The sequence below is a fragment of the Pongo pygmaeus genome, chromosome 5 (assembly GCF_028885625.2).
Source record: "Pongo pygmaeus isolate AG05252 chromosome 5, NHGRI_mPonPyg2-v2.0_pri, whole genome shotgun sequence".
NCBI classification, from domain to species: Eukaryota; Metazoa; Chordata; class Mammalia; order Primates; family Hominidae; genus Pongo; species Pongo pygmaeus.
This window is the reverse complement of record NC_072378.2, coordinates 61996204-62068292: the sequence shown is the minus strand read 5'-3', so window position 1 is coordinate 62068292 and position 72089 is coordinate 61996204.

Below are 72089 nucleotides of genomic sequence, written 5' to 3'. Positions count from 1 at the left end.
ATCTTATGTCAAATTGTAATCCCAAATGTTGGAGGAGGGGCCTGGTGGGAGGTGATTGGATCATGAGGGCAGATTTCCCTCTTGCTGTTCTTATGATTGTGAGTGAGTTCGCGTGAGATCTGGTTGTTTAAAAGTGTGGAGTACCTCCCTCTTCTCTCTCTTTCCCCGGCTCCAGCCGTTTCCCCTTTGCTTTCAGCCATGATTTTAAGTTTCCTGAGGCCTCCCTAGCCGTGCTTCCTGTACAGCCTGTGGAACTGTGAACCAATTAAACCTCTTGTTTCTTTAAATTGCCTAGTCACAGTTATTTCTTTACATCAATGTGCAAACAAACTAATACAATTTTTATCTGTTTGAGAGTCACAATCTTACTCTTTTTTGAAAGTTACCCTTTAACACGATATATAGATTGGCTATGAGAGTTTGGATTTCAGAAGTTTGTTGATAGAAGGTACCTGAATTAACAGGAGCAGATGAGATCCCCCAGAGAAAGTGGATATGGGGTAAAAAATTGTTGGATAAAGAATGGTGAGGAAGATTACAATTTAAAAAGCAAGATTTGGACGGATTCTTTTTTATCAAACATTTGTTTCTTACTTGAATTCTACTAAAAGAAATGTAATTTTTATTTCTAAATGTGTGCTAAGGTTTCTGGAGTAGAAAGGCCTAAAATACATTGCCATAGCAATTTAGAATGCCGGATTTTAAAAGCAGAATTTGTAAACTAAGGCACATCTAGAACAGCAGTTTCAACCTTGGCTGCACATTAGAATTATTTGTGATTTTAAAATACTGATGCCTTGATTCTGTCAAAGAACGCCCTATATGTCTCAGCCAATAGACAAAGTGGACTCCCTGGGGCTGAGTTAAAATAGAGCCATGTGGCTATAGCTGGGATGGGACCTCTCTCACCTCCACTAGCTGTTTCAAAGAAACATCTGACAGAGACTTCTGGTTTTGGGCTTAGAAACGAATCAATCAGAGCTTACCTGCTCCATCCAATCAGAGCTTAGCTGTGTTTACCAATTAGAACTAAGCAAGTTTGAATCCTTCATTTGCATAAACAGACTTGATTGGGAACCTTTATGGACACATTTGCTATAAAATCCAGATTCTCCTTTGTTTCTTTGAAATGCATCTTCATTTTATGTGAAAGCTGTGGCTCTCTAGTGTGTAAACTGTTCACTGGAATAAAGTATCTTTTGCCAACATTTCTCTTGAAGGAACTTTTGTTCACAATTGCCTCCCCAGAGATTTTTGTCTAGCTAATTCAGGGCGGCGCCTGGGCTCTGGGATTTTTAAAAAGGTAATTCTAATATGCAACCAAAATTGAGATACACTGGTCTAGATAGGAATAGTCAGGATGCTAAAAGCCATGAAAGAGATAATGAGGAATCCTTCAGGATATGGTATGGGAGGGAAATGGAAGGAAGGAAGATTCCAAGGAAATGTAGCTTTCTTCAAATGTTGAAGGGTTTTCATGCAAGTCTTTATTCTGTTCTATACATGTAGAAATGAGACATAAAATGGAGATAGTTTAGGCTTACACAAGAAACCTCAAATGACCTAAAAGGTATGAAAATAGCATAGATTTATTTGCAAAACAGCTAAGTCAACACTGAGACATTAAGGGATGTCTAGCATAGATTTTCCTTTACTACCATATTATAAATTTGTCTGAACTAGTCATCTCCTTCAAAGCCAAAGATTGACTACACTTAATATTTCTGTGAAAATAATTTGAAATGTACCATTGAATATATTAATTATCTTTGGAATGTAATAAATGCCTCATGTCCTCAGTTTCAATCATGATAAATCCCTTACCATCAGCTGTCTCTTTCTCAAGATCAAGATAACACTAGTCCCATAAAACACAAGTGTCTCAATCAGGCTCTTGTCACCAGTTAGAAGAAGGACTCTAAGGAGGTGACTAGGCAGATACCTTACCTATAAAAAGGAGAAGAGTAGAATGCTACTGAGCAGGATATCCAAAAAGCCTTCAGATTACAGAAGTTATATTGGGATCATTCTTCATGTTAAAGAGATATCCACACTGCTGTTTTTGTTCTGTAAGTATCTATCACAGTATAACAACAACAAGAAAGACAAAGACTTTAAGAATAATCTACAGCACATTCAACAGAAGGTATCTTGAAAAACCTGGGCAGGAAGTGATACAGAGGGGGGCGGTGCAAGATATAATGAATCTTGGCACAAAAACTCTAGGGACAATAATAAGAATTCCTTCTGCTGCTACATTTTTCCTAAGTACACAGAGCAGAATGGCCTATTGGGTTATAAAAGACTCTTCTAGTTATGCCAGCTACTCCAGTCCTAATCACTGTCAGTAGTGCCTCTTCCAAATAAAAGCCAGCACTACCTTATATTTTTCACACAAATAATTCACTTTCTTATTTTTCTGTTTTTGTAAACTATCAGTCTATTAAGTTTCTCATTTATTGTATAAAGAAGTAATTCACATAGTTATTCTTCTTTCATAATTTGTTTCTGAATTTGTATTTATTTACACATTTTGGATATTTGTTTTGAAATTTTACTTGCCTAAGTACTCAGATACCCTTTGGATGTTAATTTACTCTATATTGACTAGTCTTTCTCTCTCTCAGTTGGATATTGTGGTTTTTGGGTTGTTTGTTTACAAAATCAACTTTTATAGTTAAATATTGCTGCATATTGAACGGTGCTCAGTTGAGAATGACTAACAAGATTTATGATCAGCCTAGAGTAAAACTTACTAGACCAGCACACTAAGCTCACTGTGTGTTTCACTATAATTTAAGGAAATATAAATTAAACTCTTCACTCATTTTGCAAGGAAGACAAATAAACCTGTTATGTTTTTAAGTTCTTTTTTCCATTAAATGAAGAACATGGTTAGTTTTTTTTAATTAAATTGTTGCTTTAATAAAAGCATTGTTAGTCCAAATTCTATGCTGAATAGAGACTCATAATTTTATTATAATATAAATTATAAAATATATTACTTAATGCTGATATTAATCGTTTGATGATGTATACATAAAATATGTGACAAAACTTTAATCAACAGAAATATATATAGAATAGAAAAACAAATAATCCTTCTTTGGGCCGTCTCCCCCTTTCTCCCTTCCTTCTTCCCTCCCTCCCTTTTCCGCTTTTGCATATGCTTTCATTCCTTCTTTTACTGTTTTATTCCCTCCTTCTCTTACTTTACGTCAGTTTCTAAGTTTTCTTCTTTCTATCTTTGGCTTGACTTAGAACATAAAAAATTCTGGTCTTCCTGAAGGCGAGTTTTCTTTAATGGGAATACGCTCACCAATGTAAAAATTAGACACATTTGTGTAATGAAGAACTCCTCTCTGAACTACTGTTCTTCATCTTTATCTTTCTTTTCTTTCTATTTATGATATGAGTAATTACATCTACAATGTTAAAACTCTCTACTTTTCAATTTCCAATGGGCTTGTTCACACCCACCTAGTTTGAATGCCTTTTCAGTCTCCTTTTTGGCTTCTTATGATCCTTCCTCATGCCTTCTCCATTCCCTACCCAGAGGCTTTCTTTTTCTGTTTTTTTTTCTCTCAAATAAACTCAAGGATTTAATTTTTATTTTTAATCTAGTAGCTCAGGATTTCTAATCTCCTGATAATTTGATTCCATGTTAAGTTGCTTACCCAATTCCAATTACCCACAGGTTACTTTAGTTTCTATGACGCCTTATCTCTTCTTTCCCATGGAGAAGCACGTCAAGTTACTAATCTCTCTAAGACTGTTTCCTCACTTATAAATTAAAAAGAATAATAGTACTTGCATCATAGGATTATTTAATATAAAATAAGACTATTCACTAACAGCACTTTTAAAAGTGCCTGGCACTATGTGGCTGGTACATGGTGAATGCTCAATAAATAATACCTGATATTTCAGTTGTTATGGTTGTTGTGATGTCACTCTCCTAATATGGGTATCTGATTACTTTATCCCTAGAATATAAAAATATTTTCTAATTGGATTGATTATTTTAAGTTTTCTGTTCAATTTATTAGGGATTGTACTTAAAAAACAATCTTCCTAAAATGCTTCTTGTATTATTCCACTCTATGCTCAAAAAAAGCTTGAATGGGTCTTGATTTCTGATTGTCTCAAGTATCATTACCTACATTATGTTTTTTTTTCTGACCATGGTGATACTTCTTGAATTATCATCTCTTATCATGAGAAATTCTAGAATATGCATTTTTGATCTTTGTAACTTTTCTGTTTTCAAATTGCATTTCAGAGTAAGTTAATCTTTAGTCACTTCTATTGAGAATGTTTATTTGAAATAGGAACCAAGTGTCAGGAAGGAAAAAAATGAAGGTAAAGTATGACACAGCATATTAGATATTTGTGTTTGTTTGCAAAAGAGCCATGACAGCAATAAAGTAAATAAAGCTAGAATTATTTGGATCTCTTGAACTACACTTTAAAATATTTTAGGAAAGAGAGAGGAGAGCCACTTAAGAAAAGTGATTGGAATGTACCCTAATAAATTTAATTGGTTGCAACATGGTTAAAACTATATAAAACAGGGTGCTTAAAAGGGAGGAGTGGTGAAAACTATAGGCAAACAACAACAGCAAACTTCACTCAAATTGAAGATGGCAAATTGAATACCATATGTTTTAAAATTTAAGCCAGACTAGACTGTATGAAGCATCATTCTTTTAAAGAATAAACACCCTTAAGTTAAACAATGAAACATGTTTTGTTATTGCTTAGAAATTTTTATATTTTTTAAAGAGATCTTTTAAGCTTAGTTTAACACAAATTTCATTATATACTTTTGTGCATACATAAAAAGGAAAATAAGAAACTAAATTGTTTAACGTGATACTAAATTGTTAACATTCAGAGGCTAAATTATTTTTTCAACTCACAGACAATGATTGTGATTTTTCACACCAGATGGTCTGCTCTGTTATCAAATGTATTGGTGATGCAGGAGTTTTTTTAAAAGTTCCATAAAATATTAAACTTAGCAGTGTGTGCTCTAAAACAGATTTTACAATTGTGCAGAGCTAGCAGGCTTTGCAATTACCTAGAGTTAGCCTGCTTTTGATTTCTGTTACAGTAGTGTTCATAAACATTCCTAATCACTACATTTCTCATCTCTTTCTCACCACCATTTTGTTTCTAAAGGTTAATAGATTACTTTATTATCATGGATTGGGTAGTTTTACAAATTGGAACATAGTAGGCAGGATTTGTTGTTGAAGCATCTACTACATGAGCTGCTGTAGTAATGAAAAATTCATGAGATTGTTGCCTGCCCAACAGTGATGGTGAAACATCTTCAACTGTAAGATGCCATTTGATTGAGAGTTATAGCTCAATTTCATGCAATATTAGGAGTCATATCATCTTCTCCCCGCCCTCCTGTGTATTAGGAACAATGTCACAGAGAGAGTATACAACCCGTGCGATATTGAAGGTAATGTCATTCTCTCTTCCTCTGGGTATTAGGAAAAATATCAAAAGGGGTGTAAATTTTCTGTGATATTGAAAGTAATATCATGCTTTCTTCTCTTCATAATAAAAACAATATCACAGGGGGAGGTAAACTACCCATGATATTAGGAATAATATCACCCTCTTTCGCCTGTATATTGAGAACAATATCACAGGGGTTTGTACACCTCATGTGATATTGCAGGTAATATCATCCTCTCTCAACCTGGATAATAAAAACAATATCAGAGGAGAGTGTACACGCTGCGCGATATTGGGAGTAATATCATCCTCTCTTCTCCTAAATGTTAGAAACAATATCATAGGGGGAGTGTACACCTCCTGTGATATTGAGAATAATATCATATTCCCCCCCAAATATTAGAAATAATATCACAGGAAGCTGGGGTACAGCCTCTGCGTGGCTGGGGGTAACATTATCCTCTCCTCTCCTGGATATTAGGAGGAATATCACAGAGGGGTGTACAGCCCCTGCGATATTGAAAGTAATATCATTTTCTCCTTCATTGAAAATTAGGAACAATATCACAATAGGTGTGTAAACCTTCTGCGATATTGGGAGTAATATCATCCTCTCCCCATCTGGATATTAGGAACAATATTATGGGGGGCAGATATACACCACTTGCGATATTGAGAGTCATATCACCCTCTCGCCCCCGGACATTAAAAACAATATCACAGGAAAGTTGTACACCTGCTGCGATATTGGGATATTACTCCCAATATCCCCTCTCCCTCACTAATGTTTGGAAAAATATCACACTGGGGGTGTACACCGCCTGCAATATTGAGAGTAATAATATTCTCTCCCCTCCTGGATATGAAAAACAATATCACAGGGAGGGGTCTACACTTCCTGCAATATTGAAAGTAATATCATCCTCTTCCTCCCTGAGTATCAGGACTAATATCAGAGGGTGGGTGTACACCTTCTGCGATATTGAAAGTAATATTATCCTCTTCCCCACATAGATATTAGAAACAAAATCACAAAGGGGAGTGTACACCCCCTGTGATATTGGGAGTAATATCATCCTCTTACCCCCTGAATATTCATAACAATATGATAGGAGGGTTTACACCTCCTGCGATATTGGGAGTTGTATCATTCTCTCTTCCACTGGGTACTAGAAACAACCTCCCGGGGCGGGGGTGGCGTACACTCCGTACGATATTGGGAGTAATATCATCCTCTCCCATCCTTGATATTAGGAACAATATCACAGGGGGCGTGTAAACCCTCTGTGATATTGACAGTAATATTATCCTCTTCTCCCCTGAATATTAGAAACAATATCTCAGGAGGAGTGTACACCCCCTGCGGTATTGTGAGAAATATCATCCTCTTCCACCCTTGATATTAGGAACAATATCACAAAGCAGGTGTACACTCCCTGCAATATTGGGAGTAATATCATCCTCTCTTCTTCTAGATATTAGGAAGAATGTCATGGGGGGGAGTACACTCCCTGCGATATTGGGAGTAATACCATCCACTCCTTCCCTGGATATTATAAACAATATCACAGAAGGAGTTAACACCCTCTGGGATACTGGAGTGATATCATTTTTCCCTTCCTGGATATTAGCAACAATATCACAGTGGGATGTTCACTTCTGCGATGTTGGTAGTAATAGCAGCCTCTTAACCATAGGATATTAGGAGCAATATCACTGAAGGGGTGTACACCACCTACGATATTGGGAGAAATATTATCTTCTCCCCCACGGATATTAGGAACAATATCACAGAAGGGGTGTTCACCCTCTACGATATTGAAAGTAATATCATCCTCTATCTCCCTTTATATTAGGAACATTCTCATGGGTGGGGGGCACACTCCTGCGATATTGGGAGTAATATCATTCTTTCCCTCACTGTATATTAGGAACAATATCACGAAGGTGTATACACCCCATGGGATATTGCAGGCAATATCATCATCTCCCAACCTGGATATTAAAAACAATACCACAGGGGAGTGTACATGCTCTGCGATATTGGGAATAATATCATCCTCTCTCCTTTTTGATATTAGGAACAATATCACAGGAAGAGTGTACACTTCCTGTGATATTGAGAGCAATATTATTATCTCTCCCACCCTGGATATTAGAAACAATATGACAGGAAAAGGTATACAGCTCTTCCAATATTGGGAGTCATATTATCCTCTGTGTCCCTGGATATTAAAACAATATCACGGGGGAATGTACATCTCCTGTGATATTGAAAGTAATATCATCCTTTGTTTTACTGGGTATTAGGAACAATATCACAGGGGGTGTGTACACCTTCTGCGATATTGGGAGTAAGGTTATCTGCTTCCCCCCTGAATATTAGGAACAATATCAGAGAAAGGGTGTACACCCCTTGCTATAATGGGAGTAATATCATCCTCTTCCCTTCTGGATATTAAGAACAATATCACAGCAGGAGTGTACATCACCTGCGATATTGGAAATAATAGCATCCTTTTTATTCCTGGATATTAAGAACAATATCACAAAGGGGGTGTACATCCCCTGCGATTTTGGAAGTGATATAATTTATTTCCCCCCTGGATAATAGAAACAATATCACAGGAAGGTTGTACATACCCTGCGATATTGGGAGTCATATCATCCTCTCCCCCACTGGATACTAGGAACAATATCACAGGGGTAGATTACACCCCCTGCTATATTGGGGGTAGTATCACCTTTTTTCCCCCTAAATCATAGAAGCTATATCACAGGGGGGTGTACAACCCATGTGATATTGAAAGTAATATCATCCTTTTTCTCCCTGGATATTAGAAACAATATCACAAAGGGGTTGTACACCCCCTTTGATATTAAGAGTAATATCATATTCTCCCCGCTTGGATATTAGAAACAATCTCACGGGAGGGTTGTACACCATCTGCGATAGTGAAACTGTTATCATCCTCTCTTCCCTTGGATATTAGGAACAATATCACCGGGGGAGGGTGTAGACTCCCTTCAATATTGAGAGTAATATCATTTTCTCCCAACTTAAATATTAAGAACAATGTCACAGGTGGAGTGTACACCTCTTGTGATATTGAGAGTAATATCATCCTCTCCTCCCCTGGGTATTAGAAAAAATATCAAAGGGGAAGTGTACACCCCCTGGGATATTGGAAGTAATATCATCCTCTCCCTCACTAAATATTAGGAACAATATCAAAGGGAGGGTGTACACCCCTGCGATTTTGGGAGTAATATCCTCCCCCCACTCCCCATATATTAGGAACAATATCACAGAAAGAGTGTACACATCCTGCGATATTGGGAGTAATATCACCCCCATCCCCCCTCCGGATATAAGAAAAATTATCACTGGAAAGGAGTAAACCCCCTTCGATGTTGAAAGTAATATAATCCCCTTCCTCCCTTCATAATAGAAATAATATCATGGTTGGGTAGGGGGGAGTGGTGTAAACTCCCTGTGATATTTTGAGTAATATTATCCTTTCCCACCCTGTATATTAGGAAAAAAATCACAGGGTGTGTATACAACCTGTGCAATATTGGAAGTAATATCATTCTCTCCCAACCTGGATATTAAAAACAATATCACAGGAGGATGTACAAGCCCTGCGATATTGGGAGTAACACTATCCTGTTCTCTCCTGAATATTAGAAACAATATCACAGGGGGAGTGTACACCCCCTGTGCTATTAAGAGTAATATCATTTTCTCCCCCATTGGATATTAAAAATAGCATCACAGGGGGGAGTGTACAGCCCCTGCGATAATGAAAGTAATATCATTTTCTCCCCCCACTCCTGGATATTAGGAACAATATCACAGCGAGGTGTACACTTTCTATGATGTTGAAAGTAATATCATCCTCTCTTTCACTGGAAATTAAGAACAATATCACAGGGTGTTTAAAACCCCTGTGATATTGGTAGTAATATTATCATCTTTCCACAACAGTATTAGAAACTATATTATGGTGGGTGTGTACACTCCCTCAGATATTAGGAGTAATATCACCCTCTCCCCCTTTGATATTAAAAAGAGTATCACAGGTAAGTGGTACAACTGCTGTGATAATGGGAGTAATATCATCCTCTTCCCAACTGCATATTAGGAACAATATCAAAGGGGGGTGTACACTCCCCTACTCTCAATAATGTTGAAAGTAATATTATTTTCTCCCTCCCTGGATATTAGATGCAATATCACAGGGAAGGTGTACAGCCCCTGAGATATTGGGCGTAATCTTATTTCCTCCCCCTTCCCCGGAAATTAGGAACAATATCACAGGGAGGTGTACACCGTCTGCGATACTGAAAGCAATTTCATCGCCTTCCGTCCTGGATTTTAAGAACAATTGCACAAGAAAGGTGTACACCCTTTGTGATATTTGGAATAATATTATCCTGTTCCTATCTGGATATTAGGAACAATATTACAAGGGAGTGTACAACTCCTGCGATATGGGGAATAATATCATCTTCTCCCCACCTTGATATAAGGAACGATATCACGAGGGCAGAGGTGTACCCAATCTGCGATGTTGGGAGTAATATCATTCTGTCCTCCCCCTGCCCCAGACATTAAAAACAAGATTATAAGGGGATCTACACTGCTTGAGATATTGGGAGTAATATCATCCTCTTTCCCTCGGATATTAGGAGCAATATCACAGGGGTTGTGTACAGTTTCTCTGATAATGGGAGTAATGTCATCCTCTCCTCCCCTGGATATTAGAAACAATGTCAAAGGATGGCTGTACACTTTCTGCGATATTGAAAGTAGTATCGTCCTTTTCCCCCCTGGATATTATAAACAATATCACAGGAGGGGTGTGTACACACCCTGCAATATTGGGAGTAGTATCATCCTCTCCCGCTCTGAATGTTAGGAACAATATCACAGTAGGAGTGTACACCCCATGCAATATTGAAAGTAACACCATCCTTTTTCCCCCTGGATATTAGAAACAATATCACAAAAGGGGTGTACACCTTCTGCGATATTAGGAGTGACATCATTTATTCAACAATGGATATTAGGAACAATATAACAGGAGGGTTGTATACCCCCTGAGATATTGGGAATGATATCATCCTCTCCCCACCTGTATATTAGGAAGAATATCACAGGGGGGTGTGTACACCCCGTTCGACATTGCAAGTAATATTATCCTCTTCCAAACTAGATTTTAAAAACAATAACACAGGGGTGTGTACAAGCCCTCTGATATTGAAAGTAATGTCATCCTCTCCTTTCCTGGATACTAGAAACAATATCATAGGGGAAGTGTACACACTCTGCGATATTGAGATTAATATTATTTTCTCTCTCAAATAAAAAAAATCACAGGAGGGGTGTACAGCCCCTGGGATATTAGAAGTTATGTTTTCCTTCTCGCCCTGGGTGTTAAGAACGATATCACAGGGGGGTGTACATCCCCTGCGAAACTGAAAATAATATCATCCTGTCCTTCACTGGAAACTGAGAACAATTACACACAGGGGGTGTGTAAACCCCCTGTGATACTGGTAGTAATATCATTCTTTCCTCCTGTGGATATTAGGAATAATATTTTGGGAGAATGTACACAACTTGAGATATTGGGAGTAATATCATCCTCTCCCTCACTGGATATGAAAAACAATATCACAAGAAAGCTGTACATCTGCTGCTATATTGGGAGTAATATCATTCTTTTCCTCCCTTGCTATTAGGAACAATATCACAGGTGGGGTGTACACCCCGTATTACAGTGGAAGTAATATCATCCTCTCCACTGCTCGATATTAGAAACAATATCACTGGGGGTGGTGTACTTTCCCTGCGATATTGAGAGTAATATCATTTTCTCCCAACCTAAATATTGAGAATAATATCACGGAGGAGGCTTTTCCCTCCTTGGGATATTGAGATTAATATCATCCTATCCAGCCCTGGATATTAAGAAAAATATCAAACGGGGGTGTAAACCCTCTGGGATATTGGAAGTAATATCATCCTCTCTCCACCTAAATATTATGAAAAATATCAAAGGAGGGGTGCACACTGCTTCGATATTTGGAATCATATTATCCTCTCGCCCTTGTATATTAGGAAAAATATCAAAAGGGGTGTCGTACTCCCTGTGCGATATTGCAAGTAATATCATCCTCTCTCAACCTGGTTATTATAAACCATATCACAGGGAAGTGCACAAGCCCGGCAATATTGGGAGTAATATCATCCTCTTATCTCTTGAATATTAGAAACAATATCACAGGGGGAGTGTACACTCCCTGTGATATTGAGAGTAATATTACTTACTCCCATTCTGGGAAGTAGAAACAGTATCACATGGGGTGTGAACAGCCCCTGTGGTATTAGGAGGAATATTATCCTTTCCACCCCTGGATATTAGGAAAAATATCACAAAGGGGTGTACACCCTCTGCGATATTAAAAGTAATATCCTCTCCTTCAGTGGACATTAAGAACAATATCACAGGGAGTGTGTAAACCACCTGCTATATTAAAAGTAGTGTTATTTTCTCCTTACCGGGATATTAAAAACAATATTACAGGAAAGTTGTACACCTTCTGCTATATAGGGAGTGATATCATTTTCCCTCTCCCTGGATATAAAGAACAAAATCAAAAGAGGGGTGCATACCCCTTGCGACATTGGGAGTAATGTTATCCTTTCCCCTCCTGGATATTAGGAAAAATATTACAGGGGGTTTGTACAACCACTGCGATATTGGTAGTAATAGCATACTCTTTCCCCCTGAATATTAGGAAAAATACCACAGAGTGAATGTACACCCCCTGCGATATTAAGAGTAACATTGTCATATCCACCTGTGGATATTAGAAACAATATCACAAAAGGGGAATATACACCCCCTGTGATATTGGGAGTAATATCATCCTTTTGCCCCCTGGATACTAGGAACAATATCACAGGGGGTTTACACCAATGGAATATTGCAAATGATATCATTCTTTCTTTCACAGGATATTAGAAACAATATCACAGGAGGGGTGTACACATTCTGCGATATTGGGGGTAACATAATCTCCACCCCCCTTGATATTAGAAACAATATCACAGGTGGCATGTAACCCCCCTGTGATATTGATAGAAATATCATCCTCTTTCCAACTGGATATAAGAAGCAATATCACAAGAGGGGTGATTATTGAGATATTGAGAGTAATATCATATTGAGAGTAATATCATCCTCTTCCCCCCTGAATATTAGAAGTAATATCACAGACTGATTTACACCTCCTGTGATATTGAGAGTGATAGTATGCTTTCTCCCTTTGGATATTATAAACAATATCACAAGGGGAGGTGTACAACCCCTCCAACATTGGGAGTAATATCCTCTTACCACCTGGATAGTAAGAACTATATCATAGGAGGGTTTACACCTCCTGCAATATTGAGAGTCATATCATCCTCTCTTCCACTGGATATTAGAGTAATATCATCCTCTTCCTTCCTGGATATAAGAAAAATGTCAGAGGGAGGATGTACACCCCCTGCAATATCAGAAGTAATATCATCCTCCCTTCCTCTAGATACTAGGAACAATATCACAGGGAGCTGTACGCCCGCCCTGTGATATTAAAAGTAATATTATTATCTCTTTCCCTGGATATTAGGAACAATATCACAGGGGGGGTTGACACCCCATATAATATTTGTAGTAATATCATTTTGTCCCTTCCTGGATATTAGGAACAGTATCTTAAAAAGGTTGTACTCCCTTTGGGATATTGAAAGTAATAATATCCTCTCTCGCCCTGGAAGTTGGGAACAATATTACTGAGAGGGTGTACACCCCCTGCCATATTGGGAGTAATAACATCTTCTCCTTTCTGGATATTTAACGAAATATTACAGGGGTGGTGACCACCGCCTGTGATATTGGGAATAATATTATCCTCTCTCCTCTTGAATATTAGTAATAATATTACAGGGGGTGTGTACACTTTCTGCAATAATGGGAGTAATGTCATCCTCTCCCCACCTGGATATTAGGAACAATTTCACAGGGAGGCCGTACACTCTCTGCAGTATTGAAAGCAGTATCATCTTCTTCCCCCCGGCTATTATGAATAATATCACAGTGGGGTGTACACCCCCTGCGAAATTGGGAGTAATATTATCCTCTCCCCCTTTGAATATTAAAAACAATATCACAGAAATGGCATACACCCCCTGCGATATGAGGAGTAATAATATCCTCTTCTAATCTGGATATTAGGAACAATATCACAGTGGGAGTGTACACACCCTGCGACATCGGAAGTAATATCATCTTTTTCCCCTGAATATGAGAAACAGTATCATAGGGGGAGTGTCCAGCCCCTGCGATATTGGGAGTGATATCATTTATTCCCCTTCTGGATATTAGGAACAACATCATAGGGAGGTTGTACACCCCCTGCGAAATTAAGAATATTATCATCCTCTTTCTACCTGGATATTAAGAACAATATCACAGGGGATTTAAACACACCCTGCTGTATTGAGAGTAATATCACTCTTTCTCCACCTGGATATTAGGAGCTATACCACAGGGGCGTGTAAAAGTCCTGTGATATTGAAAGTAATATCATTCATTTTCGCTTTGGAAATTAGGAACAATATCACAGGGGGATGTACACCCCCAGCAATATTGGGAGTAGTATTATTTTTTCCCCCCTGGATATTAGAAACAGTATCATGGGTGGGGTGTACACTCTCTACAATAGTGAGAGTAATAACCTCCTCTCCACCCCTGGATATTAGGAACAATATAACCGGGAAGGGTGTACACCCCCTGCGATATTGGAAGTAATATCATTTTCTCCCCCCAAAAATTATTAGGAACACTATCACAGGGAGGTTGTACCCTGCCTGCCATACTGAGAGTAATATCATCCTCTCTTCCCATGGATATGAAAAAAATTCAAAGAAGGTGTGTACAATCTCTGGGATATTGGGGGTAATATCATCCTCTCCCCTCTTTAATATTAGTAACAATATCACAGGGAGGGTGTACACCCCATGTGATATTGGGAGTCATATTATTTTATTCTCCTTCCCCTGTATTAGGAACAATATCACTGAGGAAGTGTACAGCCGCTGAGATATTTGGAGTAGTATCATCTGCTTATTTGGATATTAGGAAAAATATCACCGGTTAATGTACACCTTCCGCGATATTGAAAGTAATATTATCCTCTTCCTCTCTTTATATTAAAAACAATATCACAGAGGTGTGTGTAACTCTCTGTGACATTGGGAATAATATCATCCTCACCCCCTGTCTATTGAGATTAATATCACAGGGGGTGTGTACACACCGTGCTGTATTGCAGGTAATATCATCCTCTCTCAACCTGGATATTAAAAACAAAATTACAGGGGAGTGTACCTGCTGTGCGATATTGAGAATAATATAGTCTTCTCTTCTCTTGTATTAGAAACAGTATCACAGAGGAGTGTACATTCCCTGTGATATTAAAAGTAATATCATCCTCTTTTTCACTGGAAATTAAGAACAATATTAAACAAGGTTTGTAAACCTTCTATGATATTGGGAGAAGTATAATCCTCTCCCCGTCTGGATATTAGGAACCAGATTACAGAGGGGGTTGTATACCTCCTTCGATATGGGTAGTCATATCATCCTCTTTCCCCCTGGATAGTAAAAACAATATCATAGGAAAGTTGTACACGTGCTGCGATATTGAAAGTAATATCATTCTCTCCCACCCCCCGAAATTTGAAATAATATTACAGTGGGATTGTACACCCAATGCGACATTGAAAGTAATATCATCCTCTTCCCTCCTAAATATTAGGAAAAAATATCACGGGAGGGGTCTACACTTCCTGCCATATTGGGAATAATATCATCCTCGTCCCCCATTAATATTAGGAATAATATCACAGAGTGAGTGTACACCCCCGGCGATATTGAGAGTAATATTATATTCTCTCCTCCCGGATATTAAAAACAATATCATGAAGGGGGGTGTACATCCCCTGCAATATTGTGAAGTATACTTAAGAAGTATATCAAAGGAGGGTTTACACCTCCTGCATTATTGGGAGTTATATCATCCTATCTTCCAGTAGATATTAGAAACAATCTCACAAGGGGGTGTTTACACACCCTGAGATATTGGCAGTAATATCGTCCTCTCCCCATTTTGATATTAGGAACAATATCACAGGGGGCATGTAAACTCTCTGTGATATTGACAGTAATATCACCCTTGTCTTCCCTGTGTATTAGGAACAATATAACAGGAGGCGTGTACACCTCCTGCGATATTGCCAGTAATATTATGCTATTGCCCCCTTGATATTAGGAACAATATCACAAAGTGGGTGTACACCCCCTGCAATATTGAGAGTAATATCATCCTCTCTTCTAGATACTAGGACCTAAATCCCAGGAAGGATGTACACTACTTATGATATTGGGAGTAAAATCACCCGCTTTTCCGTTTTAATTAAGAACAATATCAAAGGGGACGTTCACACCCTCCGTGATATTGGATTAATATCATTCTTTCCCTTCCTGGATATTACCAACAATATCTCAGGATGGGGGTGTTCACTTCTGCGATATTGGGAGCAATAGCAGCCTCTTAATCTTTGGATATTAGGAACAATATTACTGAAGAACTGTACACCCTCTACGATCTAGGTAGTAAAAGCATCCTCTTTCTCCTTGGATATTAGGAACATCATCACAGAAGTGATGTACACCCCCTGCGACATTGAAAGTAATGTCATTTTTTTCTCCCTTTTTATTAGGAACAATATCACGGCGGGTGTAAACTCCCTGCGATATTGAAAGTAATATCATCCTCTTCTCTTCTGTATATTAAGAACAATATCACAGGGTGTACAACTGTTGCGATTTTGCAAGCAATATCATCATCTCCCAAACTGGATATTAAATACAATATCATAGGGGAGTGTACACGCCCTGCGATATTGGGAATAATATTATCTTCTGCTTTTAATGATATTTGGAAAAATATCACAAGAAGAATGTACACTTTCTGTGATATTGAGAGTAATATTATTGTCTCCCTCCTTGGATATTAGAACCAATACGATGGGCAGGGGGGTGGTGCACAGCTCCTCCAATATTGGGGGTCATATTATCCTCTCTGCCACTAGATATTAGGAACAATATCATAGAGGGGTGTACACCCTCTGCAATATTGAAAGTAATATCATTCTCTTATTAACTGGATTTTAAAAACAATATCACAGTGGGTGTGTAAACCCCCTGCATTATTGGGATTAATATCATCTTCTTCTCCACTGGATATTAGGAACAACGTTACAGGGAAGGTGTAGCTCCCCCGCGATATTGGGAGTACGATCATCCTCTCCCCGTCTGAATATTAGGAACAATATCACAGAAAATGCGTACACGCCTGCGATATCGGGAGCAATATCATCCTCTTCCCTTCTGGATATTAGGAACAATATCACAGTGGGAGTGTACACTCCTTGAGATATTCGAAGTAATACCATCCTTTTCCGCCCTGGATATTATGAACAATATCACAAAGAGCGTGTACATCCCCTGCGACATTCAGAGTGATATTATTTATTCCACACCTGAATATTAGGAACAATATCGAAGGGGGGTTTTACACCCGCTGCATTATTGGGAATGATATCAACCTCTCTCTCCCTGGATACTAGGAACAATATCACAGGGGTAGGTTACACTCCTCTGCTATATTTGGAGTAATATTATCTTCTTTCTCCCTGGATATTAGAAGCTATGTAACAGGAGGTGTGTACATCCCCTAGGATATTGAAAATAGTATCATCCTCTTTCCCTCCTGGATATTAGGAACAATATCACAAAGGGGATGTACACCCCCTTCAGTAATATCATTTCAGTAATATCATTTTCTTCAGTAATATCATACTCTTCAGTATCACAGGGGGTCGTACACCTTCTGTGATAGTTGGAGTAATATCATCATTTCTGCCCCTGGATATTAGAAACAATATCACCAGGGTGGAAAAACCCCCTGCAATATTGAAAGTAATATCATTTTATCTGAACTTAAATATTAAGAACAATATCACAGGGGGCTTGTACACCATCTGCGATATTGAGAGTAATATCATCATCTACTCCTTTGGACATTAAAAAAATATATATCAGAGGGGAAGTGTGCACCCCCTGGGATATTGGAAGTAGTATCAACCTCTCCCCCACTAAATATTTTAAAAAATCACTGGGAAGGTGTACACCTTCAGCGATATTAAAATTAATATAATCCTTTCCCTTGTTTCCCATTAGAAACAATATCAAGGGGGTGGTGTAAATTCCCTGCGGTATTGGGAGTAACATCATCCTTTACCACCCTGTATATTAGAAACAATATCACAGATGGTGTGTACACCTCGTTTGATATTACAAGTAATATTTTCTTTCAACCTGGATATTAAAAACAATATCACAGGGGGGTGTACATGCCCTCTGATATTGGGAGTAATATCATCCTCTACTCTCCTGGGTATTAGAAACAATATCACAGGGAAAGCGTACACCCTCTGTGATATTGAGACTAATACCATTTTGCTCCCCCCACACCGGATAACAAAAACAATATAGGAGGAGTAACAGTCCCTGCAATATTGGGAGTAATATTATTTTCTCCACCCCTGGATATTAGAAGCAATATCACAGGGTGGTGTACACCCTCTACGATATTGAAAGTAATATCATCTTCTTTACTGGAAATTAAGAACCATATCACAGGAGGTGTTTAAATTCCCTGTGATATTGGTAGTAATATCATCTCTCCACCACAGCATTAGAAACAATGTTATGGGGGGGGTGCACCCCTCCTGCGATATTGGGAGTAATATCAATCTCTCCTCCTTGATATTGAAAACAATATCACAGGAAACTTGTGCAACTGCTGTGATATTTGTAGTAATATCATCGTTTTCCAAACTGGATATCACGAACAATATCAAAGGGGAAGTACACCCCACCTCTGTGATATTGTTCCTAATATCCAGTATGGGAGAGGAAAATATTACTTGGTGGGAGGATGATATTACACCCCCTGCGATATTGGGAGTAATATTATTTTCTCCTAACCTAAATATTAAGTACAATATCACAGGGGAGGTGGATATCCCCTGTGATATTGAGAGTAATATTATTATCTTCTCTCCTGTATATTAGGAAATGTATCAATGTGAGGGGGAAGCCCCTAGGATATTGAAAGCTATATAATCCTCTCTCCCTCTAAACAGCAGAAACAATATCAAAGAAAGGCTGTATATTCCTACCATATAGGGAGTAATATTATCCTCTCCCCACTCTATATATTAGGAACAATATCACAGAGGCAGGGTACACCCCCTGAGATATTAAGAGTAATATCATCCTCTCCACACCTGGATATTAGAAAAAATATAACTGAGAATGTGTACACCCCCTGCGATATTGAAAATAATATAATCCTCTTCCTTCCTCCATATTGTAAACAATATTACAGGCGTGGGCGTGTAAACTCCCTGCGATATTGGGAGTAATATCAATCTCCGCCCCTGTATATTAGGAACAGTATCACATAGTGTGTGTACACTTTTTGCGATACTGCAAGTAATCTCATCCTTTCCCAACCTGGTTTTTAAAAACAGTGTCACAGCGGGGTGTACACGTTCTGCGATATTGGGAGTAATGTCATCCTCTTCTCTCCTGAATATTAAAAAACAATATCACAGGGAAAGGGTGCACCCCCTGCCATATTGAGGGTAATATTATTTTCTCCCCCTGACCCAGGATGTTAGAAACAGTATCACGGGGTGGGGCCGTGTATAGCACCTGTGATTTTGGGAGTAATATTATTTTCTCCTTCCATGGATATTATGAATATTGAAAGGGGATTGTACACCTCTTGGAAAATTAAATGTAATATCATTCTCTCCTTCACTGGAAGTTAAAAACAATATGACAGGGCATGTGTAAACTCCCTGTGATATTGGTAGTAATATCATCCTCTCCCACACTGAATATTAGGAACAATATTATAGTGGGAGTGTACACCCTTTGCAATATTGGGAGCAATGTCATCTTCTCCCCCTGTGGATATTAAAAACAATATCACAGAAAAGTTGTTCACTTGCTGCAATACTGAAGGTAATATCATCCTCTCCCACTCTGGATACTAGGAAAAATATCACAGGGGGGATGTACACCTCCTGAGATAATGGATGTAATATTTTCCTCTCCCTCCCAGATATTAGGAACAATATCACCGGAAAGTGTGTACACCACCTGCGATAATGGGAGTAATATAATTTTCTCCCAAACTATTAAGAACAATATCACAGGGAAGGTGTACAACTTCTGCTGCGATATTGAGAGTAATATAATCCTCTCCTCACCTGGATATAAGGAAAAATATCAAGGGGGGTTGTACATTTCCTGTGATATTGGAAGTAATATCATTCCTTTTCTTTCTAAATATTAGAAACAATATTAAACGGAGGGTGTACACTCCTGTGATATTGGGAGTAATATCATTCTTTATTCTTCCCTGTAATTTAGGAGTAATATCACAGAGAGAGTGTGCGATATTAAGAGTAATATTATCCTCTCCTCCCCAGATATAAAAAATAATATCACTAAGAAGTTATACACCCCCTGCGATATTGAAAGAAATATAATTCTCTTCCTCCCTTATATTATAAAAAATTATACACGGCAGGTTAAATTCCCTGCTATACTAAAAGTAATATCATTCTCTCCTTCTCTGTATATTAACAATATCACAGAGTGTGTGTGCGCCTCGTGCGATATTGCAAGTAATATTATCATCTCCCAACATAAATGTTAAAAACAATATCACATGGGGGTGTACATGCCCTTCGATGTTGGGAGTAATATCATCCTCTCCTCTCCTGGATATTAGAAACAATATAACAGGAAAAATGTACATCTCCTGCGATATTGAGAATAATATCATTTTCTCCATAACTCAATATTAGAAACAATATCTCGGGGGGGGGGCGGGGTGTACAGCACCTGTGACATTAGAAGTAATATCACCCAATTCCCCCATGAATACTACAAACAATATTACATGGGGGTTGTGCACCCCCTGCAATATTGGGAATAATATCATCCTCCCCCCCTCCTTGATATTAACAGCAATATTACAGAAAAGTTGTACAACTGCTAGGATAGATATTGGAAGTAATATCATCTTCTCACCTCTCGGATATTGGGAACAATATCACAGGGGGCACGTACAGCCCCTGCGATATTGGGAGTAATATCATCCTCTTTCCTTCTGGATATTAAGAACAATATCACAGGAGTACATTCTCAGCGATATTGGGAGTAATATCATTGTCTTCCCCCCTGGATGTTAGAAAAATATCACAGGGTGCTGTTACAACCTCCTGCGATATTGAGAATAATATAATCCTCTCTTTCCCTGGATAGTAGAAACAATATCACAAGGGAGTGTGTACGCTCCCTGCATCATTGGTGGTAATATCATCCTCTTTCCTCCTGGATATTAGGAACAATATCAAAGGTCGGATGTACACCTCCTGCAATATTGGAAGTAATATTATTCTCTCTTCCTAGATATTAGGAAATAAATGACATTAGGGGGAGTACACACCCTTCGATATTGGGAGTATTATTATTCTCACTTTTCCAAGATATTAGGAATCATGTCACAGGAATTTAAACACTTCCTACGATATTTGGAGTAATATCCTTCTTTTCCTTTCTGGATATTAGAAACAATATCACGGGGGTTGTTCACTCGCTATGGTATTGGGAGTAATACCAGCCTCTTGAATTTAAATTTTGATATTAGAAACACTATCACATGGGGAATGTATACTCCCTGCGATATTGAAAGTAATATCTTCCTCCTTCCATCTGGATATTAGGAACAATATCACAGGGGGGTTGTACACCTTCTGCGATATTGCCAGTAATATCATCCTCTCCCCTCCTGGATATCAGGAACAATATCTCAGGGAAGGTGCACAGCTCCTGCGATATTGGGAGTAATATAATCCTCCCTTCCCCTGGGTACTGCGAACATTATCAGAGTGGGGGTGTACACTCCCTGCGATATTAAGAGTAATATCATTTCCTCACGCCCGGTATATTAGGAACAATATAACAGAGGGGGTGTACATTCGTTTCTATTTTGGGAAATATATCTCTTCTCTCTGTGGATATTAGAAACAATATTACAGATGCGTTATATCCCTTCTGCGATATTGGGAGTAATATCATCCACTATCTCCTGGATATTAAGAACGATATAAGAGGGGGGTTTACACCCCCTGCAATATTGGCAATAATATCATCCTCTTCCCCCATGGATATTAGGAATAATGTCATTGAAGTGGTGTACACCCCCTGAAATATTGGAAGTAATATGATTTTTTTACACCTGGATATTAGAAACAATATCCCATAAAAAATTGTTTGTAATATCCAGAAGGGGAGAGAAGGGTGATATTAGTCCCCATATCGTGGGCCGTGTATACGTTCCTGTGATATTGGGGTAATATCCTCTCCCCGTGATATTGTTCCTAATATCCAGGGAGATGTACACAGCCTGTGATATTAGAAGTAATATCGTCTCCTTCTTTGTATATTAGAAACAGTATCACAGGGAAGTGTACACGCCCTGCGATATTGGAAGTAGTATCATCCTCTCTTTCCCTGGATATTAGGAACAATACCACAGCCGGTGTGTACCTTCTGCGATATTGGGAGTAATATCAACCTCTCACCCCAGGAAATTACCAACCATATAGTAGGGTGGTGTACACATAGGGTGTTTAAGATATTGGGAGTAATATCGTCTTCTTTCTCCATGGATATTATGAACAATATCAGAAGAGGGTGTACAGCTCCTGCGATATTGAAAGTGATATTATCTTCTCCCACCCTGCATATTAAAAACAACATCAAATGAAGGTGTACACTCCCTGGGATATTGGGAGTAATATCATCCTCTTTCCTTCTGGATATTACAGACAATATCACAAGGGGGTATACACCCCCTGCAATATTGTGAGTAATATTATACTCTCCCATCTTTAATATTACAAACTATATCACAGGGTTGTATACACCCCCTGCAATATCAAGAGTAATGTCATTGCCTCCCACCTGGATATTATGAACCATATCACGGGGTGAGGGGTACAACCCTTGCGATATTAAGAGTAATATCATCATCTCCCTGTCTGGATACTACAAACCATATCACTTCTTGTGATATGGTTCGTAATATCCATAGGGGTTGAGGTGTGTGATGTACACACCCTTTTTGATATTGTTCATAATATGCATGGGGGGAAGAAGGGTGTTATTACTCTCCATATTGCAGGGGGTGTCCACCTCTGTGTGATATGGTTCATAATATCCAGTGGGGGAGAGGGTGATATTACTCCCCATATCGAGGAGGGAATACACACCCCTTGTGATATGGTTTATAATATCCAGAGAAGGAAAGGAGGGTGATTATACTTCCCATATTGCAGAAGCGTACACCCTCCTGTGATATGGTTTTTAATATCCAGCGGGAGAGTAGGGTGATATTACTTCCTATATCACAGGGGGGTGTAAGACCCCTGTGATATGGTTTCTAATATCCAAAGGGGGAAAAAGAGGATGGCATTACTTTTCATTCTTGAAGGGCATATGCCCCCCTGTGTTATGGTTGGTAATATCCGGAAAAGGAGAAGAAGATGTTATTACTTCCCAAATTGCTGGGGGCATACACCCCCCTGTGATATGTTTCATAATATTCCTGGGGGAAGAGGAGAATATTACTCCTCATATCGCGGGGGTCGGACACCCCCCTGTGATATGGTTCGTAATATCCAGAGGGAGAGAGGAGGTTGATATTACTCTCCATAGAGCAGGGGTGTACACCATTCTGTGACCTGGTTTGTAATATTCAGAATAGGAGGGGAGAGTGATATTATTCCCCATATCTCAGGGAGTGTACACCCCTCTGTGATATGGTTCATAATACCTTGAATAAGAGAGGGTCACATTACTCTTCATATTGAAAAGGGAGTACACCCCGCTGTGATGTGGTTTGTAATATCCCGGGGAAAAGATGGTGACATTACTCCCATATCTCAGAGAAGGATCCATCCCCCTGTGATATGATTCATAGTATCCCGTGGGGGAGAGGGTGATACTACTCCCCATATTGCAAGAAAAGTACACCTTTCTGTGATATTAGTTGTAATATCAAAAAGGTGAAAGGATGTCGCAGGGCGTGTACACCCCCCTGTGATATGGTTCCTAATATCAAGGGGGAGAGAGACTATTACTCCCAATGTCGCAGAGCATGTACACCCACTGTGACATTGTTTTTCATATTCAGGGAGAGAAAATAAGACATTACTTTCAATATTGCAGGGGTTGTTCACTCTTCCTGGGAATATTGTTCCTAATATTCAAGAATGAGAGGATGATATTACTGCCAATATCATAGGGGGTTTACACCCCTCCTGTAATATGGTCTGTAATTTTTATTGGGGGAAAAGATGATATTACTCTCAATATTGCAAAGTGTGTACACCACCCTGGGATATTGTTCGTAATATTTGGATGTTAGAGAATATTATTACTCCAAATATTGCAAGGGTTGTACACTACGAGTTATGTTGTTTGTAATATCTGGGGGAAAGAGGATGATATTACTCCTGATATCACAGAGGCCATACACCCCCCTGTGATATTGTTCGTAATATTCAGAGTGGGGAGAGGATGTTATTACTCTTAGTATCGCAGGAGTTTAACCTTGCTGTGATATTGTTTGTAATATCCAGAACGGGAGAGGATGATGTTACTCCCAATATCACAGAGGGTGTACACCCCTCTGATATTGTTTGTAATATTCAGAAAAAAAGAGAATGATATTTCTCCCAATGTCACAGAAGGTGTATATTCCACTGTGATATGGTTCATAATAAACAGAGGGGAAGAGAATGATATTACTTCAAATATCACAGGAGGTGTCCACCTTCCTGTGATATTGTTCATAACTCTAAAGAGGGGACAAGATGATATTACTCCCAATATCGCAAAGAGTGTACACTAGCTGTGATATTGTTCCTAATATCCACAAGGGTAGAGGATGATATGACGTCCAAAATCGCAAGGGGTGTGCACCTTCCTGTGATATTGTTTGTAATATCAAGAAGTAGAGAGGATGATATTACTCTCAATATCAAAGGGGGAGTACATCTTCATGTGATTTTTTTGTAATATCCAGTAGGGGAGTGGATGATATTACTCTTAATATCACAGAGTGTGTACACCCCCCGTGATATTTTTCATAATATTTAGGGGTGTAGAGGATGATATCATTCTCAATATCACAGGGGCCGTACCCTCCTCTGTGATATTGTTTGTAATATAAAGGGTGGGAGAAGATGATATTACTCGCAATATCGCAGTGGGTGTACACGCCACTGTGATATTGTTTGCAATATCCAGGGAAAAAGAGGATAATATTACTCTAAATAAGGAAGGGGCTGTACACAGCACTGTGATATTGTTCCTAATATCTAGAAGGAAAAACGATGATATTACTCCTAATATCCCAGGGAGCGTACACTCCCTTCTGATGTTGTGTGTAATAACCAAGAAAGAGAAAATGATATCACTTTCAATATCGCAGGGGGTGTACACCCCCCTTTAATATTGTTCGAAATAACTAAAAGAGGGGAGGATGATATTACTCCCAATATCGCAGGAAGTGTGCACCCCCCAGGAATATTGTTCTTAATATATAAAAAGAAAAGATTATATATATATATAAAGAATATATAAAAAGAAAAGAAAAAATCTATAAATATATAAAAAGAAAAGAAAATATTAATCTCAATATCACAGGGGGTGTACACCAGCCCCTGTGATATTGTTTGAAATATTCATGGAAAGAGAAACTGATATTACTCCCAATATCACAGGAGGCAAGCACACCTATTGTGATATTGTTCCTAATATCCTGGGAAAAAGAACAAGATATTACTTGCAATACCGCAGGGTGTATACCCCCCCCGATATTGTCTTTAATATTTAAGGGGGAAAGAGTATGATATTACTCCCAATATTCCAAAGGGTGTACACATTTTTGTAATATTGTTCCTAATATCCAAGGGGGGGAGATGATGATATTACTCACAATATCGCAAGGGGTGTACACCTCCCCTTTGATATTGTTCCTAATATCCAAGAGGGGAGAGGATAATAGTACTTCTACTATCTCAGGATATGTTTACCCCACTGTGACATTGTTTGTAATATCAAGAAGATGAAAGGATGCTATTACACTCAATATCGAAGGGGGAGTACATTTCCATGTGACATTTTTGTAATATTCTGAAGGGGAGAGGGTGATATTACTCTTAATATCTCAGAGGGTATACACTCCCCTGTGATATTGTTTGTAATATTTAGGGTGAGGGGAGACAATGATATCGTTCCCAATATCTCTGGGGCTGTACTACCCTCTGTGATATTGTTCATAATATCCAAGGTAGGAGAAGACGATATTACTCGCAATATCGCAGAGGGGGTACACCCCACTGTGATATTGTTTGTTATATCAAGGGAAAAATAGGATACTATTACTCCAAATATCGAAGGGGCTGTATGCCTCCCTGTGATATTGTTCGTCATATCCAGAAGTAAAAGTATGATATTACTCTTAATATTTCAGGGAGTGTACACGTTCCTGTGATGTTGTTCTGAATGTCCAGGGAAGAGAAAATGATATTACTCCCAATATCGCAAGTGGTATACACCCCTCTTTGTTATTGTTTAAAACATACAAAAGAGGAGAGGATATTACTCCCAATATTGCAGGAAATGTACACCCCCTCTGTAATATGTTTCTTACTATCCAAAAAGGAAAGGATGATATTAAACCCAATATCACAGGGGTGTACACCACCGTTGTGATATTGTTCCAAATATCCATGGAGAGAGAAAATAACATTATTCCCAATATCGCAGGGAGTGTACACCCCTCCTATGATATTATTCCTAATATCCAGGGAAGAAGAACAAGGTACTACTCCCAACATCGCAGGGTGTAAAAACCCCCTTGTGAGATTGTTTTTAACATTTAAGAGGGAAAAAAGAGTGATTTCACTCCCAACATTGCAGGGGGTGTTCACCCCTTCTGTGACATTGTTCCTAACATTTAGAAAAAAATGAGTAGGATATTACTCTCAATATCGCAAAGGGTGTACGCTCTGTTTGTGATATTGTTCCTAATATCCAGGAATGGAAACGATGATATTACTTCCAATATTGCAGGGGGTGTCCACCCCCCATGTTATTGTTTCTAATACCCACGGGGGGAGAGGATGATATTACACCCAATATCGCAGGATGTGTACACCCCAGCTATGATACTGTTTCTAATATTTAGTGGGGGAGAGGAGTGTGATATGACTCCTTATATCGTGGGGGTTGTACACCTCCTGTGATACGGTTTATAATATCCAGGGGGCGAGAGGAGGGTGATATTGCTCTCAATATCACGGGAGTTGTACAATTCCTTGTGGTATGATTTGTAATATCCAGGATGGGAGAGAAGGGTGATATTACTTATTATATCTAGGGGGAATAAAAACCCCTGTGATATAGTTCGTAATTCCTAGCGAAAAAAACAAGGGTGATGTTCCTCCCTGTGTCACGAGTGGTGTTCACCCTTCTGTGATATGGTTTGTTACACCCAGCGGGGAGAGAAGGGCGATATTACTTTAAATATCCTGGGGAGTGTACACCTTCCTGGGATATGGTTCATAATATCTAGGAAGGGAGAAGTGGGTGATATTATGCCCCACATCGCTGGGGGTGTACACCCCCTGTGATATAGTTGGTAATATCCAGAAGGCTAGAGGGAGATATTACTTCCCATATCGCAGGAAGCCTATACCCTTCTGTGATATGGTTCATAATATACAGGAGGGAAAGGGTGATATTACTCTCCATGTCGCGTAGTGAAGACACCCCACTCTCATGATATGGTTTGTAATATCCGGGGGTGGGGGAGAGGGTAGTATTACTCCTCATATCGCGAAAGTGTGATATAGTTCGTAATCTCCCAGGTTTGAGAGGCTGATATTACTCTCTATATCGTGAGGGGCATACACCCCTCTGTGATATAATTCATAAGATCACAGGGTGATATTACTCCTCATATCGCATGGGGTGTACATCCCCTGCGATATGGTTTGTAATATTCTGGGTGGGAGAGGGTGATATTGCTCTCCATATAGCGAGGGGCGTAAACCCCCCTGTATATGATTCATAATATTTCAGGGGAGAGAGGGTGATATTACTCCCCATATCGCGGTAGGCGTACACCCCCCTGTGATATGGTTCATAATATCTTGGGAAAAAGAAGTTGATATTACTCCCCACATCGCGGGGGGGCGCACACTCCCTTGTTATATGGTTCATAATATCCCCAGGGGGAGAGGGTGATATTACTTCTTATACCGCAGGGGGAGTACACCCCTCTGTGATATGGTTTGTAATATCCTGGTGGGGAGAGGGGGATATGACTTCTTATACTGTGGGGAGCGTACACCCCCTTGTGATATGGTTCCTAATATCCCGGGGAAGAAAGGGTGATATTACTCTCCATACCACAGAAGCTTACACCCCATTGTGACATGGTTCGTTATTTCCCAGAAGGGAGAGGGTGGTATTACTCCCTAAATTGCGGGGAGCGTACACCTCTATGTGACCTGGTTCATGATATTTTGGGGGAAACAGGGTAATACTACTTTCCTTATTGCGTTGATTGTACACCCCCCTGTGACATGGTTTGAAATATCCTGGGCGGTGGGGGGAGTGGGTGATATTATTCACCATATTGTGGAGGGCATACACCCCCCTGTTATATGGGTTCATAATATTCTGGGGGGGGAGAGGGTGATATTACTCCCCATATCGTGGGGGTCGTACACCACCCTGTGATATGGTTCATAATATGGAGGGGGAGAGAGGGTGATAATACTTTCCATATCGCGGGGAACGTACACCCCCCCCCCCCATGATATGGTTTGCAATATCCCGGAGAGGAGATGGTGATATTACTCCACATATCGCCAGGGGGCTACACCTCCCTGTGATATGGTTTGTAATATCCCAGGGAAGAGAGGGTGATCTTGCTCCCCATATATAGCGGAAGGCGTACACCCTTCTGTGATATGGTTCGTAATATTCTGAAGAGGAAAGGATTATATTACTCCCCATATAGCGAAGGGTGTACGCTCCCCTGTGATATGGTTCGTCATGTCTCAAGGAATAGAGGGTGATATTACATCTCATATGGTGGGAGGTGTACAACCCCTGTGATAGTGTTCATAATGTTCAGTGGGAAGAGGGTATTACTCCCCACATTTTGGGGGATGTAAACCCACCTTTGATATGATTCGTAATATCCGGGAATGGAGAGGGTGATATTACTTCCCATATTGGGGGGTTGTACACCCCCCTGTGATATTGTTCATAATATCCGGGGGGGAAACAGGGTAATATTACTCCTTATATCATGGGACCTGTGATATGCTTCCTGATGTCTCGGGTGGAGAGGGTGATATTACTCCCCATTTCGTGGTTGGGGCTTACACCCGTCTGTAATATGGTTCATAATATTCCAAGGAGGGGAGGGTAATGTTACTTTCCATATTTCAAGAAAGTTCACCACCTTGTGATTTGGATTGTAATATTTCGGGTGGCAGAGGGTAATATTATTTTCCATCTCGCTAGGGGTATACACCACCCTGTGTGATACGGTTTGTAATATTCCAGGAGGGAGAGGGTGATATTACTCCCGATATCGCTAGGGGTGTATAACCCCCTGTGATATGGTTCATGGTACCTTGGGAAAGAGAAGCTGATGTTACTCCCAATATTGCGGGGGGGGGGGCGCTGGGGACGTACACCCCTCTGTGATATGGTTGGTAATATCCCAGTGAGGAGAAGGGAATATTACTTTCCTTATCACAGGAGCGTAAACATACCTGTGATGTGGTTCATATCTTCAGGGGGAGAGGGTGATATTACTACCCAGATCGGCTAGACCATACACCCCCCTGTAATATGGTTTGTAATATCCCATGGGGGAGAGGGTGATATTACTCTAGCTATCGTGGGGCGTACACCCCCTGTGGTTCATAATTTCCAAGAAGGGAGAGGGTGACACTACTCCCCATATCGCAAAGAGCATACACTTCTCTGTGACACAGTTTGTAATTTTTTTGGGGGGGAAAGGGGGATGTTAATTTCCTTATTGCACAAGGCGTAGACACCCCTGGGCCATGGTTCGTGATATCTTGGGAAAGAGAGGGCAATATTATTCCCCATATCAGGGAGGGCATAAACCCCCTGTGATATGGTTTGTAATATTCTGGGGGGAAGTGGATAATTTTGCTTCACAAATCGTAAGGGGCATGCACCCTCTTGTGGAGAAGAGAGGGTGATATTATTTCTCATATCGTGGAGGGCGTACACCACCCTGTGATATGGTTTGTAATATCCTGGGGAGGAGGGGGTGATATTACTCCCCATATTGCCGAGGGAGTTCACCTTCCTGTGATATGGTTCGTAATATACTGAGACAGAGAGGGTGATATATCTCCCAATATGGCGGGGGGCGTACACGTCCCTGTAATATGGTTTGTAATATTTTTTGGGGAAAAGAGTGATATTATTCTTCATATCACTCCCCATATGGAGGGGAGTAAGAGCATCCCCCTCTCCCCCGCTGGCTCTTACGAGCCATATAGCAGGGGGGAAGACAGCACCCGCCATATGAGGAGTAACAGCAACCCCCTCTGGCTAATACGCCTGGCTAATATGAACTGAATGGCAAAGGGGTATAACCCCACACCTTATAGGGAGTAAGAGCACCGCCCCTCCCCCCGGCTCCTACTAACCGAATGGCAGGGGGGTGGACATCCCCTGCGATAGGAGCACCCCCTCTCCCCCACCGGCTCTTACGCACCATAAGGCAGGGGGGTGGACACTCCTCCCCATTTGGGAAGTAAGAGCACCCCCTTCTCCCCGCTGGCTCTTATGAACCGAATGGCAAAGGGGTGGACACCCCCAGCCATATGGGGAGTAAGAGACTCCCTCTCCCCACACTGGCTCTTACGAACGATGGCAGAGGGGTAGACACCTCCCCCCATATTGGGAGTAAGAGCACCACCTTCTCCCCCACTGGCTCTAACAAACCGAATGGCAGCGGGGTGGACATCCCACGCCATATGGGGAGAAAGCACCCCCCTCCCCCACCGGAACTTACGAACCGTATGGCAGGGGGCTGGACATCCCCAGCTATAGAGGGAGTAAGAGTACCCCCCTCTCCTCCCCAGCTCTTACAATTCATGTGTCAGGGGGTGTGGACACCCCCCGCCATATGGGGAGTAAAAGCACCCCCCTCTCCCCCGCCCCGGCTCTTACGATTTGTGTGGCAGGGAAGGTGGACACCCTCTGCCATATGGGGAGTAAGAGCATCCTCCTCTCCCCGCCTGGCTCTTAGGATCCATGTAGCGGGGTGGGGGGTGAGCACCTCCCACCATATGGGGAGTAAAAGCACCCCTCTTTCCCCCTCCCCAGCTCTTAAGATCCATTTGGCGGGGGTTGGACACTCCCCGCCATATGGGCAGTAAGAGCAACCCCCTCTCCCCGCCCCAGCTCTTATGATCCATATGGCAGGGTGGTGGACGCCCCTCTTCATATGGGGATTAAGAGCACCCCCCATCCCCACCTGGCTGTAAGATCCATGAGGTGGGGGGGTGGAGACACCCCGCCTTATGGGGAGCAAGAGCATCCCCCTCTCCCCTCCTGGCTCTTACGAATCATATGGTACGGAGAGTAAGAGCACCCCCCTCTCTTCTCCTGGCTCTTAGCAACCGTATGCCGGGGGTGGACACCCTCTCTATATGGGGAGTAAGAGCGCTCCCTCTCTTCTCCCCGTCTCTTACCAACCGTCCGGGAATCATATCACCGGGGGTGGACACACCAGATTTTTATATTGGAAGGATTATTATCTCCTTCTCTGGATATTACGATAATATCGCACTGTGGTGGACACTCAGGATTTTTATGATACTGGAAGTAATATCTCCTCTTCTGGATTTTACGAACAATATCACTTGGGGTTGTAGTGTTCCTGCCATTTGGGGAATAATTTCATACTTTTATTTTCTTTATATTAGGAACAATATCACAGTGGGTTTTACACCCCCTTTTATATTTGAATTTTTATCGTATTTTTCTCCTGAATATTAGAAAGAATATCACAGCTGGGGTGTACACCCCTTGCAATATTGAAAGTAATACCCTTACTCTTTCTTCATGGATATTAGGAACAATATCAGAGGGGTAGTGCACAGTTTGTGTGACATTGGGAGTATATCATTCTCCCCCTTAATGGATATTTAGAACAATATCACTGGGGTGGTGTTTCCTCTTCTGTGATATTGGGCGTAATGTCCACCTCTTTCCTCCTGGAATTTAGAAACAATATCACAGGGGGATTGTAAACCTTCTGCAGTCTTTGGAGTAATATAATCCTCTCCCTCCCTGAATATTACGAACAGCGTCACAGTGAGGATGTACACCGTCTGCAACATTGGGAGTAATATCATCCTCTCTCCTTGTTATTACAAACTATATCAGAGGGAGTGTGCCCTTCCTCTGCGATATTAAGAGTAGTAACATCCTCTTCCTCCCGGGATGCTAACAACAGTATAACATGGGGTTGTACACCCTCTGCGACATTGGGTGTAATACCATCGTCTCTCCTCTGGATATTACGAAAAATATAATTGTGGGTGTGTACACCGCCTGCGATATTGGGGGTAATATCTTCCACCCCCCGGATATTAAAAACAATATCACAGGAGTGGTATACAACCCCTGCTATATGGGTCATAATATTATTCCCCCCTCCCCGTGGGTATTAGAAACCGTATCACAGGAAGGGTGTACACTCTTTGCGATATTAGGTGTAATATAATCCTCTTCCACCCTGGATATTAGGAACAATATCACAGAAGGGTGTACACCCCTTGCGATATTGGGGGTAATATCATCTTCTTCCTTTATAAATATTAGAAACAATATCAGAGGGCTTGTATACACCCCCTGCGATATTGAGAGTTATGTCATTCTCTTTCTTCATCGATATTGGGAACAATATCACAGGGGTGATGTACACTTCCTGCAATTTTAAGAGTACTATCATCCTCTTTTATTTTGTGTGTTAGTAACAACATCACAGGGGCATTATACACCTTCTGCAATATTGGGAGTAATGTCATCTTCTGTCCTCTTGGATATTAGTAACAATATCACAGGAAGGGTGGACACCCTTTGCGATAATGGCGATATCAACCTCTTTTTTTCTGGATATTATGAACAATATCAGAGGGGGAGTGTACGCTTCCTGCAATATAAAGTATAATATCACCCGCTCATTTCCTTTATATTAGAAACCGTATCTTAAAGGAGGTGTACGCCTCTGCAATATTGGGGGTAATATTCTCCTTTTTTTACCTGGATAACAGAAAAAAAAGTCACAAAAGAAGTGCACACCCCCTTCGGTATTAGAGGTAATATCATCCTCTTTTTTTTTTTTTTTTTGGAAATGTGGAACAATATCACAGGGTGGAGTGATATTGGAAGTAATATGGTAGTCTCTCTTCCTTAATACAAGGAATAATATCACAGAAAATGTTTACATCTTGTACAGTATTGGGAGTAATATCATCAACTCTACCACTGGATATTAGAAACAAATTCACAGAGGGTGTACATCCCCTGTGATATTTGGAGTAATATCATCCTCTTCTCACCTGGATATTAGGAACCATATCACAGGGCGTGTGTACACCCCTTGAATATTGGGAGTAATATCATCCTCTCTTCTTAGATATTAAAAACAATATCCAAGTGAGGGGTGTGCACACCCTGCGAAATTGGGAGTAATATTATCCTCTCTTTCCCTGGATATTAGGAATAATATTACAGAAAATTGAACATTTTCTGTGATATTTGGAGTAATATTATTCTTTCCTTTTCTGGATATTATAAACAATATGACAGGGGCGTGTTTACCTCCTGTGGTATTGGGAGTAATATCAGCCTCTTAACCTTTGATGTTAGGAACAATATCATGGGGAGGTGGTGTACTCTCCCTGCCATATTGAAAGTATTATTATCTCTTTCCCTCTGAATATTAGAACCAATATAAGAGGAGGGGTGTACACGATATTGTAATATCACCCTCTCCTCTCCTAGATATTAAAAACAATATCATGAAAAAGTTGTACACTTGCTGTGGTATTGGCAGTAATGTCATCCACTCCCTCCCCAATATAATTGGAACAATATCACTCGGGGGTGTACATCCGGTGTGATATTGCAAATAATATCATCCTCTTCCAAACGGGACATTAAAAACAATATCTCAGGGGTGTGTAAATGCCCTGCATAATTGTAAGTATTATTATTTTCTCCCATCTTGAATATCAGGAACAATATCAAAATTGGAGTGTACACCCCTGCTATATTGAAAGTAATGTCATTTACTCCCACCCTGGATATTAGAAACAATATTTCAGGGGCAGCGTACAGCCGCTGAGATATTTGGAATAATATTCTCCTCTCCCCACTGGATATTAAAAAACTATCATAGGGTGTGTACACCCCCTGCGATATTAAAAGTCATATCATCCTCTCCACTGGATATTAGAAACAATATCACTGGGGGCGTGTAAACACCCTGCGATATTGAAAGTAATCTCCTCTCCCTCCCTAGATATTTAAAACAATATTACAGGAAAGTTGTACATCTTCTGAGGTATTGGGAGTAAAAACTTTCCCCCCCCCCCCCCGCCTCCCGCATATTAAGAAAATATTACGAAGGGTTTGTACACTCCCTGCGATATTAGGGGTAATGTCATCCTCTTTTCTCCTGGGTATTAGAAACAATATTGCAGAGGGGGTTTACATTCCCTGCGATATTGGGAGTAATATTATTCTAGAAACCGCTGAATATTACAAACAGTATCACAATAAAAGGTGAACATCCCCTGCGATATTGGGAGTAATTTCATCCTCTCACCTCCTGGATATTAGAAACAATATCACAGGGGGGTTTACACCCCTGAAATTTTGGAAGTAATATTATACTTTCCTCCACTGGATATTAGAAACAATCTCTCAGGGGGAGTGTACACCACCTCCGATATTGACAGTAATATAATATACTATAATATATTATTAAGGAAAGATCCCTTGATATTAAAAAAATATCAAAGGGAGGGTGTAAACTCCCTGTGATATTGACGGTAATATCATCCTCTCCCTCACTATATATTAGGAACAGTGTCACAGAAGGGATGTACATCCCCTGCGATATTGGGAGTAATATCATCCTCTTCTCTCTTGGATACTAGGAACAATATCACAGGGTGAGTGTACACCCCCTGTAATATTGGGAGTAATATTATCCTCTCTTCCACTAGATATTAGAAACAATATCACGGGGGTGGGCTTGTACACCTCCTAAGATATTGGGAGTAATATCACTCTCTTTTTCTCTGGATATTGGAACAATGACACAGGTTGGGGTGAACACCCCCTGTGATATTTGAAGTAGTATTCTCTCACCTTCTGGATATTAGGAAAAATATCATAAGAAGGTTGTACTCCCTTTGCGATATTGGGAGTAATATCATCCTCTATTCCCCTGGATATTAAAACTGTATTACTGGGAGGGTACACCCCCTGTCGTATTGGGAGTAATATCTTCTCCTCCTCTTGATATTTAACACAGTATCAAAGCGAGGGTGTACACCCCTGCGATACTGGGAGTAATGTTTTCTTTCCCCCTCCCTGGAAATTAGGAAAAATATCACGGGGGGTGTACACTCCCGCGATATTTGGAGTAACGTCATTCTCTTCCCTTCGGGATGTTATGAACAATATCATAGTGGGAGTTTATACACCCTGCCACATTGGAAGTTATATGATCTTCTTTCCTTCTTGATAATAGAAACAATATCACAAGGGAGGATACTGGTAGTGATATAATTTATTCCCCCCCTTGGATATTAGGAACAGTAACACAGGGTAGGTCTACTCCCCCTACCATATTGGAAGTGATATCATCCTCTCCCTTCCTAAATATTAGAAACAATATTACAAATGGAGGGGTGCACACCCCCTGCTATATTGGGATTCATATGGTTATCTCCCCTGATAGATATTAGAAGTTATATCACAGGGGTTGTAATATCATCCTTTTTCCCCGTTAATATTAGGAACAATATCACGGGGCGGTGTACACCCCCTACGATATTGGGAGTAACATCATTTTCTATCAGCCTGGATATTAGAAACAATATCACGGGGTGGGGGGGTGTATACCCCTGCTATAGTGGAAGTAATATCATCTTCTCCGCCCTTAGATATTAGCAACAAAATCACCGGGAAGAGTGTACACTCCCTTCGATATTGGGAGTTACATTAATTTCTCCCAACCTAAATATTAGACACAGTATCACAGGAAGTTGTACACTCCCAGCGATAGTGAGAAAAATGTCATCATCTTTTTCTCTTGGATATTAAAACTGTTTCAAAGGGGGTTGTACAACCCATGGGATATTAAGAGTAATATCCTCTCCCCCAATTAAATTTGAGGAACAATATCACAGGGAGGGTGTACACCCCGTGAGATATTGGGAGTCATATTATTCTCTCCTCCCCCCTGTGTATTAGGAACAATATCACAGAGGGAGGGTGCACACTCTGCGATATTGGGAGTAACATCACCATATTCCCGCCTTAATATTAGGAAAAATATCACTGGGAAAGTGTACAACACTGCGATACTGATAGTAATATAATCCTCTTCCTCCTTTCATATTAAAAGCAATATCACAGGGCACGTGTAAACACCCTGCAATATTGGAAGTAGTATCAACCTCTCCCCATCCTGTAAATTAGAAAGAATATCACAGGGAGTGTGTACAACCCATGCAATATTGAAGTACTATCATCCTCTCTTCCTCTGGATATTAGAAAAAATATTACAGGGGAGTGTACACCGTCTGCCGTATTGAAAGTAATATCATTCTTTTCCTCCCTCATTATTAAAAATAATATCATTGGATACTGTAAACTCTCCGAGATTTTAGGAATAATATCATACTCTCCCCCCCGTATACTGAGAATAATATCACAGGGGAGTTGTACACCCTGTGTGATATTGCAGGCAATATCATCCTATCTCAACTTCGATACTAAAAAACATCACAGAGGAGTGTACACACCGTATGATATTGGGAATAATATTATACTCTCTGCTCTTAAGTATTAGAAACAATATCACAGGGGGAGTGTACACCACCTGCAATATTTATAGTAATATCATTTTCTCCCCGCATGTATATTGGAAACAATATCATAGGAAGGGGGGTAAAGCCTCTGAGTGGTTGGGGGTAAAACTATCCTCTCCCCTCCTGGATATTAGGAGGAATATCACAGAGGGCTGTACAGCCCCTGTGATATTGAAAGTAATATCATACTGTCCTTCACTGGAAATTAGGAACAATATCACAGCTGATGTGTAAACCTTCTGCTATATTGAGAGTAATATCATCCTCTCTCCGTCTGGATATTAGGAACAATATTACAGAGGGGTGTGCACCCCTTGCGATATTGGGAGTCATATCACCCTCTCGCCCTCGGATATTAAAAACAATATCACAGGAAAGTTGTACACCTGTTGCTATATTGGGAGTAATATCAACCTCTCTCCCCACTGAATATTTGGAAAAATTTCACAGTGGCAGTGTACACCCCCTGCGATATTGAGAGTAATAATATACTCTCACCTCCTGGATATTAAAAACAATATCACAGGGGGGATCTACAATTCCTGTGATATTGAAAGTAATATCATACTCTTCCCCCCTGAATATGAGGACTAATATCACAGGGTGGGAGTATGCCTTCTGCTATATTGAGAGTAGTATTATCCTCTCCCCTCCTGGATATTAGAAACAATATCACAAAAGGGGATGTACACCTCCTGCGATATTGGGAATAATATCATCCTCTCCCCGCCTGGATATTAACAACAATATCACAGGAGGGTTTACACGTACTGCGATATTGGGAGAGTAGTATCATCCTCTCTTTCACTGGATATTAAAAACAATCTCATGGGGGGGGTATACATGCTGTGCGATATTGGGAGTAATATCATCCTCTCCCCTCTTGATATTAGAAACAATATCACAAAGGGCGTGTAAACTGTCTGTGATATTTACAGTAATATCATCCTCTTCTCCCCTGAATATTAGGAATGATATCACAGGAGGTGTGTACACCCCTTGCTATATTGAAAGTAATATCATCCTCTTCTCCCCTTGATACTAGAAACAATATCACAAAGCTAGTGCACACCACCTGCAAAATTGGGAGTAATATCATTCTCTCTTCTAGATATTAGGAACAATATCATAGGGGAAAGTACACCTTCTGCGATATTGGGAGTAATAACATCCGCTCCTTTTCTGGATATTGGGAACAATATCAAAGCAGGGGTTAACACCCTCTGTAATATGGGAGTAACATCATTTTTTCCCTTCCTTGATATTAGCAACAATATCACGGGGGCAGGGGGTGTTCATTTCTGCGATGTTGGGAGTTAGAGCAGGCTCTTAACCATTGGATATTAGGAACAATATCACTGAAGTGGGGTACACCTCTTACGATATTAGGAGTAATATCAACCTTTCCCTCCCTGAATATTACAAACAATGTCACACCCCGTGCGATATTGGTGCGATGTTGAAAGTAATATGATCCTCTATTTCCCTTTATATTAGGAACAATCTTACAGGGGTGGGAGAAGCTCCCTGCAATATTGGGAGTAATATCATCATTTCCCTCTCTGTATATTAGAAACAATATCATGGGGGGTGGTGTACACCTCGCTCAATATCATTATCTCCCAACCTGGATATTAAAAACAATATCACAGGGGGGTGTACACGCCCTGCGATATTGGGAGTAATATTATCCTCTTCCCTTCTTGATTTCAGAAACAATATCACAGGAAGAGTGTACACTTCCTGCAAAATTTAGAGTAATATCATATTCTCCCCAACCCCATAGATATTAGTTTCTAATGTGGGCGTACAGCTCCTCTGATATTGGGAGTCATATTATCCTATTTGTCCCTGGATATTAGGAACAATATCACAGGGGTGTGTACATCCAATGCGATATTGAAAGTAATATGATCCTCTCTTTCATTGGAGATTGGAAACAATGTCACAGGGGGTGGGTAAATCCCCTGCGATATTGAAAGTAATATTATCCTCTCTCACCGTGGATATTATGAACAATATTACAAGGAGAGTGTACATCTTCTGTGATATTGGAAGTAAGATCGTCCGCCCCCCCATCAGAATATTAGGAACAATTTCACAGAAAGTGTTTACCCCCCTGCTATACTGGGAGTAATACCATCCTTTTCCCTTCTGGATATTAGGAACAATATCACAGGGGGAGTGTACACCCCTTGAGATATTGGAAGTAATACCATCGTCTTTATCCCTGGATATTAGAAACAAAATCACAAAGGGGGTGTACACCCCCTGCGATATTGGGAGTGAAATCATTTATTCCCCCCGGATATTAGAAGCAATATAACAAGGGGGGTGTACACCCCCTGCGATATTGAGAATGATAGCATCCTCTCTTCCCCTGGATACTAGGAACAATATCACAGGGATAGTTTACACTCCCTGCTATGTTGGGAGTAATATCATATTTTCCCCCTGAATATTAGAAACTATATCACGGAGGGGAGGGGGTGTACAACACTTGCGAAATTGAAAGTAATATCATTCTCTTTTCCTCTGAATATTACAAACAATATCACAAATGGGTTGTACAACCTCTTCGATATTAGGATTAATATCATTTTCTCTGCACTTGGATATTAGAAACAATATCAAGGAGGGGCGAGGGTGTACACCACCTGTGATAGTAAAAGTAATATCACCATTTCTTCTCCGGGATATTAGGAACAATATCACTGGGGGAGGTGTACACCCCCTGCAATATTGGAAGTAGTATTATTTTCTCTCAACTTAAATATTAAGAACAACATCACAGGGGGAGTGTACACCCCTTGCGATATTCAGAATAATATATCTTCTCTTCCCCTGGATATTAGGAAAAATATCAAAGGGGAAGTGTCCACCCCAAGGGATACTGGAAGTAATATTATGCTCTCCCTCATTAAATATTAGGAACAATATCAAAGCGAGGGTGTACACACCTGCGATTTGGGGAGTAATATCATTCTCTCCTCCCTCCGTGTATATTAGGAACAATATCACAGAGGGACTGCACACAAACTGTGATATTGGGAGTAATATCATCCTCTCCCCCCCTCTGGATATTAGGAAAAATATCACTGGGAAGGTGTAAACCCCCTGAGATATTGAAAGTAATATAATTCTCTTCCTCTCTTCGTATTAGAAACAATATCAAGGGGGGGAGTGGTGTGAACTCCCTGAGACATTTTGAGTAATAGCATCATCTTCCACCCTGTATATTAGGAGCAATATTTCGGAGGGTGTATACACCATGTGTGATATCGCAAGTAATATAATTCTCTCCCAAACAGAATATTAAAGACAGTATCCCAGGAGGATATTGGGAGTAATATCCTCTTCTCTCCTGGATATTAGAAACAATATCACAGAGGGAGTGTACACCCCCTGTGATATAGAGAGTAACATCATTTTCTCCCCCTGAATATTAGAAAGAGTGTCACTGGGGGTTGTACAGCCCCTGTGATATTAGGAGTAATATTATTTTATTCCCCCCCCAGATATTAGGAGCAATATCACAGGAAAGTGTAAACCCCCTGCGACATTGAAAGTAATATCATCGTCTTTCACTGGAAATTAAGAACAGTATCACAATATGTGATATTGGTAGTAATATCACCCTCTTTCCACCACAGTATTAGAAACAATATTATGGAAGGTGGGTACAATCCCTGAGATATTGAAGTAATGTCATCCTCTCTACCTTTTAATATTAAAAACCATATTACAGCTAAGTTGCACACTTGCTGTGATATTGGGAGTAATATCATCCTCTTCTCAACTGGGTATTAGAAGCAATATCACAGAAGGGTATACACTCCTTCACTCTCAATGATATTGAGAGTAATAGCATTTTCTCCCTTCCTGGATATTAGACACATTATCACAGGGAAGGTGTACAGCCCCTGCGATATTGGGAGTAATCTTATTTGCCAGCCCCCTGAATATTAGGAACAATATCACAGGGAGGTGTACACTCTCTGCGATATTGAAGGTAATATAATCGTCTCCCTTCCTGGATTTTAGAAACAATATCACAAGAAGGGTGTACACGCTTTGCAATATTTGGAATAATATCAACCTCTTCCTCTCTGGATATTAGGAACAATATTACAAGGAGGTGTACACTTCCTGCGAAATTGGGAGTAACATCATCTTCTCCCCGCCTGGATATAAGGGACAATATCACAGCGGGGTGTACCCAGTCTGCGATGTTGGGAGTAATATCATCCTGTCCCCACCTCCCGATATTATAAACAATATCACAAGGGGGAGCACAGTGCTTGAGGCATTGGGAGTAATGTCATCCTCTCCCAATATCCTAATTATTAGGATATCCTAATAATATCCCAATGTAATATCCTAATTATTAGGATATTACATTGGGAGTAATATCCTAATAATTAGGATATTAGTAATGTCATCCTAATATTCTAATGGATATTAGGAGCAATATCACAGGGGGTGTGTACAGTTTCTGCGATAATGAGAATAATGTCATCCTCTCCCACCCTGGATATTATAAACAATAACAAAGGATGGGTGTACACTTTCTGCGATATCGAAAGTAGTATCATCATTATTCCCCCTGGATATTATGAATAATATCACAAGGGGTGTACATCCCCCGTGATATTGGGAGTAAGATCATCTTCTTCCCCTATGAATATTAGGAAGAGTATCACAGGAAGGGTGTACACTTCCTGCGATATTGGGAGTTATATCACCCTCGTCTCTTCTGGATATTAGGAACAATATCACAGTAGGAGTGTACACTCCCTGCGATATTGGAAATAAAGCCATCCTTTTTCCCACTAGATGTTGAAACAGTATCACTAAAGGGGTGTACACCTTCTGTGATATTGGGAGTGACAACATTTATTTCCCCCCTTGATATTAGGAACAATATCACAGGGGGTTATACACCCCCTGAGATATAGAGAGTGATATCATTTTCTCCCCCCCCGTATATTAGGAAGAATATCACAGTGGTTTGTACACTCCATGCAATATTACAAGGAATATCCGCCTCTCCCAAAACTGTATATTAAAAACAATATCACAGTAGGATGTACACGCCCTGTGATATTGGGCGTAATATCATCCTCTCCTCTCCTGGATATTAGAAACAATATCACAGGGGGAGTGTACACCCTCTGCGATATTGAGATTAATATTATTTTCTTTCCCAGGATATTAAAAACAATATCAAAAGATGGGGGCACACAGCCATTGCGATATTGGGAGTAATATTATCTTCTCCCTACCCTGGATTTTAGAAACAGTATTACAGGGGGTTGTACACCCCCTGCGAAATTGAAAGTAATATTATCCTCTCCTTCATTGGAAATTGAGAACAGTATCACAGGGGGTGTGTAAACCCCCTGAGATGTTGGAAGTAATGTCATCCTCTTGTTGGGATTCACTCAGGATGGTGGCAGAAATATTAGAGAAATATTAGGGGAAGTTATAGGGAATAGTCACAAACCTTTTTGGAAGGCTGAAAGGTTACATAGCTTGTAATAATTGAACAGGCTGAAGGCGGCCGATTCTTACCTTAGAGCATTAGGTCATAGGGTAAATACTAGATACAATAAAGGCTTCCCCAGTTAAGTCTTACTTGTCCCCTAATGGTATTTACTTTAGACGGCGGTACCTGAGCTTTAATCATTTGTAGTACTACTCTCTTAACCATGTTAATTATCCTCAAGTGTGTTTACCCAAAGCTTCTCTTGTTAATTCTATACTAAATAAATGCCTGAATACCAGCTGAACGGGGCCGGCCAGCAGTGACGAACCTCTTTTGGTGTGTAGGTGGTCGAACACTCAGCAGGACTGGCGGAACAGAATATCTGTGTGTCAGTGTACGTTTATTCATCCGTCGCCAGGTTAGGGGTCTGCAAGGGACAGACTCCCCGCCGCTAGTGCCACTGCGAAAGGAGCGCTACCTCATCCTCTCTCCCCATGGATATTAGGAATAATATTACGGGACAGGATGTACACCCACTGCAATATTGGGAGTAATATCAGCCTTTCCCCTGCTGGATATTGAAAACAATATCACAGGAAAGCTGTACACCTTCTGCGATATTGAGAGTAATATTATCTCTTTCCTCCTTGATATTAGATACAATATCACAGGTGGGGGTGTACACCCTCTATTATAGTGAGAATAATAGCCTCTCCACCCCTCGATATTAGAAACAATATCACCTGGGGTGGTGTACTTTCCCTGCGATATTGAGAGGAATATCATTTTCTCCCAACCTAAATATTAAGAATAATATCACAGAGGAGGTTCCTTCCCCCATCCCCCACCCCCCACCTTGCGATATTGAGATTAATATCATCCTACCCTCCACTGGGCATTAGGAAAAATAACAAAGGGTGGGTGTACATGCCCTTGGATATTGGAAGTAATATCTCTCCACCTAATATTAGGAAAAATATCAAAGGAAAGGTGTACAACACTTCGATATTTGGAGCAATATTGTCCACGCGCCCCCTGTATATTAGGAAAAATATCATAGAGTGAGTGTACACCTCCTTCAATATTAAGAGTAATATAATCCTTTATTCCCCTGGATATTAGGAAAAACATCATTGGGAAGGTGTACAACCCCTGTGATATTGAAAGTAATATAATCCTCTTCCTCCCTTCATATTATAAAAAAAATCACAGGGAGGGTGTAAACTCCCTGTAATATTGGGAGTAATATAATCATCCTCTCCCCCCTGTGATATCCCCCTGAGATATTGGGAGTAATATCCAAGAGGGAAAATGATATTACTCCTAATATCACAGGGGGTGCACACCATCTGTGTTATTGTTCTTAGTACATAGGTTAGGAGAAAATGATATTAGTCCCAATATCGCAGGGGGTGTACACTCTTTTGTTGATATTGTTTTTGATGTACAGGGGTAGAGGATGATATTACTCCCAATGTCACAGGAGGTGTACACACCCCATGTGATATTGTTTCCAACATCCAAGGGGGGGGAATTTGATATTACTTTTAATATCGCAGAAGGTGTACACCTTCCCTGTGATATTGTTCCTAATATTCAGGGGGTAAGAGGTTTATACTACTTTCAGTATTGCAGGGGTTGTACACCTCTTCTTTGATGTAGTTCCTAATATCCAAGAATGGAAAGAATGATATTACTCTCATTATAGAAGGGGATGTGTGCCTCCCATGTGATATTGTTCCTAATATTCTGTGGGTGAGACGATGATATCACTCCTAATATGGCAGGGGGTGTACGCCCCCATATTATGTTGTTCATAATATGCAGAAGGGAGAGGATATCACTACTCCCAATATCTCAGGGTGTGTACACACCCCCTGCAATATTGTTCCTAATATCCAGTGGGAGAGAGGATAAAATTACTCCCAGTATCAAAGGAGGTGTACACTTCCCCTGTGATATTGTTCTTAATATCCAGGGGAAGAGAGAATTATATTACTCTCAGTATGGCAGAGGGTGTACACCACCCGTGTGGTATTGTACCTTATATATTGGAGAGGAGAGATATTAGTTTCAATATCGTGGTGTGTACATCCCCCTTGCGATATTGTTTTTAATATCCGGGGGGAGAGGATAATATTACTCCTAATATCACAGGGGGTGTACATCTTTTTGCAATGTTGTTCCTAATATCCAGGGAGAAGAAAATAATATTAATCCCAATATCGCAAAGGGTGTACAACTTTTCTGTGATATTGTTGCTAATAACCAGAGGGCAAGAGGATGACATTACTTCCAAAATGACAGGGGGCGTACACTTCCTTCGTGATATTATTCCTGATATCCAGAAGGAAAGAGGATATTACACACAGTATTGCAGAGTGTGTGCTCCACCTCTGTGTTCCTAATGTTTAGGAAGGAAAAGGATATTACTCCCAATATCGAAGGGGGTGTACACACTCCCTGTGATATTGTTCCTAATATCCGGGGGGGGGGGTGGTGTACGAAGAAATCATATTATTCCCAATATTGCAGGGTGTGTACACCCGCCTTTCAATATTGTTTCTAATATCCAGTGGGGGAGAGGATGTTCTTAAACCCAATATCGCAGAAGGAGTACAGGAGATATTGTTCTTAATATCCAGAGGTGGAGAAGATGATATTACTCTCAATATCGTAAGAAGTGTACAACCCCCCTGTAATATTGTTTTTAATATCCAGGAAGAGAGAGGATGCTATTATTTCTAATATTGCAGGAGATGTAAACCTCTCTTATGATATTGTTCTCAATATCCAGGAAAAAATAGAATGATATTACTGTGAATATTCCAGGGGCTGTACACCACCCCCTGTGATATTGTTGCTAATATGCAGTGGGAGAGATGATATTACTCCTAATATCGAAGGGGGTGTACACCTTCCCTGTGATATTTTTCCTAATATCCAGAAGAAGTGTAGAGGAGGATATTAACCTCAATTTGGCAGGAGGTGCACACCCTCTGTGATATTGTCCTTAATACTTAGTTTGGGAGAAAATGATAGTTTCAATATCCCTGAAGGTGTACACTTCCCCAGTGATTTTTTTTTCATGTCCAGGCGGGGGAGAGAATGATGTTACTCCCAATATCGCAGTGGGTGTACACCATTTCTGTGATATTGTTCCTAATATCCTAATATCCAGGCGGGGAAAAATAATATTACTCACAATATCGCAGGGGGTACACCTATCGTTAGGAACAATATCACATGGGAGGCAATCCCTGTGATATTGTTCCTAATATTCAGGGAGAAAGAGGTTGATATTACTTTCAATATCGCAGAGGTTGTACACCTTTCCTGTAATATAGTTCCTAATCTCCAGGAAAATAGAGCATAATATTACTCCTTTAATAGCAGGGAGTGTACGGTCCCCACCCCCGTGATATTTTTTCTAATATTTAGGGAATGTGAGGATGATATTACTCCCAATATTGTAGGGGGTGTCCACCCCTCCTGTGATATTTTTCCTAATATCCAGTAGAAAAGAGGATGATATTACTCCCAATATTGCAGACGGTGTACATGCTTCCTGTGATATTGTTCCTAATATCAGGGAGGGAGAAGATGCTGCTTTCAATATCACAGGAAATGTACACCCCCGATGTAATATTGTTCAAAATATTTAGGGAAGAAGAGGGTGATATTACCCCCAATATCTCAGGGGGTGTACACCCAGCTGTGATATTGTTCATAATATCCAGAAGAAAAGAGGTTGATATTACAGCGAATATTCCAGGGAGTGTACACCAGCTTGTAGTATTGTTTATAATATCCTGAAGGGGAGAGAATAATATCACTCCCTATATCACAGGAAGTTTACAAACCTTTGTTTATAGTTCGAAATATCTAGAAGCAGATAAAATAATATGAATAAATAAAATAATACACCCCCTGTGATATTGTTTGCAATACTCAGGGGGAAAGGAAATAATATTACTCCCAATATTGCAGGGGATGTACACCCCCCTGTGATAGTGTTCGTTATATCCAGGAAGGGAAAATATATTATTTCCAATATTGTAAACATCGTGTGTGTACCCCCCGTTGGGATATTGTTCGTACTATCCAGGGAATCAGAGGGTACTACTAGTCCCAAAATCGCAGGAGGTGTACACCTACACTATGATATTGTTCATAATATCCAGGGAAAGACAGGACGATATTACTCCCAATATCACAGGGTATGTACACCCCTACTGTGATATTGTTTCTAATATTCACAGAAGGAAAGGATGACATTCCTACCAATATCGCAGGCCATGTACACCCCCCAGTGATACTGTTCCTAATATCCAGGCAGGGAGAGGATGATATTACACCCAATATTGCAGGGGGTTTACACCCCCCCCGAGATATTGTTTATAATATCCATTTGGGAGAGGATGATAACACTCTGTATTTAGCAGGGGCTGTACACCCACTCTGTGATATTGTTCCTAAAATCCAGGGGGAAGAGAATAATATAACTCCCAATATTGCAAGGTGTGAATCCCCACTGGTGATATTGTTCCTAACATCCAGGAGAGAAAGGGTGATATTACTCCCAATATCGCAGAAGGTGTACATCCTTCCTCTGATATTGTCCCTAATATCTCGGTGGGGGAGGGGGAGAAAATGATATTTTTCCAATATCACAGAAACTGTACACACCCACTCTGATATTGTCCCTAATATTCAGGGGAAAAGAGGATGATATTACTTCTAGTATTGCAGAAGCTGTACACCCTACCTGTGATATTGTTTCAAATATCACCCCCTCTTTTTCCCTGGCTATTAAGAACCAGGTGGACACACCCTGTGATATGGGGAGTAATAGCACCCCCTCCACCCCGGCAATTATGAACCGTATCATAGAGGGGTGGACACCCCCCGCGATATTGGGAGTACTAGCACTCCTCTCTCCCCCACTGGCTATTACGAACCATATCACAGAGGTGTGGACACCTCCCGCGATACTGGGGGTAGTATCACCCCCCTCTGCACCCCTGGCTATTACCAACCATATCACAAGGGGGTGGACACCTTCTGGGATATGGGGAGTACTATTACCCCCGTCTCCCTCCCTGGCTATTACGAACCATATCACAGGGGGTTGGACATATAGGATTTTTATGATATTGGAAGTAATATTATCTTTTCCCCTGGATTTTATGAACGGTAACACACTGGGGTGGACACACAGGATTTTTATGATATTGGAAGTATCTCTTTCCCTGGATATTACGAACAATATCACATGGGGGTGTATACTGCCTGTGATTTGGGGAGTAATATCATACTCTTATTTCTTGGATATTAGGAGCAATATCATAGTGGGTTTTACACTCTATTTTATATTGGGAGTTACATATTTTTCTTTTTTTCTTGATATTAAGAAGAATATCACAGGTAGGGTGTACAACCCTTGCGATATTGGAAGTAATACACTGACTCTTCCTTCATGGATATTAGGAACAATATCAGGGCAGTAGTGTACACTTTCTGAGATATTGAGAGTAATATAATCCTCTGTCTTAATGGATATCCAGAACAATATCACTGGTGTGGTGTTTCCCCCTCTGATATTGGGAGTAATATCAACCTCTCTCCTCCTAGAATTTAGGAACAATATCATAGGGGGGTTGTACACCTTCTGCGATATTAGGAAGTAATATCATCCTCTCCCTCCCTGAATATTACCAACAATATCAAAGGGGGTCGTACACCACCTGCGACATTGGGAGTAATATCATCCTCTATCCTCCTGGATATTACAAACTATATCAAAGCGGGGGGGGGTACACCCTCTGCGATATTAAGAGTAATAACATCTCCTTTTTTTATGGGATATTAAGAACTATATAACATGAGAGTTGTACACCTCCTGCGACATTTGGATTAATACTGTCATCTCTCCCTCTGGATATTAGGAGAAATATCACTGTGAGGGTGTACACTGCCAGCAATTTTGGGAGTAATGTCTTCTTCTCTCCCCTTGGATATTTAAAACAATATCACAGGAGGAGTGTACACCCCCTGCCATCTGGGGAGTAATATTATTCTCTCCTCCCACCCCGGGTATTAGAAACAGTATCACAGGAAGGGTGTACAGTCTTTGCAATATTGGGTGTAATATCATCCTCTTCCACCCCAGATATTATCACAAAAGGTGATATTGGAAGTAATATCATCTTCTTCTTTTATGGATCTTAGAAACAATATCAGAGGGGTTGTGTACACCTTCTGTGGTATTGATTTATGTCATTTTTCTTTCTTCACGGATATTAGGAGCAATATCACATGGGTGGTGTACACTTCATGCGATATTAAGAGTCTTATCATCCTCTTTTATTTTGGATATTAGCAACAATATCACAGGGGCGTTGTATGCTTTCTGTGATATTGGAAGTAATGTCATCCTCTCTCTTCTTGGATATTATAAATAATATCACAGAAAGGGTGGACACCCCCTGCGATATTGGGAGTAATATCAACCTCTTTTTTCTGGATATTAAGAACATACCATAGCCAGAGTGTACACTTCCTGTGATATAAAGTATAATATCACTCTGTCCCTTCCTGTATATTAGGAACAATATCACAAGGGGGGTGGACATCCCCTGCAATATTGGGATTAATAGTCTCCTCTTTTTCCCTGGATTATACAAAACATATCACAGAAGAAGTGTACATCCCCTTCGATATTGGAAGTAGTATTATCCTCTTCCTTCTGGATATGAGAAACAGTATCAAAAGAGGGGTGTACAAACTCTGTGATATTGTGAGTACTATGATCTTCTCTCTTCCTGGATACAAGGAACAATATAACAGGGTGTGTTTACACCTTTTGCATTATTGGGAGTAATGTCATCCCCTCTTCTACCGGATATTAGAAACAATCTCACAGGGGGTGTGTACATACCCTGCTATATTTGGAGTAATATCATCCTCTTCTCCCCTGGATATTAGGAACCACATCCCAGGGCGGGTGTACACCCACTTCAATTTTGGGAGTAATATCATTCTCTCTTCTTAGATATTAAAAACAATATCCCAGCTGGGGGTGTACACACCCTGCGATATTGGGTGTAATGTTATCCTTTCTTTCCCTCAATATTAGGAATAATATCACAGGCGGTTGAACATTTTCTGTAATATTTGGAGTAATATTATTCTTTCCCTTCCTGGATATTATAAACAATATCACGGGGGGTGTTTACCTCCTGTGGTATTGGAAGTAATATCAGCCACTTAAATGTAGATATTTGGAACAATATCACAGGGGTGATGCACACTCCCTGGGATATTGAAGGTATTATCATCCTTACCCCTGGATATTAGGAACAATATCACAGGGGGTTGTACACCCTCTGCAATATTGCCAGTAATAACATCATTTCCCTTTCTGAATATTGACAAAAATATCACAGGAGAGTTGTACACCTGCTGCAATATTGAGAGTAATATCATCCTCTCACGCACTGTATAATAGAAACAATATCACGGAAGGGTATACACCCAGTGCGATATTGCAAGTAATATCATTGTCTTCCAACTTTGACATTAAAAACAATTTTTCAGGGATGTGTACACGTGCTGCATAATTGGGAGTATTATTATTTTCTCCCATCCTTTATATTAGGAACAATATCAAAAGGGGAGTGTACACCTACTGTGATATTGAGAGTAATATCATTTACTCCCACGCTGGATATTAGAAAAAATATCACAGTGGCAGCCTATAGCCCCCGCGGTATTGGGAGTAATATTCTCCTCTACCCCCCGGATATCAGGAAAAATATTATAGGGGGGTGTACACCCCCTGCGATGTTGAAAATAATATCATCCTCTCCTTCATTGGATATTAGGAACAATATCACAAAGGTAGTGTAAATACCCTGAGATATTGAAAGTAATATCATCCTCTCCCCCTCTAGATATTAAAAACAATAGTACAGGAAAGTTGTAAATCTTCTGTTACATTGGGAGTAATGTCATTTTCTCCCCCCTACCCCGTATATTAAGAACAATATAACAAAGGAAGTGTGCATGCCCTGCGATATTGGGATAACGTCATCCTTTCCCCTCCTGAATATTAGGAACAATATTCTGGGGGTGGTGTACACCCTCTGTGATATTGGGAATAATATCATCCTATCCACTACTGGATATTACACCAGAAGGGTAATATCACCAGAAGGGGTGTACACCCCCTGCGATATTGTGAGTAATTTCATCCTCTTGTCCCCTGGATACTAGAAACAATATCACAAGTTGGTTTACATCCCTGCAATTTTGGAAGTAATATAATTTCTTCCAATGGATATTAGAAACAATCTCAAAGGAGGGGTGTACACCACCTGCGATATTGGGAGTAATATAATCTTCTCCCCCTCCTTGATATTAGAAAGAATATCATAGGGAGGGTGTAAACCTCATGTGAATTGACAGTAATATCATCCTCTCCCTCACTGTATATTAGGAACAATATCACAGGGTGCGTGTGCAATTTCTGTGATGTTGGGAGTAATATCATCCTCTTTTCTTCTGGATATTAGGAAGAATATCACAGGGTGGGTGTACACTCTCTGCAATATTGGGAGTAATATCATCCTCTCTTCCACTAGATATTAGGAACAATACCACGGAAATGGGCGTGTACACTGCCTAGGATAATGGAAGTAATATCATCCTCTCTTTCCCTGGATATTAGGAACAATAATATAGGTGGGGGTGAACACTCCCTCTGATATTGAAAGTAATATTATTCTCTCACCCCCTGGATATTAGGAACAATATCACAAGAAGATTGTACATCCTTTGCAGTATTGGAGGTAATATTATCCTCTCTCCCCCTGGATATTACAAACTATATTACAAAGGGGGGTGTACACCCCCTGCCATATTTGGAGTAATATCATCTTCTTCCCCCCAAATATTTAACAAAATATCACAGCGACGGTGTACTCCCCTGCAATATTGGGAGTAATATCCTCTCCCCCCCAGAAATTAGGAACAATATCACGGGGGTGTGCACACCCCCGATATTAGGAGTAATACCATCCTCTTCCCTTCTGGATGTTAGGGACAATATTGTACTGGGAGCTTATAACCCCTGCGACACTGGAAGTAATATCCTCTTTCCTTGATATTAGGAACAATATCACAGGTGAGGATATTAGTAGTGATATCATTTATTCCTCCCTTAAATATTAGAAGCAATAACACAGGGCGGGTGTACACCCCCTACAATATTGAGGGTGATATTCTCTCCCTTCCTAAATGTTAGAAACAATATTACAAGTGAGGGGTGTACACCCCTTGCTATCTTGGGATTAATATAATCCTCTCCCCCACTGGATATTAGAAGTTATATCCCAGGGGTTGTGTGTACAACCCCTGTGATATTGAAAGTAATATCATCCTCTTTCCCCCTTAATATTAGGAACAATATCACAGGGGGTGGGACACCCCCTAGGATACTGGGAGTAGCATCATTTTCTATCCTCCTGGATATTAGAAACAATATCACTGGGCGGGGGAGTGTATACCCACTGCTATAGTGGAAGTAATATCATCCTCTCCGCCCCTGCATATTAGAATACTATCACCGGGAAGGGTGTACATCCCCTGCAATATTAGGAGTTACATTATTTTCTCCCAACCTAAATATTAAAAACAATATCACAGGCGGTTGTATATTCCCTGCGATATTGAGAGTAATATCATTCTCTCCTCCCCTGGGCATTAAAAACAATTTCAAAGGGGGGGTGTATAACCCCTGGAGTATTGGGAGTAATATCATCCTCTTCCCCCCTAAATATTAGGAACAATATCACAAAAAGAGTGTACACCCCGTGAGATATTGGGAGTTATATCATCCTCTCCTACCCCCTGTTTATTAGGAACAATATCACAGAGGGAGTGTACACACCCTGCAATATTGGGAGTAATATTATCCTCTTCCCGCTTTAATATTAGGAAAAATATCACTGGGAATGTGTACAACACTGCGATATTGCAAGTAATACAGTCCGCTTCTTCCCTTCATATTAAAAACAATATCACAGGGCGGATGTAAACTCCCTGCGATATTGGGAGTGGTATCATTCTCTCCTATCCCTGTATATTAGAAAGAATATCACAGGGAGTGTGTACACCCCGTGCGATATTGCAAGTAATATCATCCTCTCCCAACCTGGATATTTAAAAAAATCACAGAGGGGTGTACACGCCCTGCGATATTGGGAGTAATGTAATCCTCTCCTCTCCTGAATATTGGAAACAAAATTAAAGGGGATTGTACACCCCCTACGCTAATGAGATTAATATTCTTTTCTCCCCCTCTGGATATTAGAAACAATATCACAGGGGAGATGTACATCCTCTGCAATATTTGTAGTAATATTCTCTCCTACCCTGGATATTACGAACAGTAGCATAGGTGTGTGTACACCCTCTGCGATATTGAAAGTAGTGTTATTCTGTCCTTCACTGGAAATTAAGAACAATATCACAGGGAGTGTGGAAACCCCTGTCATATTTGTAGTAATATCATCCTCTCTCCATGGATATTAGGAAAAATATTATGGGAGGTGTACACCGCCTGCAATATTGGGAGTAATATCCCCTCCATCCCTGGATATTAAAAACAATAGCAGAGGAAAGTTGTATAACTGCTGGGATGTTGTGAGTAATATCATCCTCTTCCCCTCTGGATATTAGGAACAGTGTCACAGGGAGAATGTACACCTCTACTATAGTGGGAGTAACATCATCCTTTTCACGCCTCGGTATTAAAACAATATCACTGGGGGCGGTGTACTCCCCTTGCTATATTGGGAGTACTATCATTTTCTCCCAACCTAAATGTTAAGAACAGTATCATGGCGAGGTTGCCCCCTCATACAATATGAGAGTAATCTCATCCTCTCCTCCCCTGGATATTAGGAAAACCATCAAAGTGGGGATGTACACCCTCTGAGATGTTGGAAGTAATATCATCCTTTCTCCACATAAATATTAGGAACAATATCAATGGGAGAGTGAACACTCCTTTGATACTGGGAGTAATATTATCCTCTCCCTCCCTGTAGTATAGTAGGAACAATATCACAAACCGAGGGTATACACCCTGAAATATTAAGATCAATATTCTCTCCCCCCTAGATATTAGAAAAAATATCACTGGAAAGGTGTACAACCGCTGCAATATTGAAAGTAATATAATTCTCTTCCTCCCTTCTTATTAGAAAAAATACCACAGGAGGGGTTGTAAACTCCCTGCGATATTGGGAGTAACATCATCCTCTCCCCCTGTATATTAGAAACAATATCACAGGGGGTGTGTACACCCCGTGCAATATTGCAAGTAATATCATCCTTTCCCAACCTGAATATTAAAAACTGTATCACAGGGAGGTGTACAAACCCTGCGATATTGGAAATAATATCCTCTCCTCTCCTGGATATTAGAAACAATATCACAGAAGGTGTGTACATCCCTGCCTGCGACATTAAGACTAATATCATTTTCTCTTTCCCTATGTATTAGAAACAATATCACAGGGGGAGGGAAGTATCCCCTGTGATATTGGGAGTAATATTATCTTCTCCTCTGGATATTAGGAACAATACCACAGGTTGTACACCCCCCTGTGGTACTGAAAGTAATATCCTCTCCTTCACTGAAATTAAGAACAATATCACTGGGGGGGGGTGTAAACCCCTGTGATATTGGGAGTAATATTATCCTCTCCCCCACCTGGATATTAAGAAAAATAGTACAAGGGGGTGTACACCTTCTGCGATATTGGGAGTAATATCATCCTCTGCCATCTTGGATATTAAAAGCAATAGCACAGGAAAATTGTACACCTGCTGCGTTACTGGGAGTAATATCATCTTCTGCCCCCCCTACATATGAGGAACAATATCACGGGGGGCTATACACTCCCTGCGTTATTGGGAGTAATATCAACCTCCCCCCTCCTGGATATTAGGAACAATATCAAAGTTGGTGTGTACACCCCCTGCGATATTGGGAGTAATATCATCCTCTTCCCCCCTGGTTATCAGGAACAATATCACAGGGTGGGTGTGCACCCCCTGTGATATTGAGAGTAATGTCATCCTGTTCCCCCCTGGATATTAGAAACAATATCTCAATGGGGAGTGTACACTCTCTGCAATATTGAGGGTAATCTCATCCTCTCCCCTCTGGATATTAGGAACAATATTACAAAGAAGTTTACACCACCTGCAATATTGGAAGTAATAGCCCCTTTCACTGGATATTAGAAACAATCTCACAGGGAGTGTGTACAACCCCTGCGGTATTGGGAGTAGTATCATCCTCTTCCCCCATAGATATTAGGAACAATATCACAGGACTAGTGTACACCCCTTGCATTATTGAGAGTAACATTATCCTGTCTTTTCCTAGATATTAGAACGATATCACACGAGGGCGTACACACCCTGTGATATTGGGACTAATATCATCCTCTTTTTCCCTTGATATTAGGAACAAAATCACAGGGGGGTTGAACACTTTCTGCGATATTTGGAGTAATATCATTCTTTTCCTTCTTGGATATTAGAAATAATATCACAAATGGTGTTTTCTCCACCTGCGGTTTTGGGAGTAATATCAGCCTCTTAGTCTTCGGATATTAGAAACAATATTACAGCGGGGCATGTACACCCTTTGCGATATTGAAAGTAACATCATCCTCTTTCCCTCTGGATATTAGAAATAATATCACAGGAGAAGTTGTACACCCCCTGCGATATTGGGAGTAATATCAACCTCTCCCCGCTGGATATTAGGAACAATATCACAGAATTGGTGTACACCTCCTGCGATATTGAAAGTGATATCATCCTGTCTCTCCCTTCTTATTGGGAACAATATCTCACTGGTGGGGTGTAAATGCCTGCGATATTGGGAGTAATATCATCCTCTTACCTCCTGGATATTAGGAACAATATCACAGAGGGAGTGTACACCCCCTGCGATATTGATAGTAATATTATTTACTAGCTTTCTGGATTAGAAACAATATCACAAGGGGTGCGTACAGCCCAGGCAATATTGGGAGTAATATTAGTTTCTCCCCCCCGAATATTAGAAAAAACATCGCAAGTGTTGTACACTCCCTGCAATATAGAAAGTAAAATCATCCTCTTCTTTACTGGATACTAAGAACAATGTTACTGGTGGTGTGTAAACCCCCTGAGATATTTAAAATAATATTCTCCTTTCTCCCCAGGGATATTAAAAACAATATTACAGGAAAGTTTACACCTTCTACGATATTGAGAGAAATATCATTTCCTTCCTCTCTTGATATTAAGAACAATATCGCAGGGGAGGTGTACAACCCCTGCAATATTTGGAGTAATGTCATCTTTTCCTCTCCTGGATATTAGGAACATTACAGGTGTTTTGTACAGCCCCTGCGATGTTGGGATTAATATCATCCTCTTCTCCCCTGGATATTAGAAAGAATATCACAAAGGGAAGGTGTACATCCCCTGCAATATTGGGAGTAATATCATCCTCTTGCCCCCTGGATATTAGAAAATATATCACGGGGGGCTTACATTCATGCAATATTGGAAGTAATATTATCATTTCTTCCCCTGGATATTAGAAACAATCTCACAGGAGGAGTGTACATCCCCTGTGATATTGGGAGTAGTATAATCTCCTCCCCCCTTTATATTAAAAACAATATCACAGGGAGGTGTAACCTCCCTGTGATATTGACAGTAATATCATCCTCTCCCCCACTGGATATAAGGAACAATATCATAAAAGGGATGTACACCCCCTGCGATATTAGGAATAATATCATCTTCTTTTCTCCTGAATATTAGGAACAGTATCACGGAGCCGGTGTACACCCCCTGCAATATCAGGTGTAATAACATCCTCTCTTCCTCTAGATATTGGGAGTAATATCATAGTCTTTTTTCTTGGATATTAGAAACAATGTCATAGAGCGAGGCTTACACCCCTCATGATATTTGTAGTAATATCATTCTGTTCCCTCCTGGATATTAGAAACAATATCACAAGGAGGTTGTACATCCTTTTTAATATTGGGGTAATATCACCCTCTCTCCCTCTGAAAATTAGGAACAATATTACAGGAAACTTGTACACCTCCTGCCATATTGGGAGTAATACCTTTTTCTCCCCTCCTGGATATTTAATGCAATATTGCAGGGGTGGTGTACACCCCCTGCAAAATTGGGAGTAATATACTTTTCTCCCTTGATATTAGAAACAATATCAAATGGGGGTGTACACACCTTGCCATATTAGGAGTAATATCTTCTCTTTCTTTGGAAATTATGAACAATATCACAGGGGGGTGTGTACACTTTCTGCAATAATGGGAGTAATGTCATTCTCTCCCCCCTGGATATTAGGAACAATATCACATGGTGGGTTTACACTTCCTGCCATATTGAAAGCGGTATCATCGTCTTTTCTCCTGGACATTATAAACAATATCACAGGGCGTGTATACCCCTTGCAATATTGGAAGTAATATCCTCTCCCCCTCTGAATATTAAAAACAATATATCACAGAAAGGGTGTACACCCTCTGTGATATTAGGAGTAATATCATCCTCTTTTCTCCTGGATATTAAGAATATTATCACAGTGGGAGTGTACAACCCCTGTGACATTGGAAGTAGTATCATCTTCTCTCCTCCTGAATATTAGAAACAATATCACAGGGAAGATTTACACCCACTGCGATATTGAGAGTGATACCATTTATTCCTCTTCTGGATATTAGTAACAATATCACAGGGTGGGTGTACACCTCCTGCCATATTAAGAGTGATATCATCCTCTCGTTTTCTGGATATTAGGAACAATATTATATGGGAAGTGAATACCCCCTGATATATGGAGTGTAATATCTAATTGAGTGTATTATAACAATTTATGCTAGAACAATGTACCCTAAGGAATATAAATTATTCTACCATAAAGACACACGCACACATATGTTCCCTGAAGCACTATTCACAATAGAAAAGACATGTAAGCAACCTAAATGCTTATCAATGGTAGACTGGATAAAGAAAATATGGTACATATACACCATGGAATACTCTACAGACATAAAAAAGAATGAGATCATGTGCTTTGCAGTAACAAGGATGGAGATGGAGGCCATTATCTTAGGCAAACTAACACAGGAACAGAATATACCACGTGTTCTTTCTTTTAAGTGGAAACTAAACAACAAGAATACATGGACACAAAAAGGGGAACGATCAACAAACACAGGGTCCTACTTGAGGATGAAGAATAGGAGGAAGGACACAATTTATCTATATAATAAACCTACACATTTACCACTGAACCTAAAATAAAAGTTCAAAGAAAAGGGAAATGAGAGTGCTAGAACAGAATATTTTCAAAATTCTTTTTCATGCAATAGAACTCTTGACCTTATTATAGATTTTACTGGGGCCACAGAATATTTATGGAGCACTGCACTAAAATGAGAATATATGTCTCTTCATTTTTAATGTGCAAATTTTGTATATTTTTCCACATGTTGTGGATATAGACTAAAACAAGGCAAAATACTTTAATATCAGGAAAAACACAAAATATATTCCAACTAAATTTTGGAAATCAGATTTGCAATTCCATCATGCTATGATCGCACTAAATTGTATATTAGGTGCTGGGTCACATTTGAAGATCCAAATTACTCTACTTTAAACTTCAAGGAGCTTGCAATTTACCACTAGCCCCTGTGGCAGGAGGGGAAGATAACTTGAGTCTGGGAAGGGCTGAGAAAATTCTACTATCTGATTACATAGTTAGAATCTTACCTCTGGTTCCACTGGCTTCACTTTATTTTACTTAAAATGACTTATCCCAACTCTGATTTTAATGGTGTATGTCTAACACCAAACAAACATCAATTGTTCTTATTCATCTACAGCTTGACAGTGAACATTGACATATATGTGGGCAAAAATAAACAAGACTTAGTGAATGTTAAAATTGAACCATGACCTTGAAGGGCTTGCACAATATTGATAATTTGTCATTTTTAAGTCAAGCAGTATTGTAATATAAGCAAGAGGATCTGTACGTGGAAGATAACCTGCCATTCCTAAAATACATCATTTGATAGTAACAACACTTAATACACACCCACACCAACCTAATGGCAACCATTTGTTTCCTTGAAGACAATTGAAGACAAGAATGCTCCTTTGTGGGAATACTTGCTACTATGAAATTAGATTTCTCTAAATTGTTGTTACTTACTTTTTATTAGTTGCTGACATTTATTACATGATAATCTATTCGTTCATGAATTGCATGCTGAGTTATTAAGACATGCTGTATTGAAAGCCTTTAGCGTAGTCACTGTCCTTAATGCTCCAAGTTTCCTTCTGATTACGTGCAATATACATTTAGAATTACCCTAAACGTAAAATTCATGTATAGCATTCTTTATGCTATAAGACACTTCAAAGCAAAATCAATTAAACTCAGTAAGTTATTATTTAAAAGTGACTCTGAACTCAGGATTATATCAAGCAAGAGGGCCTGAATATAAAAACAGGTTAAAAGAAGTTATCTGCCAGTTGGAGTTTACTCTTATATTGGAAAATAAATTTTATATATAAATATATATATAAAATATATATTCATGTCTTTGAATTTACATATGAAAACATGTAAAATTTATATGTGAAAGTATATATGTGTGCACATGTATATGTATTATACATCCTGACATATATATATGCATGTACATATATGCTGCACAGTTCAAGATACTGAAAATGTTTTTATTCCAAAGTCAGTAAAACAGGGTTGTATTTTTTTCCCCTGTACTGTATTTTGAAAGGGAGTGTCATGCCAAGGTTATAGCCATGCAATTGTTTTCTTCTAGTAGAGTCTTCAAATTTATGTCTTTCATCTTTCACCATTGAAAATCTAAATGAGATACTTTAATTATAAATTTATGAAAATGTTTTTTTAAACAAAAAATACACAGAAAAAGGTTTTCATTACTGTAGTACTTTCTCTTTTGCTAAATTTTCTCCACAACAAATGTGATGTGTGAATCTTATACTTTTCACTTTGAATGCTAACATGTCTTAGGCAAAACTTCCCATCAGACTTAGAATTCATTAATCATTCATAGCACAACTAGCTTTCGTCACCTTCTCCACAAATCCAAGATACTGGTATGGAAACATAAATTGAAAGATGTCCAGGTCACAAATTAAAAGCTTAAACTAATGATATATTTCTAATGATTTCATTAATCATAACATTTCCATGTTGGAAGAGACTTTTAATCTAGTCTCAGCCCCCAACTAAAGCAATAATTACTTTCAGAACATTTCAGATATATTGCTATTTAGCTTTTGCCTGAACTGCTTCACAAAACAATCCTTTCCAATATTAGATATCTCAAATTGTTAGGAATTGTTTAAGATCTCTCTTGAAATTTCTTCCCGTATGTCCTAACCCTAACATCCATACAATGTTCTTCAAATGCTAAGTCAATAATTATGTTGTCTTTTGTGCCTCTCACTCAGGCTAAACGTATCCTGTATCCTCAAGCATTCATTATGTGAAGCAAGTGCTTTACAAATCCTTTCAATGTCTCTCTTAGTTAGCTTCCTGGGATTATATTTTAACTGTATAATATCTTTATAACATGGAGCTTGTAACGCAACCTAATACCTTGATTTTGGTAGAGTGTGGTTTTAGATCACAAAAAAACTATTACTTCGCTTTTATTGTACTTGTATTTGTGCAATATAAACTTTCACTGTTTTTAATGAGTTTTTTATATTGCTGATTCATAGTGTGCTTTGTGTCAAAATAAACCCTTTCACATAAACTTATGTTAAGCCAAGATTCTGCCCTACTATGGTTAAGAGATGAGAAGTGAACAAAGGGAGAACAAAGAACAACGTGATAGAGTTTAAAGAAGGAAGAGAGGTTCACAGCATTAAGTATAGCAGGGAGAGTGAGGAAGATGAGTACTGGAGAGAAAGAGAACACTTAGCCCATGGCGGTCGGTACCCACTCAACCTTAAGCTAGTTACTTTAGTACAAATGAGGCAATACAATATGGATATTAAAAGATTAAGAAGTGAGTAGAGTAAGTATAAGAAAGTCCTTCAAGGATGTGGAATATGAAAGGGTGAAAGGAAACAGTTCTAAGGGGAAAAATGCTCAAGTGGTTTGTTTTTGTTTTGTTTTTCTTTTTCTTAGGATAGAAGAAATAGGGAATAAGTTTTTGGCTAAGGAAAAGGAGCTAGGGATTATTCCCTCTTCTTTTACAGTTAGAGTTATTTGTATACTGACATTCTCTGTGCACTATCATAAGCATCTTGAGAGCAGGACTGATTCTCATTAGGCTTTTTAGCACTCTGTTATTCACATCACAGGAACTATAAAGATATTTGTTGAATTGTATTGTGTCATTTCTCCAAATGGTCAGGTTTCTTCAGAGATTACTCCAAGTAATTCTGCAATCACAGCAGCAACTTTATTTCATTTTCTTGTTTGGTTTCTTCCTTGGTCTGTAAAATGTAAAAAAAAAGAAAAAAAGAAAAAATAGAAAAAAAAAGAAGAAAAAATTTAGATACATATTAGCAATTTTTTTTTGGTATGTCTAGTTAACATATAAAGACAAGAGACAGTAAAGACCACCAAAGGAATGGATGTAAATAGAGAAGACAAGAGGAACAAGGATGAGGCCTGGAGCACCACAATATTTTATTATTATTATACTTTAAGTTCTGGGTTACATGTGCGGAACGTGCAGTTTTGTTACATAGGTATACACATGCCGTGGTGGTTTGCCGCATCCATCAAAACATCACCTACATTAGGTATTTCTCCTAATGTTATCCCTCCCCTAAGACCCCACCCTATGACAGGTCATGGTGTGATGTTCCCCTCTCTGTGTCCACATGTTCTCATTGTTCAACTCCCACTTATGAGTGAGATGCAGTGTTTGGTGTTCTGATCTTGTGATAGCTTGCTGAGAATGATGGTTTCCAGCTTCATCCATGTCCCTGCAAAGGACATGAACTCATCCTTTTTTATGGCTACATAGTATTCCATGATGTATATGTGCCACATTTTTTTAATCCAGTCAATTATTGATGGATATTTGGGTTGGTTCCAAGTCTTTGCTATTGTGAATAGTATGGCAATAAACATACGTGTGTATGTGTCTTTATCATAGAATGATTTAAAATCCTTTGGGTATATGCCCAGTAATGGGATTGCCGGATCAAGTGGTATTTCTAGTTCTAGATCCTTGAGGATTGCCACACTGTCTTCCACAATGGTTGAACTACTATACACTACCACCAACAGTGTAAAAGCGTTGCTATTTCTCCACAACCTTTCCATTATCTGTTTTTTCCTGACTTTTTAATGATCACGACTCTAACTGGCATGAGATGGTATCTCATTGTGGTTTTGATTTCCATTTCTCTAATTACCAGTGTTGATGAGCATTTTTTCATTTGTCTGTTGGCTACATAAATGTCTTCTTTTGGGAAGTGTCTGTTCATATACTTTGCCCACTTTTTGATGGGGTTGTTTGTTTTTTCTTGTAAATTTGTTTAAGTTCTTTGTAGATTTTGGATATTAGCCCTTTGTCAGATGGATAGTTGCAAAAATTTTCTCCCATTCTGTAGGTTACCTGTTCACTCTGATGATAGTTTCTTTTGCTGTGCAGAAGCTCCTTAGTTTAATTAGATCCCCTTTGCCAATTTTGGCTTTTGTTGTCATTGCTTTTGGTGTTTTAGACATGAAGTCTTTGCCCATGTCTATGTCCTGAATGATATTGCTCAGGTTTTCTTCTAAGATTTTTATGGTCCTGTGTCTTACGTTTAAGTCTTTGATCCATCTTGAGTTGATTTTTGTATACGGTGTAAGGAAGGGGTCCAGTTTCAGTTTTCTGCATATGGCTAGCCAGTTTCCCCAACACCATTTATTAAATAGGGAATCTTTTTCCTATTGCTTGTTTTTGTCAGGTTGTCAAAGATCAGATGGTTGTAACTGTGTTTCTGAGACATCTGTTCTGTTCTATTGGTCTATATCTCAGTTTGGTACCAGTACTATGCTGTTTTGGTTACTGTAGGCTTGTAGGATAGTTTGAAGTCAGGTAGCATGATGCTTTTCACTTTGTTCTTCTTGCCCAGGATGGTCTTGGCTATGCAAGCTCTTTTATGGTTCCATATGAATTTCAAAGTAATTTTTTTCCAATTCTGTAAATAACATTCAAAGCAGTGCATAGAGGGAAATTTATAGCACTAAATGCCCACAAGAGTAAGCAGGAAAGATCTAAAATTGACACCCTAACATCACAATTAAAAGAACTATAAAAGCAAGAGCAAACACATTCAAAAGCTAACAGAAAGAAAGAAATAACTAAGATCAGAGTAGAGCTGAAGGAAATAGAGACACAAAAAACACTTCAAAAAATTAATGAATCCAGGAGCTGGTTTTTTGAAAAGATCAACAAAATTGATAGGCCACTAGCAAGACTAATAAAGAAGAAAAGAGAGAAGAATCAAATAGACACAATAAATAATGATAAAGGGGATATCATCACCAATCCCACAGAAATACAAACTACCATCAGAGAATACTATAAACACCTCTATGCAAATAAACTAGAAAATCTAGAAGAAATGGATAAATTCCTTGACACAGGCATCCTCCCAAGACTGAACCAGGAAGAAGTTGAATCTCTGAATAGACCAAAAACAGGCTCTGAAATTGAAGCAATAATCCATAGCTTACCATCCAAAAAGAGTCCAGGACCAGATGGATTCACAGCTGAATTCTATGAGAGGTACAAGGAGGAGCTGGTACCATTCCTCCTGAAACTATTCCAATCAATAGAAAAAGAAGGAATCCTCCCTAACTCATTTTATGAGGCCAGCGTCATCCTGATACCAAAGCCTGGCAGAGACACAACCAAAAAAGAGAATTTTAGACCAATATCCTTGATGAACATTGATGCAAAAGTTCTCAATAAAGTACTGGCAAATTGAATCCAGCAGCACATCAAAAAGCTTATCCACCATGATCAAGTGGGCTTCATCCCTGGGATGCAAGGATGGTTCAACATACGCAAATCAATAAATGTAATCCAGCATATAAACAGAACCAACAACAAAAACCACATAATTATCTCAATAGATGCAGAAAAGGCCTTTGACAAAATTCAACAACCTTCATGCTAAAAACTCTCAATAAATTAGGTATTGATGGGACGTATCTCAAAATAATAAGAGCTATCTATGAAAAACCCACAGCCAATATCATACTGAATGGGCAAAAAGTGGAAGCATTCCCTTTGAAAACTGGAAAAGACAGGGATGCCCTCTCTCACCACTCTTATTCAACATAGTGTTGGAAGTTCTGGCCAGGGCAATCAGGCAGGAGAAGGAAATAAAGGGTATTCAATTAGGAAAAGAGGAAGTCAAATTGTCCCTGTTAGCAGATGACACGATTGTATATCTAGAAAACCCCATCATCTCAGCCCAAAATCCCCTTAAGCTGATAAGCAACTTCAGCAAAATCTCAGGATACAAAATCAATGTACAAAAATCACAAGCATTCTTATACACTAATAACAAACAAACACAGAGCCAAATCATGAGTGAACTCCCATTCACAATTGCTTCAAAGAGAATAAAATACCTAGGAATCCAACTTACAAGGGATGTGAATGACTTCTTCAAGGAGAACTACAAACCACTGCACAATGAAATAAAAGAGGATACAAACAAATGGAAGAACATTCCACACTCATGGGTACGAATAATCAATATTGTGAAAATGACCATAGTGCCCAAGGTAATTTATAGATTCAATGCCATCCCCATCAAGCTACCAATGACTCTTCACAGAATTGGAAAAAACTACTTTAAAGTTCATATGGAACCAAAAAAAAGCTCACATTGACAAGTCAATCCTAAGCCAAAAGAACAAAGTGAGAGGCATCACACTACCTGACTTCAAACTATACTACAAGGCTACAGTAACCAAAACAGCATGATACTGGTACCAAAACAGAGATATAGATCAATGGAACAGAACAGAGCCCTCAGAAATAATGCTGCATATCTACAACTATCTGATCTTTGACAAACCTGACAAAAACAAGAAATGGGGAAAGGATTCCCTATTTAATAAATGATGCTGGGAAAACTGGCTAGCCATATGTAGAAAGCTGAAACTGGATCCCTTCCTTACACTTTATACAAAAATTAATTCAAGATGGATTAAAGACTTAAATGTTAGACCTAAAACCGTAAAAACCCTAGAAGAAAACCTAGGCAATACCATTCAGGACATAGGCATGGGCAAGGACTTCATGTCTAAAACATCAAAAGCAATGGCAACAAAAGCCAAAATTGACAAATGGGATCTAATTAAACTAAAGAGCTTCTGCACAGCAAAAGAAACTACCATCAGAGTGAACAGGCAACCTACAGAATGGGAGAAAATTTTTGCAATCTACTCATCTGACAAAGGTCTAATATCCTGAATCTACAATGAACTCAAACAAATTTACAAGAAAAAAACAAACAACCCCATCAAAAAGTGGGCGAAGGACATGAACAGACACCTCTCAAAAGAGGACATTTATACAGCCAAAAGACACATGAAAAAATGCTCATCATCACTCGCCATCAGAGAAATGCAAATCAAAACCACAAGGAGATACCATCTCACACCAGTTATAATGGTGATCATTAAAAAGTCAGGAAACAACAGGTGCTGGAGAGGATGTGGAGAAGTAGGAACACTTTTACACTGTTGGTGGGACTGTAAACTAGTTCCACCACTGTGGAAGTCAGTGTGGCGATTCCTCAGGGATCTAGAACTAGAAATACCATTTGACCCTGCCATCCTATTACTGGGTATATACCCAAAGGACTATAAAACACGCTGCTATAAAGACACATGCACACATATGTTTACTGCGGCACTATTCACAACAGCAAAGACATGGAACCAACCCAAATGTCCAACAATGATAGACTGGATTAAGAAAATGTGGCACATATACACCGTGGAATACTATGCAGCCATAAAAAATGATGAGTTCATGTCTTTTATAGGGACATGGAAGAAACTGGAAACCATCATTTTCAGCAAACTATTGCAAGAAGAAGAAACCTAACACCGCATGTTCTCACTCATAGGTGAGAATTGAACAATGAGAACACATGGACACAGGAAGGGGAACATCATACACCAGGGACCATTGTGGGGTGGGGGAAGGGGGTAGGGATAACATTAGGAGATATACCTAATGCTAAATGATGAGTTAATGGGTGCAGCACACCAACGTGGCACATGTATACATATATAACAAACCTGCACGTTGTGCACATGTACCCTAAAATTTAAAGTATAATAATAATAAAATTTAAAAAAGGAAATAAAATCTACTTCGATACCATGTTTACAAAAAAAAGAAAGTTAGTGGTGGCTTGATGGGGATGGCATTGAATCTATAAATTACTTTTGACAGTATGGCAATTTTGATAATATTCATTCTTCCCATCCATGAGCATGGAATGTTTTTCCATTTGTTTGAATCCTCTCTTATTTCCTTGAGCAGTGGTTTGTAGTTCTCCTTGAAGAAGTCCTTCACATCCCTTGTAAGTTGGATTCCTAGGTGTTTTATTCTTCTTGTAGCAATTGTGAATGGGAGTTCACTCATGATTTGGCTCTCTGTTTGTCTGTTATTTGTGTATAGGAATGCTAGTGATTTTTGCACATTGATTTTGTATCCTGAGACCACTGCGGAAGTTGCTTATCAGCGTAAGGATAATTTGGGCTGAGACAATGGCGTTTTCTAAATATACAATCATGCCATCTGCAAACAGAGACCATTTGATTTCCTCTCTTCATATTTGAATACCTTTATTGCTTTCTCTTGCCTGATTGGCATGGCCAGAACTTCGAATACTACGTTGAATAGGAGTGGTGAGAGAGGGCATACTTGTCTTGAGAGAACTCCAATATTAAGAAGTGAAAGAGAGAACAATTAAAGTAGTTTGAAAATAAATAGCCAGTGAGAGAAAGAGAAAGCAAACAAGAGAGTATAACACCCTGAAATTCAAAAGGAGAAAGTGTGTAAGGAGAAGGAAATGATCTAAAGTATCATATACTTATCATGATTGAAGTAACATGACTGGAAACTGATCATTAGATTCAGCAACTTTGAACTCATGGGTGACTTCAAAATAAAGTTCCAGAATATCTAGCTCTTGCATACCCTGTGTGTTTATTCTCACTTGTTGTTGTTGTTTTAGACAGGGTCTCAATCTGCCACCAGGCTGGAATGCAGTGGTGTGATCTCAATCTCAGCTCATTGAGGCCTCAACCTCCTAGGTTCAAGGGATCCTCCTTCCTCTGCTGCCCGTAGTAGAGCTGGGACCAGGCACACTACATCCACATAATTTTAATATATTTAGTAGAGGCATGGGTTCTCCATGTTGTCCAGGTTTGTCCAGAACTTCTGGGCTGAGGTGATCAGCTGCCTCTGCCACCCAAAGTGCTTGGATTACAGTTGTGAGCCAGGGTGCCTGGCAAACTTTGTGTTTACTCCGTGAACCCCAAATATGTGAGACAGGTCTCAGTCAATTTAGGAAATTTATTTTGCCAAAGTTAAGGACATGCACCTGAGACACAACCTCAGGCAGTCCCCAAGATATGCAGGGGACATCAATATATGTAAGAGGTACATTGGTTCTGTTTGGAAAGGTGGGAGAACTCGAAGCGGGGATGGGGTTTACAGGTCATAGGTAGAGAAGAGACAAATGGTTGCATTCTTTTGAGTTTCTCATTAGCGTTTTTAAAGAAGGCAATCAGATACACATTTATCTCCATGAACAGAAGGATGACTTTGGATTCTGTCTGTCCTTTGTCCACAAGGAAATTCCTTGTGAGGGAGGTATGTAGCTTTTTAATTTGTGTAGCTATCATCTTTAGGAATAGAAGGGGAGGCAGCTTTGCCCTATGCAGTGTACAGCTTGGCTTTTCCCTTTGGCTTAGTGATTTGGGGGTTCCAAGATTTATTTTTCTTTCACATCTCTTATAGTCTCTTTGAAATTGTGGTTGTGTGGCTTCTATTCTGCATTTCAAGGACTATAAATTAGTATTCTCATCAATATTAGTATTTCCATTATTCACAAATTTATTTCACAAATCTAATGAGCACCAGCTGTATTCCACGCTCTGTGTTAAGCCTTTTACATACTGCACTCAATAAGAAATGTATGAGATTACCTTCATGGAGCTTATAGTCTGTGGCAGAAATTGCTCATTTGTTGCCTACCCAAATGCCATTTTCCTCATATTTCTTGCATATAGAAACTTTTTTTCAGATATTGGGCAGCTTTGTGTTGGACTTCTTCTAAATTACCAGAAAAGAATGCTGAATAGTTATAGATCGCTATAGTATTCCTTTAGCCAGCAACTGTTTAAAGAATGGGCATATCATCCAAGGGTGCTCATGAGACTTGAGGAGAAGTCTAGGAATAAACTTCTTTTTTTTAAAAGGCCTCATTGTCAGGGATGGTACCTGAGGTTCGTTGTCTCACAGGCATCATGGAAAACTAGGATGCAGACACACCAGGAGTAAGGTTAAGAGTGGAAGTTTCATAGCTGAAGGAAAGGGAATAGCTCTCTCTGCTGCAGAGTGAGGAGTTCCAAATGGGTTTTCTGCTTCTGTGGTGAAATGAAGGGGATTTTATAGATGAGCTTCAGGAGCAGTGTCTGACATACATAGGATGCAAAAGATTAGTTGGATCAGGTGTGTTATTTGCATAAGTTGCAAAAAACTGGTTAGGGATAGGTAGGCCATTTGCACAGAGCACAAAAATCTGGCCACTCTCACCCTAATCTTTTATTATGCAGATGAGTTCTCTGCTTGGCCTGCACCATGTTGCCTGTTTCTTTAATGTACATGTGGTGACAAAAAAAAGGGAAGATGGAGCCTCCATGTTGAACATACATGGTCTCCAGGTAACCTTTCTCTATTGGCACACCTGCCAGCATTCACCTGTGCAAGCTTCCAGCTTACTTATCTGTTTGCAGTTCAATTTTTTAGGCTGCTCTTTGTTAGAAAAAAATAACTTCTTGTGCTGCTTTTTGTTAGAAAGGAAGACTTGCTGATGATATTTTTAACCTCATTATCTTCCTAAATATATATTTTTTATATCTCCTGTATCAATATGAGAAAATGGTGAAACTTGTTCTAAAAGCAAGGTATAAGCACATAACATTTATGACAGTTTATATAACTCACCTGCTGGTCATCTTACCTCAAAGAGGGAACCATATACAGGGATTCCTGTCACACATGCAGCCTACATTTGAATAATAAATTGTAGTATTAACCTGGAAATATAAAAGTTAGATTAAAGTTTATGTAACTTCAAAAGCTAGTTTAAATAATAAATTTATGCTATTATCCTCAGCTGAGGTAAGTAACAACATAAAGGCAGATTTGTTAATTCAAAATTAACATCTGAAAAATCTGTTATGGACCTGCAAGACAAAGTGAATGTATTGGGAAAGGCCACATACCAAAAGTAAATAAACATCAAAAGAGAAAAAGAAAACATAAGGAAGAAGTAGAATAGCAAGATAAGAGAATGCTGAAAAGAACTACAAATTTAACATGCCATATTTTCAATGTTATTATTATATATTCATTCTTTAGATGTAAAATAGATGAGATTGAGACCCTTCTCATGGGATGTGACTTTTTTTTTTTGAATACATACAATTCAACTTCGAGTTTAAGGCTCTTCTTTCAGCAAGAAAGCTTTTTCATTTGTAAAACAGCTTATCACTTTCAGGAAGCCTACAAAAGTCATGTGATGATCTCTTCTTAGTGTAACGTCAGTTGTAGGATAAAAAAGTTAAAGAAAATGTATTATTTAGTTTCACTCTCCAGAAATTTCCATCTTGATTATGTTAAATGTAAACATATTTTTAGATTTTAAGGTAAATATTTTTAATCTGTAGCAACTTCTAAAGACTTGAAGTAAACATCAAGTTAACAGCAATTGATCACAGTGTATAATTGCTTATAAGAACAAATTCACTATCTGAATTCATGGAATCAGATGGAAAGAACTGAGCAATTCATAAGGAGATATACCTAAAAATAAGAAAATTTAGTAGGGAAAAAGAACAGAAATTTTGAAAGACTGTATTTTAAATAGGAAAAGGAGATGTTTACATTCAATTTCTGTCCTTTTAAAATGATTTCATAGGCTGGGTGCAGTGGCTCATGTCTGTAATCCCAGCATTTTGGGAGGTCAAGGCAGGTGCATCAGGAGGTCAAGAGATCAAGAACTTGCTGCCCAACATGGTGAAACCCCGTCTGTACTAAAAATACAAAAATTAGCTGGGTGTGGTGGCACACCCCTGTAGTCCCAGTTTGTCAGGAGGCTGAGGCAGGAGAATGGCTTGAACCCAGGAGGTGGAGGTTGCAGTGAGCCTAGATCGTGCCACTGCACTCCAGCCTGGTGGCAGAATGAGACTCTGTCTCAAAATACAAAACAAAAACAAAAACAAAAAAATTCATAGTTCTCATTCTCATTTCAAAACTTTATTGATACTAGAAGTCTTTATAGAAATTTGGAAGAGAAAAGCAAAAGCATTCTAGAGTATCTCCTACTTAAACATGACCTAAACTAATTACCATTCTGCCTTGCAGCTGACACCCAACTTCTTGACTACTCAAATCAACATTGGCAGAATTCAGGAAAAAGCAGGATGAAGGAGTAGTAATGATCTTACCTAGTTCTTTCTCAGGGACTAGATAAATGACATTTTGTATGTTATTTACTTGCTATGTATTTCCAATTATCATACAAAAATCACTCAAATTTTATAAGCACATTTTTAATGTAGACCTATTTGTGTTAAACAAGTTGAGTTACTGAAAATTGCACAAGAAAGTATAAAAATTTTTGTGAAAAGACAATTCCATGTAGAAAGGAGTGCCTCTCAGATAGATATCCTAATTAAATATTTTTGACTAATTCTGAAAAGGCATCAAAACTGAATACAGTCAAATTGATTTGGTCAATTCCCCCACATGTAGGAAGTCATTTTTTCAATCTCACGAAGGAACTGACAGATATATTCAATTTAAGTGAAAGGTGGAAATGAATCTGGAATTTTTTTTTTTTTTTTTCTTGACAGAGTTTCGCTTAACTCTTGTTGCCCAGGCTGGAGTGCAATGGCACAATCTCGGCTCACTACAACTTCCGCTGCCTGGGTTCAAGTGATTCTCCTGCCTCAACCTCCCGATTAGCTGGAATTACAGGTATGCACCACCACAACTGTCTAATTTTGCATTTTTAGTAGAGATAGGGTTTCTCCATGTTGGCCAGGCTGGTCTTGAACTCCCAACCTCAGGTGATCCACCAGCCTCAGGCTCCCAAAGTTCTGGGATTACAGGCATGAGCCACCGTGCCTGGCAAGGAGTCTGGAATTAATGGATACCTAGAGACTGAAAAGTTTGATCAACTCAGTGAGCACTTTGATTACCATTGCAGTTTGATTGACAAGTGAATGAATGAGTTATTTTGGTCAAACTTTGCACTAATTACATCACTTTCTGTTTCATTTTGTATCTATGTGAATTAATACTAGATAATTAATCTTCAGTGGAAATACATTAGCACCACTTAGAGAAATATCCTTCAGTGCACCTAGGGAATCCCACAATCTTCCTGACCAAAAAAAAAAAAAAAAAAAAAAAGAATTTAAATGAAGAATAACAAATATAATCATGTATATTCATAAACAGAAAAGGGGTCCTGAGTGTCTTTTGAAATATAAATACCAGAAATTCTAGTTTTGTGGAAAATTTAATGTCTATCTGGTTTGAAAGATTTAACAACTGTTAAAGTAACCAGTATTTCAGAGGATATGGGGGAAAGTAAACCAGCTTTTTCATTGTGCTGCTTCAGGAGGGCTAATAAAATAAAAAACAACAAAAGCACTTTTAGAATATGATTCCAATGCAGTGGTAGTATATGACTCATTTTATTGAACAATTTAAGTGTGATAGCCAGAAGGAAGAGTGAAAATTTCTGTTCAAATGGTCAGTCCTAAAGGTTAGTATAAAAGGAAAACAGGGAAGAAAACTCAGAGATAGGTCAGAGGATAGATAGTTAGGACTTTTTTTCTATTATCTCTCAAGCCCATATACATAGTAATTTTATTTAATTGTTCTTCAATGTTTATAAAAATCTTAGTCACAACACATCAACAATAAAGACGATGGAAAAGAGTATTTGTCTACAGATATACACACAGATGCACATACATACATACACACACACATATAACTGAATTAGTAATTGTTTTATAAATTGAATGTTTGCATCTTCCCCAAATTCATAGATCAAAGCTGTAATTCCAGGTGGAATGGTACTTGGAGATGAGGCCTTTGGGAGGAAATTATGTTACTTGATATCAAGGGG